The 72089-nt window shown below is 35.1% G+C and overlaps 1 long non-coding RNA gene across 1 annotated transcript; it reads left to right on the top strand.

Moving 5' to 3' along the window:
• The first annotated feature begins 47979 nt into the window (after positions 1 to 47979).
• LOC125328174 lies at positions 47980 to 50497 on the top strand. The gene is made up of 3 exons (XR_007204577.1): positions 47980 to 48047; positions 49317 to 49437; positions 50262 to 50497. It is a non-coding gene; the product is annotated as an uncharacterized LOC125328174 (long non-coding RNA).
• Positions 50498 to 72089: the final 21592 nt, after the last annotated feature.

Genomic DNA, 72089 nt, shown 5'->3' with positions numbered 1-72089 from the left:
ATCAATTTTGTGTTATTCAGGATCAGTTTAAACCATTTCTGAGGGACCATGCATATGCTTCTTTTTGCCACTATGGAATTTAGTGAGGCCCTTCTGCTGTGTGTCTGTGGTCATAACTGCAGTTGTACCCATTGAGATCAAAAATGTAGACGTGCTGAAAAGTCCTGGGAATGGCTGAGAGATTTAAACCCATACACAACCTACCAGGCATTTCAAAGAATCAGATAAATGCCATTCTAAAACATGGCCTTGCACTGGGCCTCTGTTTGAACTCCGGAGACCTATTCACTTTAGACAATGCAGTACAGAAACCTTTGTTAAATTCTTCTACTCCAACTCATCAGGAAATTTGTGTCCTTTTACTGAATTGTTTTTTCAAAACGTGCAAAATATTCCAGAATATCTTTTTATCAACAAGAGTTTACAAAATATTTCTTTTAGGTGATATTGCCAGGCAAATATGAAGCACACTTCTTGAAACTTAAGATAAGTGCCTATCTTGACAGTTTAGAGGTAGCATCAAATCACATTGGGGAAAATCTCTTGCTGATTTGGCTGTTATGATCTTCAGACTATTTTGAAAAATGAGTAAGAAATTAATGAAAAAAATGAAAGTGATACTGGGTTAAACTCATCAACCAATTTATTGGGGGACAATTTGTTAGAACAGTAAAGACCAGAATTTAATCTGTTTATAATCACAAAATAGCAGACACTGGAATAAAATTCCAAGTTGCACTTATTCTAGATGGAAAAGGAAATTTAAATATGCCAAGTGCATTTAAAAATCTATCTTAGTCAGGGTGAATGTTAATGTATGTTCAGCTTTTATGTTAAAGACAGATTTATCATTGACATCTGGGGCAATATTATTAGATCATTGTAAATATAATCTCCTATGCTGAAACAAGAAAAGTCTATGTGTTTTAGAAAATTACTCCACTCTTCTGTGAGATCTGGGGTCATGCAACTAGAGAAAGTGGTCAGAATTTTTTGTTATGAAAATAGCATCGTTTAACACAAAGCAGAGCATTGTATCTCTTTTATTTTTTTAATTTTTAAGTAGGAAAAGGTGGATAAAAGCCTTACTGAATAATTTATTAGTCAAATATTTTTACCACTGCTTGTGGTATAGACCTAGCATATGTAGCATCTATTATATGACTGCTAGGTCTAAACTTTTCAGTTGTTTGAATGTGCCACCTGTACATTCAAACTTCAATAACCTAGGAAGCAACTCAACTCTAAATGTGCATTTTGGGTTGACTACACATCAGATTGCTCAATTTAGGGTAGAGATGGGAACATACAGCTTTAAATTAATTTAAAAACAGAGATTTGGGAAAGACTTTTCACACTTCACATACCTGAAGCTATAAGAACAGTGTCGTATCATGTTCAACCCAGCAATTATGCAATACAGCTTTTCAGCACGTTGTCTCTCAGGTATCAGCTGAGCACTAAGATTTGTCCTGGGAAAGGAGCTGGCATCGCTTTCTAGATATGGAGAATATCTAAGGCTGATATGGGACTTGAGTCAGAGCATTTTTAGCACAGTTATCTAGGGTCACTTAAGTGTCCCAAGGATCAAAAAAACTGTTTCATTTATGAAATACTGACTAGAACTTTCTTAAAACAATCCCTAGCAAGTATCATGAAGGAAAATTCTGCTAATTAGTTCTATAAATATGATGGAAAAATAATAAATAACACTTCTTATTTAAAGATTATTTTTTCCCAGTAGCTGCATCCGTTTAGAAAAACACTGTTCCTTGCATATGGTTTTCATTTTAGTAAATTACTACACAAAGGCAGAGAACCAATTTTTAAATTTTTTTGTAATGAAATTGAATTGGACATCCCTCATAAATCTTGTAACTTTAGTGGGCATTACTCATTTCACCCAAAAGCATGGATGGATGTTTTAGAGTTTCTCAGTCATTAAAATGAAAGCAATCTCAATATTACTTTCCTAGTAGCTAGACCCTTACTCATGGTGAGCTGTGCCTTCATCTGTAATAGGTCCTATTGATTTCAGTGAAACTCTTTGATTCCTTGGACATTGCTGAACAAAAGCCAAAGTGGTAAAGTCTGTCCCTCATCCCTTTCAACATATTTTCATAAACACATTACAAAACCTCATCCTCAACATCTTTAATGTATATGTTTCCATTAAAATCAGTTCTCCTAAACACATGTAGATCAATGAAAACTCTTTGATGGAAACACCACACCTAGAGATTTAAAATATATGTATAACATCAGGTTTTCTGGCTCAACAGAAAAGGATTTTGGACAAGATTAAAAAAACATTTATTTTACCCTTGTTACTAATATTGAATTGATCCCCTGTGAAAAGTCTACTCAGACTCAGTAGTAAGGGAGCCCAGAGCCTTACAGAGTACTGGAACTTGCATAATTGAGGTAATACTGGATCAGGAGGTGTATTACAGATGACTCTTTTGCTAGTTTACAGATTCTATAACACACAGGGTGGTAAATTATATTCAAGAGCAACCTCAAAAGCAAAGGAGGCTCTTTGTATAATAAATAACTTTATATTAGGTGGAAACTAATTAGTTCTAAATTCTGATCAAATCATAAGATTACATCCACATTAATACAAATTAATTTATCATAATGAATGTTAATAGAATTAATTATAATTAGACACTGTTGCACTGGGTGAAATATTTCATAATGGTCCCTTTCATATTAGTTGTAGATTATGTGCATATTTCAAAAATATAAAAAAGCAAGAATTACATTTAACATTTTTTATGGTGGAGGCATGTCAAAGAGCCATGACATGAAATTTTGAGTCTAGTAATGGTCAAAATGAACTTTTTCTGTTCAAAGCTGGCCTCCTAAACTCCCTTGAGCATTCAAAACCTATTTATTTTTTTCTAGAACAGAGGCAGGACATCCAAATACTGTCTAAAATCTAGGAGAGTTGACATCCTCTTTGCTTTCTTTCATACACTCTGACTTACAGCCCCCACAAAGCTTGATGCTAAATCATGATATAATGAGTACTGAATTACTTAGGCCTTTTCCAATTTCCATAGAAAATGGACTTTAATTCAAAACTATGCCTGGTTAATTAAACTTTCCATGATATAATTTGATCTAATTATTTCTATAAATTGAGATGTAACCAGAGTTATATCCTAAGGTAGAATTAGGCTACGGTTACACATTTTTACTTAAATGGAGGCAACTGTGATGTTCTCTCCTATTAACCATAGCCTTGCTGGCCACTTAAATCGACACAGTTCTGCAACCCAAATGGTGAAGAAGAAACTGTATTTTCAAAATATCTGTTGGGGGTGGGGATAGTATTATTTTAGAGATTGATTTTCCCAAACGCCTTTGAAAAATAATGTTTCTCTTTGCATCCATCTTGAATGCTTATAGCATGAGAAAAACATTTAATGTAGTCCAGGTGTCTTATTGACAGCCCAGTACATATTTGCTCTCTTTTTCATTTCTGTTCAGATGCACTAACTTTTAACCTAAATCCTTTTTTCTATAAAGAGCTCTTCTTATTTACATCTGCTCTTCCAAATCATGTACAATATGATCTGAACCATTTACAATATTATTACATTCTGAAAAATAGGAGAACTCCTTGCTAAGTTATTTTATTTTGCCATATCAAAATCAAAGCCTGGATCTATTTGTTCATGCTAGCAACAGTTTTCACCTTCTGAAAATAACTGCTGGTCCCTCTTTGTGTGGTTTCCTTGAGAAGTTCTCCTTGAATGAACTACCATTGTTGCTTACCAAAATCTTGTCGCATTCAGTCAGCTGGTGTACACATATACTGTTCCTTGCATTTACCATAAAATAATTTATTTCTGAAATCTTTGCTGACAGAGAAGCAGAGTGCAGATGCTTGCTTTGCAAACAAACAAGGCAATCTGATGAAGTATTCAAGGCTTCTGGCTGCACTGTCTGAGTTCATTTAGAGGTTAATAAAATCAGCACCCTGCTATGTGTTAAAAATAAGTAATTAATTTTGGGATATCTGTTAGAACTAGAATATTATGCCTGGAAAGTAAGGGTAGAAGGCAGTCTGCTTACTGGAAATGCCTACTTGAGGCATATCCTCACTGTTAATCTAGATGTCCATTTTCAGAGCAGCAGAAAATCCAGACCACCTTATGCAGCTGCCAAGGTTCTCTACAGTCAATGATGAGAAAAAAAAGAGGATCATGAAAAGTTGAAGTTTGCATGAATTTAGTTACTTTCCTGTCAGCCCGCATTGGAAAGATAGGGACTCCATCAGAAAATCAAGTCCACATAGGCAAGGTGTTTGTTCTCTATTACACCATTGCAAAATGCACAGTAGGAAATTTTAGGTATTTCCATATTTCTATAATGCAGTCTGGTGGTTTTGGTCAGCCAGTAACACAGGGCCCAGAAGGTAGCTTGACTCTTTCCTTGTGCTTAAGAGTAATCTGGGAAAAGGCCAGACTTCTAGATCAAGGTCTCTGGAAATGTGTACAGGCTCTACATTATTACATTATTGGATTAAACAAGAAAACAAAAAACAATTCAGAAGTGGAGAGGAGAATTTTAATTCTTTACCTACCTATTGACAAAACTATTAAACCAAAAGTTATACTTTCCTTATCTACTCTTCTCTAGCCCACAAGTCAAGTAATCAAGGCATAACTTTTCTAAGTAGCTCAGTAAGAGATCATTAACTGAGTCCTTTACTATAAACTCTAATTTTAAGAAAAGTTATATTAAAGGAAAATAATGATATGGTCCTTCTTTAACTTGTCAATTGTTGATCAGTTGTTGATTTATTTCAATTTGGTTTTATTAAAGCCAATAAGAAAACCTTTTTACCTTGCTAATTATATTTTTATAAGAATACTTTATGGTTACACAATAGTATCATAGAGTGAAAATGTAAGGTTCATTTTCTTTCACTATCATTTCTTTGAATCTCCTCAGTTGTTCAGCAATTCTTTTAAGGTATTTAGCATCATCTATGTACTCTGGTGCCCTGGTTTGTAACAATACTCTTTGCTAACTGGAAAAGTATTTTGTAAAGCAACTTACTAAAAATCATAGACTCATCTATTAATTAGTTTAGTAAATAACATGTATGAAACATTAATTTTGAGTGATAATATGCTCTAATATTACAGAGATTTTGCAGGGAGACATAAGAATCGTGTTTGACAGAGCTAAAAGCTAGAACAAAGTCTATAAAATGAATTTTCTCTGTTAAAAAAAAAAAAAAAAAAGATGTAATTAGATGTGGCAATAGCAGCTACAACACAAGCTACCTGACCTTGCCCTTGAAATGACCTCAACCTTGACCTGCAGGGACACTCTCTCTAGGGATGAGAGGTATGTTATTACATGTTATTTCATTACAAGGCCCCTGCTGAGCAGCAACTGCCAAATGGACTCAATTAAGTGTTTCTTGTGATGTGGATTACTGTCTGCTGGGGCGAGTTGATACTAGCAAACATATTTCATTCTCTTAAAGTTCGACTGGATATGAAAAGCATGTGCGTTACTCATTCGGTGACACTTCAGTGTATGATTTATATCTGTTTAGAAAAACCATAACATACATACTTCAGTTGTGCACTGCAACCTTTTCTCACTCCTTGTCCTTCAGCAACCAAGCCCTGTTATCACACTCAAGGATTATAGAACCAGAGCCAACCTTCATAAAAGTAATCTTCCAAAAAGAAAAATTACATCAAACAGTAGTTGAATTCTGATTATCAAACTCTTACCACTGAAAATAAAGTTCAGAAATGTCATAGACACAGCTCTGTATGCTGTCTGATGTTTATCTCAGCAAATTTGTATCAGCGATAAAATACTGAACACTTATGAGGGCTGGGTTAATTTATTGCTTCTTTAAAATCAATCTTCTACATTAAAACAACAGCTGTGTGGTGCTGTTGGTAAAAATGGTGACTAATGTTTCTTGTTCTAGGTACATATATTTTATATCTATTTTATATTTTCACTGTGTTCTCTAGAAGTCCTTTTCGGGCGTATCATTTGAAACTTGCGAAGAATCATCTCATTGGCTGCAATGTACTTTCTATCAGACTGCCAAAAGAACATTGAGCAAATGAGCCAGCCATTGCATGCAGAAAGAACACATTTTATAAGACTTTCAAGAAACAATTTTAATCTTGCTTTTATATCTCTGCATAAAATGCTTTTTTTTTTCATAATTTATACTCAGGAAAAGTAAGAAAATCACTTCAGAACCTGTTTTTCCATCCTACCTCTTTACACTGTATTTTCCACCAATGAAATTTGGAGGGTAAACATTTTGCATTAAAACAGCTGGAAAATAGCTAGTCCCATGGAATTCAGTGGAGGTGTCATTATTTCTAAAGGAGGCTCCACTTCTTCCTTTGACCTCTGTGAAATGGGAAGGACTAGATAGCATTCCTTTGGTCCTGAAGGTAAAACCAGCAAACATTACAGGAGTAAATAAATATATGTTTCCCTTCTTTGTATATCATAAAGAGTTTAAACTATAAAGACATTGTAAACCAAAAATATCTCATTAATGCATATAACTGTCTCAAAGGTGGGTGCCAAGGTGCCAGACTCTTTTTTGAGGTGCTCAGCTACAGGAAGAAGAGCAAAGGCCATAAAGAAAACGCAAGAAGTTTCACCTCAACATGAGGAATAACTTTACACTGAGAGTGGCAGAGCACTGGAACAGGCTGTCCAGGGAGATTGTGGGGTCTCCCTCTCTGGAGACATTCAAAACTCACCTGGATGCATTCCTGTGTAATCCGATGTAAGTGACCAGCCTTGTCAGGAGGGTTGGACTAGATGGTCTCCAGAGGTCCCTTTTAACCCTAAAAATTCTCTGTTTCTGTGATACCTTACCTTACTACCATAGTTTCAGATAAAAATATTTTGTAAGTTGTTATGCACTGTTTGCCTAGAAAAATTCCTTCCTGGATATCGTCTCATGGCTCTTAGAAAACCATTTTTCTTCAATCGTATTAGATTGCTACAGATACATAGGCTTTCCCTTTAATTTTTGATGTTGTGATAAGTTTCACTTTTCTAAGTGCAGCCTGGATAAAAAAGCTCACAAATTAAAAAGAACAGAAGTTGCTTTGTGATGTTCATTGTTTTCCCAGAAAGAGATACTCAACACAATGTTGGAACATGTGAATATGACTATTTCAAACACTCATTACACAAACACAAAGTATTACTCTTCTGCTTGACAGACAGTGAAAAAAACTTGGTTTCTTTTTTAAAAAGACATCTGAACCACAAGTGAGGAAGGACTTTATTGCTCTATTACCATCCTTTTCTCTACAATGGTGTGTAATCATACGTCCAACAGTGCTGCTTTATTGCATACCTTCCATTATCTTTTACTCATACTTTCTTTATTGGGGATAAAAAGCAGAACCAGATGAATCTGTACTGTGGCATCTCAGCAATCTCATGCTTGGACTAGGTTTACTGTAAAATCTGAGAAAAACACAATGGTTTGGACCATTTGAATTAGATCTGGTAACTAGTTTCTACTACTTCATTCAGAGTAATGTCACCAATCACTGAGACCTAATGTCTTGACAAAGGTCTTGAGGGATGATAAGTCCTATCTATTAATATATATTTGTCCATACTAGAGAAACTAGAAGCATAATTTCATAGGATACAAACAGGCAAACCTATTCTTTAGAATAAATGCCTCAAAGGGAGATGGAGGGGAAGTTGCGTAATCATACAAGAAAATTCTGCACTTTTAGTTTATATAATTGTTTTCTGTTTTCAATGTAATTTAATTTAAGAAATTTTAAAGGAAAAATGTTACACAATCGTTCTATCAAATGCACTAACAGCTGTCTTTACAAAATAACCATTGATAATTGCAATCCTTTAATTCAAAGTACTGAGCCACATCATGCAGAAATTGAGTCATTTATCACCATTGACCTTAGAAGAAACAAATTTACCCAAATCAATATGGGCCCAAAATACCAATGATTGCTAAAAATATTGGTAATTTTGTTTATAACTTTATTAATAAAAAGAAAGCAGGTCTGGATGTTTCTGCCTAATGCAAAGGAAGTTTTTTTCCTTTGCTGAAATTTTTATATAAAATAGAGTTAACAAAATTGTCCTTTACTTAATGTTATGGAAAAACAGCTGATTCTGTTCAGTTGTATTAATTCCTGAAATGTAAGTAATTTGAAAGACATCAATGCATGTATCTGTAAAAAATCTGTTTTGAAAAGATTTTCATCATTTGTTTGAATATTTGCCACTGGAATTAAACATGCAGGAGCTTGCTTACAGTTACATTTTGGCATTTTCTGTATACTGAATACATGTGGCAAATATTATTTTTTTAGAGCTTACTTAAACCAACTAAAAATGTAGAATTTTAGTCTTCATTTTAGCCTTCCCTGCAGAATGCTATTTTTCAGTGTTTCTTCATTTCTGGATATTTGAAATAGAATTTCATTATCAGAGCATCAATTACTCTTCAAGAATCTGCAATATACCAAGCTTAGCCAGTAGTGTAACTCCCTATAAGGCTACCGAATCTTGAAAAGAGTGAATGCCTGAGAACAAGAAAAATATCTTCTGTTCAAACTTTACAAAGAATTTTACAGGGTTTGCTCTTTTTCTGTCTCTGTTACAATTAATTTCCTATGCTCTTTTCTTCCCTTATTGATTACAGTCCTTTTGGCTTTACAAACTGTGAATGTCAGTTCTCTTCCCTTCCCTTCCCTTCCCTTCCCTTCCCTTCCCTTCCCTTCCCTTCCCTTCCCTTCCCTTCCCTTCCCTTCCCTTCCCTTCCCTTCCCTTCCCTTCCCTTCCCTTCCCTTCATTAATATGTGATAAATTGTTCTGGCAGTGGGAGTGGGGGTTGCTGCAGTGGTGGCTTCTGTGGGAGGCAGTCAAGGGGCTGCCAGCAGTGCTGGACAGCCAATTCCAGACAGCTCAGCAGCAGACCCACCCCAGACCAAAGCTGTGCCAGAGTATGCGGTGCCTCTGTGAAAACCTACTTTTAAATGGCAGAAAACACAAAGGGGGAGGAAATCAGGGCACACAGAGAAAGAAAAGGAGAGAAAGCAGGAGAGAAATTGAAATTGTAATTGAAATTGAAATTGAAATTGAAATATAACGAAAGAGAGAGAGAACTAGAAAGAGAGTGAGAAATGAGAAACAGAAGAGAACATCAAAGTCAGAGACTTCTCCATGGTGGAGCAGGTACTACCCTGAACTGGCTGCAGTCTTTGGAGAACATTATGCTGCCCAGCAATCAGAAAAATATGTTGAAATCAATTGAGACTAAATTAGGTCATTAAAATGATCAGAGTATAAATAATAAAATGAAAAAACTGTCTTGTGGCTTTGTTGTATGTGACTTTCTTTTAAGTCTAAGGCTACCAAGACAAGATTAATTTCATGAAAACAAAAAGACTCATTTAGGAAAGGCGAAACATGTCTTGGAGTAATGTCTGTGTTAAAGGAGAAAATGTTAGCATCAGAAAAATTATTTATTTTTTCATGCATCTAACTTCTATGGCTTTTTCTGAAATATACATAGCAGCTGCTACAATTGCTGTTGTCATTATATCTGTTGTAGAAGAAGCAAGTAATTGCTTTACTTAGGCTTGCGCAATCTCAAACTAATCCTCCAAGCATGAGGACAGATTAACCCTAGTGCGCATTTTAGATATCTATGCTTGTAATGAAAACTACTTGAAAAACCAAATGTGCACTCAAAAGGGAAATTAGTATAACTGCTGTTAAGGGAAACAAGTGTTTAGACACTTCACGGCTTCAGGATAACTGTTAATTAGATAATGTATTCTGAAAGCCAGAGAGAGATATTAAGTTCATCTGATTTTTCCTCCTGCATAATACAGAATTTAGGACCTTCCTGAATTAATTACTGCATAAATTAGGATGAAATATATAGAAAAACATCTTACCATGGCTAAAATACTGTGATAAGGACTCCTCTTAGGCATTTGACAAACAATTCCCATGGGTAACTACTCTGGTTAGATGTTATTTCTTATCAGCTGGAATTTAAGTTAAAATTAGACATGTTTACTAGTTTTATACCTGTTTACCATGTTCATGTGTACTCATGTTAAATTTCTACTTCCCATGTAGAATTCTTTTTATAGGTAAAGAGTGGTCAAGTCACATTTTCAACCATTAATTTTGATAAGGTGATTAGATTGACCTCGCTGAATCTTCATTTGTAAGGCACTTTCAAAAACAATCCTGGCCTTTCCCAAAACTGGATTCTGGGCTTCAGAAGTGGTTGCAATTTTCAGTAGCCACTGGAACAGGCTACTGTTCCCAAACCCAGGGAAGTGTGCAGTTGTTTGAGTCCATCATTTCCTCATGCACACTCTCTTAGGTTATGTTAGCCTTTCCGATGATAGCAATGCACTTAGGTTTCTAATCTTAGTTAAACGTTTAGTATTTTTTGCAACGTAGGGCAGAAAGATTGTTATAGCAGTGGGAGACAGTTTTAATAGTGGTCATGAAGTTTGGTATAAAAGTCATGACAAACCTCACAGAAAAAGTAAAAGCAACTGTGTTTATCATGGAATCATAGGCTTTTTTGGGTTGCAAGGGACCTTTAAAGATTTTCTAGCCCAGCCCGCTTGCAATAAGCAGGGACGTCTTCAGACATGTTGCTTAGACCCTGGTCCAGCTTGACCTTGAATGTTTCCAATGATGGGGCTTCTACAACCAAAGTCAGTTGAGCTTTATGAAGCAGGACAGGGAGAGAACAGAAGCCTCTTCCTAAATGCCTAAGGAATAAGGAACCAATATATACCAATTGGGAGGCTTCACTGTGGAGCAACTGTAAGCACAGAAATTGGGAAAGTGATTAATTACAACTTTTGCCTACCTGAGAAAGAAATCAAAAAGCCCTAGAAAGCCCAAAAGGGAGGTATGAGTTTCTCTTAGAAACTGTAAGAAAGCAACTAAGTTATTGCTGCTTCTTAAAGTGTTCAGAGAAACTTTGAGGTATTTCTGCAAATGAAAGGACTGTAGTAAAGAAATACCTGATTTGGATGACTTTTTCTTTCCAAATAAGTTCTCAAGTCATTTTATGTTAGACAATTATACAGCACAGGACAGGACAGGACACTATAATTGTTTCTAATACTGCACATGGAACTTCTAATAATCGTTGATGCTTGTACTGTAATGCCGTACAAATATGCATTTCATCTTCTTGCATACTTGAAGATGATAAGACAAATGAAATTAATGATCTAGATTCTGGTCAGTGATTGGCCTGGTTCTTTATTAATTAGGCTATGCTACCTTCCAAAGAGAAGATATTACTAGCTGAAATAAGAACAGGACAAAAAGGAATGTTAATTTCAGTTTTTATCAGAATACTGACACATCCTTGTGCTTGCAAAGCACAATAAAACAGGCATATTAGAGGAATATACTGATGTTCTTTTGGTAAAGTCATGATTGCTAATCCCTAGATCCAAAACCTCCCTTTAATTGACTGTACAAATGCAAAGTAATTATGTTTAAATTTGGAAAGATGAAAATCTAAACCTGGTTTGCTTGTCACAAAGTGCCTTATCTACTTAGCTCTGAACTTGTAGTCAGTATTATGAATTACTCTTTTAATTAACATTCTTTATTTATTAAAAAATTTTTGTGTTTTCAAATTTTTCTAAGGTCAATTTCTGTAACTATTTTATTTTTATTCAGAAAAATTCTACCTAGGTTGAATGAAAATAAATATTTATGATATTACATTCAGTGTGATACATTTTTAATATTTCCTTTGTTAGCTGCAAAGACAACTGTTTATAAGTATGAACTATCTCACTGTTAATTATTCTTGGGGTTTTTTTCTTAGTATATTTGGAGGCACCTGCTGACTGAACAGTCCTGATGAATCCCATTATAAATTGCACTCACTATATTCCCTCTGTGAAATTTGAAACTAAAATATTTGCTAGTTGTTGTTCAGAGAAAAGAGGACTCATTATTTTTGTGTTAACTCCTGGAGAACTGTGGAAAAATGGAGGTTAAGCAACTCTCACTAGTTTCAATTCTCACTTGACAATAGTTGCCACCTTGCAAAAAGTTACAAAATCAACAAATGAAGGGGCTTGTTTTATCTCATGGTAGAAGAGTCTATAGATTATCTTGGGCAAGACTGAAATCTAGATTTCCCTATACTTAAAGATTTAATGAACTGCATAAATGTGTGTCCATTGGCTGTATTTTTTGCTATATAACATTAAGTTCATAAACATAAATCAGTGTTGATAATATAACTACAGTTGATGTTGTTAAGATACTGTTATAAGACAAAGACATAGGAAATAATGATTGCATTTTCCTGGAATTATATATAAGGCATGAAATAAGGCCTGTTAAATCTGATTATTCTTTTGCCACCAGATACTCTTCCATGTTTCCATATTCAATTTAAGTGAATATATTAATTAAAATTCGATTATTTCAAGAAACAAAATAAGGGTACTTTACTACTGGGAATCACACATGAAGAAGTTGGTGTAAACATTAGACTCTGTTATGAAGTTGCCCACTTCAGGGATAAAGTCAGAAAGTGCAATGTATGACAGGTATAGGGAGCTCAGGGCACGGGCAAGCAAAATACAAAACAGAGTGCCCAAGTGAAAGCATGTCTGAAAGGAAACTGCCAGTGACTGCTAGATGTAGGCATATCTGTAAGAGGAGAAGTATGCAAAAGTTATATTGCTTTCTCTAGAAAATAAGAAAGAGTTAGTGGAGTCCGAGAGGTAACGGGCAAATACCAAGTAGACTAAATATTGTGTATGTTACCTAAAACTTACGACTTCTGAGACTTTTTAATGCATGTGTGCATAACACAGATCTGCCTAAAACCATTACATTGTTTTTATAGAATTCTGCAATTCACAAAAGTTTGGAAATTTACTGGTCATTTATGAAAGCTTGAGGTGAGTGATGGTGCTCTCTTTTTTTCCTGCTAGAATGTCTCCTTGAATGGGTAGTGGTTACTTATCAGTGTATGGAAGATTAAAGCAAAACTAGCAGTATCACCACAGACACCGCTTTCTTTACAACCCAAGTAAGCATACAATCTGCATGGTGGATGATATTTCTTCAGGGAATGAAAGAAGGAGCATTCTTACAAGGTGTTCTTGATCTTGTTTATCAAAGGATCACCAAAAATACATAATATTTTTTGGGGGGGGTTCTTTTTTTAATGTGCTCTTGCCTAAAATTATGCAGTAATTGTACACTTGTTAACAATGAGGAAAAATTGGTGTTGATAAATGCCATCTGGGGAGGCGCTTTTGATGCCTTAGGAGGCCTCCTAGAAACAGAGACTAGACAGGAGTAAGGGAATAAAAGTAGGTATTTATTTGAAACGCCTTCAAAGGTACCCCTGGGGAGCCAGAGGCTTTTGCCAAGATGGACCCCAAGATGGACAACAGGTCACGAGTTCTTCACATTTTATAGGTTTGGTTCATTTGCATATCAGGGTTAATTCTCCAATTAAAGTGTCAATTTAATGATGTAATTTCCTCTCCACTTGCCTGCCCTCAGAGGCTCTCTGGTTTATACTTTTTGGGCCGAGGAACATCTGGGTGTCCTTGGAGAGCAGGCCTGGAGAGGCTTTGTTTTGTCTACCTAGCATGAGAGAACAAAAATTAACAGGCTACAAGAAACTTCAGAATTACACACTAAGCAGTACAGAATTTGAAAAATATAAAAGTTAAAATCTAAGGCATCACTTTCTTTTGCCTAATAAAGCAACTGATAATCAATATACAGTATGACACCAGCACTGAATGTGTTAATTATATTCTGTAACCCTTAACATTTTTTTGAAATGTGGACAGCCTATTTGCCACCGAAGTGGAAAATGTTGCAACATATTGGCAACCACTGAATTGAGTGGATTACTGTGTTATGATCCATGTTTCAATTTTTTGCTTCTTAAAAAATAACCTTATGGAATTTATATTATAACATGGTTTATTCTAGCAGCTAGAGTTTGCAGAATATGCATCAAAAATGACACAAATATGATAGATCTCCTCCTCCTACAAAATACCATTGCCCTTTTGGCTGAGGAAGAGGTGGCAGCGATAGCAACACAATTTAGCAACAAATCACACCATATGTATTTAATAAAAATATATAAATTAGAATCTGTCATGTAAAAAAAATTGGCTACTTTCTGTTCCTCTATTACTTGTAAGTTTTCTTAAAAGTCTGTTGAAGAAACTTTTTTTCATGATTCCTTGTATTTGATGAGTTTTTCTATTGACTACACTCTCGGAGAATACCATGAATTTCAAGGAATCAGTGTTGCTACATTTATGGAACTTTGAGAATATAAACCTACTGAGAATTAAATTCAGTGAAAAAAATTATCAAAATGGCTGAAGGAGAAACATTTTGTTTCATTTTAGGTCACCTATATAGCTTTCCTGCAAGCTAAAAAAGACAACCCAGTCAGCCAATGAAATAACAATGAAAGCATTCCCTGCACAGTCATCCCAGAGACTGGACTCTGTTGCCTAGCAATTCTGACAGATGATTTACACTTACCTGGATGTCACACATGTCATGAGGTCCAATAAACAACCTCAGGATGGTACATTTTCTAATGTCAGAAGTGGTATATTTTCCAGGCACACTACGGTGCTGCTTGGAAGGGCTCATATATAATTTTGCAAGCAAAATAGCTTTCCTCTTGGGAAAGCCCTTTCCTCTTTTCTACTTCATCCAGTCTGCCTTAAATAATAACATTTTGCAGTTTTTCCCTGATATCCTCATCTTGCTGGTGTTTGAAAGAAAAGAAAGGTTCTTTTGGTGCACCTCTTAGAATTACATTGACCAGTAACACCGTGTTATGAATTATGAAAATACTGTCAGTCAGAATTGGTTGCATTTACCAATTTAAAACAAATTCCGTTTCAAAGCACTTTGCCTGCCATCCAAGGTAATTGGAAAGCCAGTTTGAAAAATCTTCTAATGTGCTTTTTAAAATCGACCAAGTTTGCAGAGGCAGCTTCTTAAACAAAATATAATTAATTTCTATCTGTCTAAGCTGATCAGTGCAGGCTGACAGTCCTTCTATATTCTTTGTTTTAAAACATGTGAATTTTTTTCAATAGACTACACCTCCCTTTCATCTTCCTCTTTTCCCTGTGTAAATTGGCACTTTCTGTCTTCTAGGAATCTCATTACCATGCACTGATTCTCCATTGCTTCTTAATAAAGGTGCCCAACTGATGTACCAAAAGAGCTGTAAATATCTATTTTTATGTACCAAAGATTTTTTCCTTATAAATTTATGGTTACAATGGCTCTAACATGTCAGTACTTATCTGAATTATCCTAACTCATCGTATCTATTCGACTCATTTTCATTCTACATCTGTACTCTTTGGTGCAATATAGTGACTAAGATGTTCCAAGGTAATATAGGTAATATTTGATTAATTTATAGAGTAGCAGTTAATTAAAAAAGATCTTGAAAGAACTGAATTATGTAATCTGAAACTTTAAGTCAAAAAAACCCCAAACAAACTACAAACAGGAGTCTCGGAATGTACTATTATCCTTACATGCAATTCCTGTGTCATCTTCAGTAATTTCCATCAATGTATGTAAGATCAGACCTCCTGAAAATAAACCCTCAAAATCTATCTGACATTTAAACATGCTTGTTTCTTCATCTGAAACATGACACATTTTTTTCAGAACCTCAGAGTTATTACAAATTTTAATCCACTGCTTTACAAATTACAAATGAGAAATGTCAACAGGAAAATAATTTCTCCTTTTTATCTTAGAACAATACAGTAACAATAATGTAAGAAATATCTGGAGGGCTGATAACTATCTGGATTTGCTTTTTATTGCTTTGATGGTCATTGGATCATACCAACCAGTTGTTAATTTCCAGAAAATGTCGCAGTCCTCTGATTCCATTGCCTAACTAATAATTTGCTTTCAGACCAAGTGATTGCACCAATCTACAGCAGCATATCAATAGCATGTTTCCACTTAATCTCAGACTTCCCTCTGATTGCATACGTATTTTAAAATTTTACAAGAATAGTTCCTGCTGTTTGCCTCAGGCTCTTCTTTCTTTCTTTCTTGAAGAGATTCTTATTTTTGCAAGTGAAAATTAGCTGCTGGTGTAGGACTTCCACAGGGACAAATAGATCCCTTTCTTCTATCTAGTATCCTCTGCTTCATACCATTGTTTATGACTGGTGCTTTATCTGGTCAAGCAGATCTGAAGAAAATAAAATTACCAGAAAAGGCATAGTGTATAGAGAGGAGGACTAGGACTTTCTATAGTCATTGCAGGATTTGAGAGTTTCTTATGAACGTATCTTTTTCTTTCCTTTTTTCCTTAAGTTGAAATTGATTCTAAGTATTTTGAGGTGCATCTTTTGATCTTAAAGAAAAGCTAAAAGCAGCATTTCCTGTGGGACTTTGGAACTGAATAACAGCCATAAAAAACCCCTAAAACCAGCTGTACACTACTGGGCTTGAAACACTTTTTCAGGGTTGGCTTCTTTATCCTCATGGTTTAGTACAGAAGTAGTTTTGTTTTTATGATGGTATACAAGATGCTTCAGGTGAATATCAGGACATCAGAAAAATATCGTGAGCCAACAAAGGCAAAATAGAAAACTGCACCAAACTATGGAGGGTCTGATTGCAGAGAAAGAAAGAGAGAGAGAGAGAGAGATTAATTTAAAAATATTTACTTTGCCACTAAATTCTGTAATCTTGTTTTAAAGTATTTTGTATGAAATCCATGAATCAGGACTCAGACTCTATGTTGCTCTACAGAGGAGAGAAGGCTTTGTTGATACTGATTACTTTTCATAGATTTTCTACTCTCATAGAGGAAACATGGTATGCATGAGAACTTTTACATATCATCCCATAACAGCTCTGTTAATCACTGCTAGCTTGAGCCTTGATAAACTATGCTTTGTAACATTTGCATACCTGTCACAAAGTGACTAAACATCATAATGAATGTTTTTGCAGGATGAAGTGTTAAAATACAACAGATATTTTGCAACATCCCTTGTTTTACAGGAGTGCTTTTTGCTGACAAAAAGTAGTTTAAGATTTCTATTTTTATCTGGAGTTCTGTGAACTTCAAGATATTTTATTCAGGCTGCAGTACATCCTATTGAATGAAGGTGAAAAGTGGCAGTGATCAAGTTTTAGACAATGAATGTTGCAAGAAAATCAATAGTCTGATTAAAAAAAGAAAGCTCAAGAGGCTTCTAACCCTAAAAAGTTGATTTGTTACTTCACTATATCTCATTGAAAGAGCAAACTATATTAGTCTTTAGATTTACCAGGTGCATTATTCCTTGTGCAGTTTCAAACGTATCAGCAGTAATGAGAAAGAACATCTTTAGGTTGGCCCCTGTTTTCTCCTAACATATATCAGTTAGATCTGTAGGGAGAAATACTCTATACTCTATCAGGCAGGTGAGCTATAAAACCTGCCAGAACAAGGGACTTCTTTGCACTATTTCTGACCCTGAAGATTAGACTGAAAAAAATCTTGGTATCAGACATTTAAAAAATGTACTGTTCCCAAAGAGACAATGAGAGTGAAAAAGATATTATACACAGAGTTGAAGGGAAGACTAGAAGTAAAACTAAGTATGTGCGAAGTAAAATTTTGTTAAATGCTAAACACTAAATTAAAAGACAAAGTTTAAAATATTTATTTAAAGTACTATAATGAATGACAAAGGCAATAATAGTTTAAAACTTGAAAGAGCAAAAGTAAGATGTCATCTATAACTAGCTAGAGTTTCTAATAAAAAGGGATAAGAATAGTAGGACATTTAAGGCAACATTATCTGAGAAATTACTGAAAAAAACATTTTGGGAAAGTTTCCAAATGGTGAAGCAGAATATACTAGGTCAAGGACAAACTAAGCAGAGTTTCACTGCAAAATACAGCCAACTTCTGTACTAGCAGTGAACTTGCTGATGAACCTCTGTGGACTCTTTCAAGGAGGCAGATTTCTGGGACTCAGTCCAACAAAGCACTTATTTTCAACGTAACTTTAAACATGCAAGTCAACATGTTAGACTTAATTCATATAAAAGCATTGAGTGAATATAGCATTTATCAGGACATAGCCTGATAGCTTTTGGTTTCAGTAAGATCCTCCTTTGTCTTCAAGTTCTTAGTAAATTTAAACTGCTGCAAATCATTAAACTCTTGGCTTTGTTGCCTTGATACATGAGTAAGGGTATATGGGCTACAGCCCAAAACCTCAGAGTATTTAAAAACCTACCTCACTTGAACAACGTGAGCAGCTCTGATCCCCAGTATCAAGAGAAATATATTACTGTTAGAAGAAAATAAAAGACATTAAAGACCAGCACACTTGATGAGAGGTATGTTTTTACATAGAGAGAAACTAGGCAGATGAGGAGTCTGCATTTTGGAAAAGATGATAGAAGCGTATCATAAATGTTCATAGACTCAAGAGAAGAATGACTATTCTTATATCTATATCTATATCTATATCTATCTATATATATGTGCATGTATATATATATATGAAGATTATATGTATATATATAATGGAAGAGCTACAAGGCACCAATCGAATTACCAGCAGCATGTTTAAAAGAAGTATTAGAAAATGTGTGCACAATATGTTTTATTAAATGGTGGTTTTGAATTATAGGATCTACTAAATTTTATTGATCTGGATACAGCCTCTGGTTTGTTGATCCTTATTGGCAGAAATGGAGAAATGATACCACACGGTACTTGCCTGAGCATACAGTCTTTTCAAAAGCAGTGGCTCCTGGCTGCTGTCTGAGAGTGTTCTCAGCTGGATTGGTCTGATCTTACGTTGGATATTTACTCTACAATCAATAGAACACATGTACACAAGTGGTTTTGAGAACCAGGGATCAGCAATACAAAATCAAGAAAGCACAATAAAGCTGAAAGGAGAAAAAACCTGACTGTATCACTAATAATAAAACTCAACACAGATTTCAACAGTTAGCATCTCATTCATTGATGCAGACATGAATCGAGAGGATGCTTGTAAGTTCATCGTTACTAATTTACAAGTCAACTTGCTCTAAGGAAGTAATATGGAACATTTGGCTGAAATTCTAAAATACTTTTGGTATCTTACCTTCTGCTCACTGTGAAACAATGAGACATTTGTGAGAATTTATCTTTTTTCTATTTGTTTGTTTGTATGTTTGGGTTTTTTGTAAATAGGGACCAGTAGTCTTAAACCTTGGAGCAGAGTGATTGAGAAACACTTCAGTGAAAAATAATGAATAATAAATGAAAAGCATGAAATGCAAAAAATATGTAATATACCTTCAAATCCTATACACGTATTCTTTAAAGCTGAGTGGTTAATAATAAAAATATTAAGTATTGCATTTCTTATACGTGTTAGCTTAGGTTGGAAACAAACTCACTCAAGACTTGAGAGGTTTGGCATGATTCTAGATGTTCTGCTTTGAGAGAAAAGTACTCATTTTTCATGAAGGGTAATCTCTGTTGATGAAATTAATAGAGTAAACTGTATTACAGTGTATTGAATTGAGTTATTGAGCAAGTGGTAACCTAACTTAAAGATGGCTCAATGAGAAATAATTCTTAAAATTACATCTGCAATGGAATTTGTTATAGTCTATGGGGTGATTTGACTGAAAGGGAGTCATTAATATGACCCACCACATAACCTAAGCAATGAATTTCTTCATGTACCTTAGTCTCTGAAGAGAAACAATTCAAGGAAGATGTCTTATCTATCTAAAGTTTCCCTAGAAACAGCAATCTCTTTGCATGCAAGCACTACTGTTTGCCATAGAATTGCCTAGGAAGCTCCAGTTGAAGACATTAATAAATCACAGGGCCATTTCAGAAAGACAATTCAGTTTTTGTTTCATTTTAATTAGCTGAAAAGAAAAATGAAATCCTCATGGGAAAATCAGAGTAAAGGGAAAGGGCAAGGCAAAGAGCTGGTCAAGATTAGCTTTTAATGCAACAGAAAGGTGAGGTAAAATGGGAAGCCTTGTCGGATAGCTAGGGAATATGTTTTCACCATCAAAAGTAGCTGCTAAAATAAAAATTAAGCATTGCTGTCTTTAAGATATGGAAGATTCTGCAGTCTCTGCAAGGACATGTCATTGAAGAAACAGGCTAAAATCTCCTGAATAACTTCTGTGACATCAGGGAACTGTTTCCTATGAGCTTCAAGGAAAGCCAGAAGTCATCATCTACTACTTAGCAGTATAAAACGACTTTAGCAAGTATAAGTATTGGACTGTACTTCTGCCATTGGTAGAGTATATTTAGAAGGTTCCAAAATGGAACGTCAAGTGGAGAGAACGTAAATGTTATAGTTAAGTGACAGGTCTAGCTCCTTTCCATTCAAATTTTCAGTTAATTCACAACCCAATAGCATGAGCACTCAGCTTTTTTTCAGACTTTTTAGGGATTTGGTTTTATTCCACTACCTTCATGAAGTCTATACCATATTAGTCCTCTAGTAAAGTACAATAGGGTGCTGTGCTTTTCAGAAATTTCAATTCGTCTGCGACTCGAAATGACAGGTTAGTAAAAAACCCCCAGGGCAACTTCATCAAGATTCCCTGTAGACAAATTCCAGCTGGACATTTGCATTCAGGTGACATAAGACTCCAGTAAAGTTCAGTCAGACGTGTAACTTATTTTCAGTTTGGAGCTATAAGTGAGCCACTTTTTGAATGATACTTAATTTCAGGGATAACTGCAATGCCTGGTATAGTACAGAGATGATCAGGGTTGGGGTTGTTTAGCCTAGAGAAGAGAAGGCTCTGGGGAGACCTTATAGCAGCCTTTCAGTACTTAAAGGAAGAGCAAGAGAGCTGGAGAGGGACTTTTTTCAAAGGCATGTAGTGACAAGTAGTAGCGGTCTTAAATTGAAAAAGGGTGGGTTTACATTAGATTTTAGGAAAAAAATTATTTACGGTGAATGTGGTGAGGCACTGGAACAGGTTGCCCAGAGAAGTGGTGAATGCCCCATCCCTGGAAGTGTTCACAGCCAGGTAGGATGAGACGTTGAGTAACCTATTCTAGTGGAAGGTGCCCTGCCCATGGCAGGGGAGTTGGAACTAGATGGTTTTTGAGGCTCCTTCCAACACAAACCATTCTATGATTCTACAGTGATCATGGTAGAAAGATTTAGCAATCAGTCTGTAAAGATAGTCAAGTATTTTGAGGTTTGAGGAGATGTATGTGTAGAAATATCAGTCTACAACCCTGAAGTGTTAAATGAAATTCAATTACATCTCATTCAAATTCATTTATTTGAGATCCTCTCATATAATTGAGATGGAGATAAAAAATGGATTAACTATTTTTTTGCTAATTTTTCCAACATCTTATTTAAATATCAAGTTTGCTGCAACTAAAAATCAAGAATCCTATAAAAGGCTTCACACAGAATATAAAGTCCTTAAAAAGCATGCTTGGCCACAAGACTCAAACCTGAAATGCAAATGTGCAGCAAATCACACTTTAGTACGAATGTGTCCAAAGCAGTGTAACTTCAGTTTGGAGAACAGTGTCAGATTTAGTCCAGTAGAGGAATGTTGTGGAAAAAAGACTGCATAGAGACAAGATAAAGCAGGAATTCTGCATAACCCTCATTGATCCTAAAGTTGGCTAATGTAACCCAAGAAGTGGGAAAGGCTAAGCATGGACCTCTCTCTTCACGAGGTTTTGCCGCACTGAAATCCAAATCATCCCACCCACTTCACCAGCCCTGGCAAGAGTAATAGCTCAATCACATTCTGCTGGCTTCAAGAAAAGCATGCTTTCATATGTCTATTTTATCTCAATTATAATTTGCATTTCCCTTTGTCAAAGTGAGAGGATTAAGTCCCACATGTGCTAATTTTAATATCTTTGTTCTTTTCTTCTTTGTGTAAGCAATGAAGAGCTCCTCTGGGCATTAGAGTTGAAAATCAGTTCCTCTGAAATAATTTTAATTTCTCTGCATTTATCATGAAATAAATGAAGCAGAATTTGTCTCATTTTTCTCATATACACAGCAATCAGAAAATCATGAAAGTGCATTTATGAGATTTTTCCAAATTGAATCCCAATACAAATAAGTCATATCTAGGCATAACTGACCTGCGTATTTTCCAAACTCTACCATGGAAATATAAGGTAATTCTACTGGCTAATAGTGAAACAATGTGTAGTAATATCCAAATGTATTTCTCTAGTGTTTCTTCATAATGTCACGATTTTTTCAGTTATGTTAATTTTTAAAACATCAGTAATTGCAAACCATTTATCTTATATTACGCCTTTCAGTACAGTGGACAGTCATTTCAGTTCCTAAAGAGATCCTGATTCCACAGGGAAATATCAGAAATAATTAAGAAGACTTCTACATATCAGTGATAGAGAAGAAATCTATCTTCTGAAAGGTGAAACACAATGAAAATCCAGGTGACAGCTTACTTAATATTTACAGTTGAGTATGACATCAGCCAGAAGGGTAGCACTGATTGATTTTAATGGCAAGCAGCTGAGCATGCTTATTGATTTAAGAGATCAGTTACTTCACAAATGGCAAAGACCATTAATACACTAAAATCATAACAGTGACAATACGAAGAATAAAAAGTGACCTTGCATTTAAATCCTCTCCTTCCAGGTAAAATGCAGGGCTCTCTGGATGGGAATGTACTCCCAGGTGAAACTTTTTAAGCATCAATATTATTTCTTTTTATTTATTACAAGGCAAAATCTCAAGATTCATCAAAAATACAGGAGGCTTCATTAAGACCTCATAAATTATTTTTTTAAACAAGAGTTTAAGAGCTAGGTAAGAAAGAAAAAAATAAAATTTGAGATTTTTTTATAGGCTTTTATGTTTTAGGTTTAATGAAATAATTATAAAATGGAAATCATAATGAAATGAATTTTCACCTAGAGTTACTGAAGTCTTTCTAATATGGTCCCAGAAATTCTTCCCTTTTGACTAAGCAGATTAAAAAAAAAAAAAAAAGAAAGCAGATAAAAGGAAAGCAGGCAGGAAAAATGCAGCAATGAAAGGTAAGTAAATGAATATTGTTAGAAACAGAGATGAAGAATGAGCAGTGTCTTTTTTTGATTTAAAAATTCCTTAACCTTCCTTCTTATCAGTGCTGTTTAGATCACTTTCTTGTTAACTCAAAAGTATAATGAAGATCTTCTGGGATTTGTATTTCTTTAGGAGATGCCAGTGATTTTTTTTGTCATTGATTCAATTTCATCATATTTTCCACACTCAAAAGGCTACATGTAAAAACCTGAAAATTATTTTTTCTGCTTCTTTTCAAGTATTCCATGTACAATATTTTTGAGTTGTCAATAATTCGCGTGTTTGTGTAGGGCTGACCAAAATTCTGTCCCTTACCTGCGCCAGCAGACCACACCAGAGAATTAAATCTATGCATCCATATAGTCAGAATAAGTGTATGCAGTTTTCTTCACTAAGTCGTATGTAAGACTATTTGAGAATATATGAATGTGACAGCTTTTCACTCAGGAGAACTCAGTCAATCCTGAATTTTTAAACTAACTCTTGTATCATCAAATGAATAATATATTTCATGTACTGCATGAAGCAAAAAATGACCATTAATTTGAGATCCAGAGTTTGACAGAATCTCTGGCCAGAAAACCAACTTTTCTATCAGCTGAAGAAGACAAATTCATCTTTTGCAGTTAAACAAGTTTTTCTTATCTATAGAACTTTCTGTAAATGGAAATAGAAATGTCTCCAAGTTTTATCAGCTGTACTAAAGTTTATAGCATAAAACATCATGACGTAAGAACATAGGTAACTCTGATTTCAGAGTTAGAAATGTTACTGACAACGATCTCTCCAGAAAAGCATCACACAATTTAGGGAGGGACTAAATTGCAACTTTATATTTGGATAGGAAGTATTCTCAATCTTCCATTAGCTCCGATAGAGTGAAGCACAAGTTGCTCTACCATCAGATTTAGGAGCCTCACAAACACTGAGATGCTGTTTTATACAGTTGGCATTCTCAAGCAACACTGAACCTGTTTTGTAAGGGAGTGAACAGAATCTTTGCTTGCACGTGGTAAATTGCTCGTTGAAGGCTGAGAGCAGATGAGTGTGATGTATTTTGTCTGTTAGAGTCAGCACTGTCAGCATGCCTAGCAGCGGCATGGCCAGCTGAGGAAAGCTTTATGTAATCTATCAGATAAGATGCAGATATATGATAACAGCTGTCAAAGTTGCAATTTAAGGTACAGAGAACTGTATTTTCTCTTGTGATTATAGTCATAATTAACAAAGAACAACCGGCTCCAGTGGAGCTATGCTAGTTTGAAGTATCAAAGTACATGATCCACAATTACTGCATCATATCAACACATTGATATGTATATTAAAGTAGCTATACACACATAAATTTTATGTACCAGGCCACTCAAGAGAGAGGTGGTTAATTCAGACGTTTCAGAATCCTTAACCCATTAGGCCATAATATTAAATTGAATAGCAACTTTTGTCAATAATTAGAAAAATACACATTGTTGTCAGTGTGTATGTGTGCTTCCTGCAGCACCAAGTTTAATGAAGCCAAAGCACTTAAATCAGCACGCAGCATCCTGTGGTTAGGGGAGGTCAGATCTCCTCCTGAATTTTACAAGAAAGTAGCATGTGTGCTGTTACCTCTTGTCCTCTGCGGCAAGTTCAAGTTCTAGCGGGATCTGAAAACCCTGTACCAATATTGCTCACAGAGGTATTTTGGTAACTGCAGGAAGTTCTGGCTGTTGCCCTCTATGACATATCTTTGAAGAAGCCATGTGTTGCTCACGGACAGTTAATGTTCAGGTGTCAGGAAATACCCATTCTGGGAGCAGCCTCTAAATGTAGAGTCACCTTTTCCAGAAAAAGTTAGATACTCAGAAGAAGATTTTTGTAAGGCCTAAAGTATAACATCAGACAGGCATGGACTCTAGGGAGCTAAAAAATAAGCAAGAAGGTAACAAAGAAGACAGTAGTTTAACTTACATTAAAGAGAAAACTTTAAAATCATGGGTGCTTTATAGTCTTCCCAGTGGGTAAGAGTATGTTAGAAAATACAGCTGGAAAAAGACTTTTCTCTTTCACTAAAAGTGTTTTTATGGCAAGAGAAATAAGATAGAAATACCTTTAATCACAACAAAGAAAGAAAAACAGTGACCTTAGTAAGAAACAAAGGGCCAGATTCTGGTCTGGTATAAATCAGATGTTGGATGCCTTCCCTGGGGCATCCTGTGTCATGTGAGAGAGCTTGAACAGTACCCAGATCTCTCTCTTATTCACACTGTGTTTGCATGTAACCCCAACTGTAGATCTGTGGAGCATTTTATTGCAGATTTTAAGCCTTTGAATACTGTAAAAGTGTTATGTAGAAGCAAATTTGGGTTCATAAGGTTTTGTATGATAAAAATAGGCTGTATTCTATAATGTAGCTGACCAAAACAATACCTGCTTTCTACCTACAACCAGTGTGACTATCGCTCCCTGCCAACACAGCACTATGCACAGTAAAAGCCAAAAAAATCTATGGGGATAGAAAGAGTAGAAGTCTTACGCCAGAAACCTGCTTTTTTTGATTTATTTGATTTGACCTTCACAAAAACAGCAAGCAAGAAAACTATTTTTTTACATCAAGTCATTGTGGACTGATTGCAGTAGTCTGAAAGAACAATAATTGATTTCAATAATTAATTCCTTCTGACTAAAGCAATGTTGCTGTTTATGCACTCTTCCTAAGGCCAAGTAAAAAAGAACTTTTAGCCAGGAGTGCATAAACAGTAATGTTACTTTAGGGAGCAGAAGTCCCCTAACATACTGTTGATTTGGGAAAGGCTTTTTTTTACCCCCAGGCTATAAAATTTTTTTTATATTCTCTCATGTTGCCTCAGGATGACCCTGAGATTCTCTCAGATTTATAAAACACAGGAAACAAAGTAGTATGCTATTTTGACAGCAGAGAAAGAGCCACAAAATTTTAAAATGTAGTTTCTAGCAAGTTGAAATCATTGAAATAGACTTCCAAAAATAGGTGGAAGTATTGTAAAATTCAATTGAAAGCAGAAATGAAAACATTCAGTGAGGAATTCCTTCCAATTTTTTCTTTTTTTCATGGGACTAGATTTGCTTTTTCATATATTTTTATCTAAGCAGACGAAATACAGAACAAAAGCAACTTCCCATTATAAAGGTTATAACTTTTTTCCTCAGTTTTCATGGTCGTCACACTGATATTCATGATGCATGGCTTACCAGGTGTCTACCAAGCAAAATTCTTACAAGGATTACATTTTTAAAATACTATCTTTAGTATTTAAGTATTTAATTTTAGTATTTAATACTATCTTTAGTATTCATCTTTAGTATTTATTATGTTATTTAGTATAACATAAACTCTGCCAAATTCATATGAAGAGATAGCTGATTTCACACCAAAATTATTTTGATCAGCTTTCTTGTATCTTGACTATATCATAGTCTGGGCTTTTTTACTTGTCTGGAATTTATTGCCTAATTCTGCTGTAATATCAAAGTTTTATTATTGGTGTTATTCCTATAAAAATGACATAACATAATATAAAGCAGTACGTTATTATTCACATAGATTCCACATTAACTCTCTGCAGGTAAAGAACTTGACCTGGTGTGACTCCACTGGTCCCTTGGTGATCAGATTCCTGCTATATAGATCAGAATTAAAGCAAAACTAGACCACATGTTTTTACTATTAGATAGATTAGCCCAAAACTAAAATTAAGAAAACATACTGGATCTGATTTACTATCAGTATATGATCTGTTGCTGCAGAGGGAGCAAGGGATAGTAGTGCAGAGGCAAATGGCAATTTATTAATGCAGGCATGGGAGTCCCATACCCTCACCCCTGACTGCTCTAAAAATGCTGAACAGAAGGCCCCAGTCTGGTGATGAAAGCTGGTTTTTGACAGTAAAGGCTCAGTAAAAACAACACGAAATCATTTTTAAAACGGTGCATGAGAAAGTTCTGGTGGAAACACTTATCACTACAAAAATTGTTTGTCTACAGATATGTAAACACATTTCATTTCAAACTTTGCCTTGAGTGGTTCCTTGAAAAGATTCATTTAACTGAAGCATTGTGATGAGCCACCAGATAGCAACGTTCATGAGATTCTGTTCTTGAGTAACAAGGCTCTCGATTCTTTTCACTATGCAAACTGGCTTTGTTAAAAACTTTAGATTAAAAAAAGACTTTTCATAGAGTATTCTCATTTGACATAACTAAATTACAGCAAGAAAAGTTCATGCTCTGAGGAAAACTATTGTAAAATTTCAGGAATATAAGAGATTTTGTCACAACCTGCATATTAAAAAATCCTTACCATTCATATAGCAACTGCAACAAGAAATTCTCAAGATGTTTTCATAAGCCTTAATCAAGCTCCCCAGAATTCTATGAGAAGGACAAAGATGATAATTAGAGGTTTTCAAAGGTTTTCAGTCAAACATTTTATTCACCAAAAATGTAAATTTAGGTAAACTGACAGAGTTTGTAGATTCAATTGCAAATGCTGGAAACTGTATGTCTATGGGAAAATGTCTATTGTGAGACTGTTTTCAAAAATTTTGAATTTAAAGAAAAATATACAAAATTAAATGAATGCGTTGTTGGTTTTGAAAAAAATTAATCTGAAGAATTCTTATTCACCAGGAAAATGACAAAGAAGTTAATGGTTGTAAAAGCTTATTTTATTTTTTCACTTCAATGACTGGAGTAAAAAGAAAACCAACCATGTGTTCTATTAATATCTCTGTTTTGTGCATGACTGAAGTGAAGCCTTACATATGATTTTATGACATGACCAGTCAGGAGCAAAGTGAAGGGTGAAATTAAGTTTTCTTTTAGTAATCTGCTGATTGGTTTCCTGGTTGGTTTCCTATTGACTCCTAAAGAAAGCACTTTATCCTTCAGAGTAGCAAGTATTGGATCCTGAATATTTAGCTTTTTTTTCTCCTTTAGGGTACAGCAATATCAAAGTCATTTTCTGTCAGTGTTAGGTGACTGCAGAATCATGTTTTTGATTATAGCAGTGGCATGAGCTGTCCACATACCATCTCAGGCACATCACTGCTTCATTAATCATTTCTCAGTATGGAGGCAGTGCAAACCCATTTAACCAGAGAGTCTTATTTCTCAGGAATCTGGGTTAAAGAGCTGATCACAATAAGAGTTTCCAGGTAGCAGCAGTGATTATAGCGAGTACTGCAAGGCAACTTCAAAATGTACACTTAAGGACTCTGCAGCTCTTGTTTAAAGTCTGTCCTAGAGCAGATGGGGAATACTCTCTCAGGAGTTCACTTCTGAAAATATGATAGGCATTCCCAAGTCCTACTTCTTCTGGGACTCTGCCTTGGAGCAAAAAAACCCCTAAGTAGATGGAGGCTTTTGCTCTCCAGTTATGTCTCCGCTTCATGGTCATCTGCCCACACACATCTGCATATTTGAAGCAGTTCAACATATCTGGGCATTGTTGTGCTCTGCCCTGTGCACTTCCACACATCCTTGCTGGTCTTGCTGAAATGAGGGATGTCCAAAGAGGTGCAGCAGTCACCATGTCAGCCCTGGAGAGCCGTCAGTTTCAAGCCACTACTGTGAACAAGTTTTTATTTCTTTTATGTGATACAAAGTACGTTCTGTTAATGCTTTCTTTCACACATGCTTCCACTGGAAAGTGAACTAGCTTTTGAGGGAAGTATGGTAAGAAAGAAGTTGCTGAATCAGTTTTCTGTTTGCTTCCATCAGTATTCCTCATATATTCTCTGTCCCACCACACCTGCAAATGAGCAGTAATAACACTGCAACTGCCAACTTGCTGACTCTCACCTAATCTATCCCTTTGTCTCTTCATCCACAATTCATCACACCTCACCTTGTTCTATTTACTATATTTTCTATTTCAGGTTCACTGAAAAATTTGAAGTGTGTTATATCTCTATAAGACCATGTCCAAATTTTGCCCCTATTTAATGCAACATAAATATGCACATTTATAACTGTACATAAATGCAATACGCATTCTTATTGCAACACAATATATAGGAAGAACATTCTACATCTGGTTAAATCTAAGGAATTCAAAGCATCATAATATTAGATGTTAGCAATACATTAGCATAAATATTAGAAAGTTTTTTTGCCATTTGCAAAGCTACAGAGATAAGTGTTTCAAAAACACAGATTAGTACATTGGAGGCTTGAGAAGTCAGAGAAGCTAATTAAGGAGATGTTTGTTCATTGAAAATGAACGAGTGATGCTTTTTCTTCCTGTGCAAACCAAGTGCTCTGTAGCCTTGCTTTGCTCACCTTTGGAAATTTAAACAAGGATTAGACAGACAACTAGAAAGGGGGTTTTGCCATTATTGCTGGCTGCTGGTATTTTAAGTAAAGATTCTGACTCATATTTCCCAACTAAGAAACTCAAATTACAGAGATTTGCTGACTGTTAGTCCCATTTCCACATCAGAGGGAGAAGCAGTGTGACATGCTCTGCATCACAGCAGCGCAGTTTTGGCCAAGTTCCAATTGAACAGGGGCTGACTTAGATCTCAGTGGGTGGTGGCCATTACACATTTTGGGGAGGATATTTAAAACTGGCATGTGAACCAGTTCTATCAGAGAGGAGAAAGTACAGGTAGTAAAGTCACCCTGCAACATCTGCCCTCCTGCTGTGGGTTAACACAGAGAAATTAAGCTCTACCTGAAGCACAGAACCATTCAGAAAAGGGAAATAAACCAAAACAAATTGGAGATAATTTGATGTTTTTAAAAACAGAACTATTGCATCAAGAATTCCTATGTAGTAGGATTTTTAAAGGGCTTCTGCTGTGACTAAGCATCTGGCAAAACAATAAGATTCATGCAGATTATGCCAGGAAGATTATTGCTACCCTTTAAAATGATTGAGGATATCAAGTAAGCCTTTTGGCAGGCAGTCCTGAAAATTATGACAGTTTCTAGTTAAAAGGAATTCTGGAAGTCAAATTTGCCCTAGTTTTCTAGTTCATTAGAAAAAATAGTGTGACAAAACTAGTAGCAGGTGGGTTATTTTTTAAATATAGAAGTTCCTGAGTTTATAATACCTAGAATCATGATCCTATGCAGACCCCCTGCTATTTACAACAGGTTACAGGGCCAGGAGTAGTACTGCTGCTTCACTCATGGTAGTCAAAATGAAATGTTGCTTAATCCAGTTGCCATAGAACATTTCAAAAGACACACAACACAGAGTGATGTTGACATAATGAAGTCACAGAGACATAAAATAAGCTTTTTAAAATGTGTTTTAATGTTCACTAACATGTACTCCACATTTTTTTGAACTTACTGTGAACTCGCTATGAACAGTGGCTACACAGTAAGAAAAGTAGTATTATAAGACAAATTACTGATGATAGCTGATATTAACCACTTAGGTGGAAATATTCTGTTATAGTTTTACATAGTTCAACGAACAACAGAAACACCATTTTCTTATCAGTACATTATTACTTATAAATTGTACACAAATTTGTCACAAAGATCTGTGCTAAAATTAAACCAAATGCACTCTTTTATCTTAAAGGAATCCAAACTCCAGGACTGTACGTGACAACTGCAACATTTACTGGCAGCAAGTATTACCTCAAAGCAGTTGGAGGTGAAAGAAGCTGTGAGACAAAACAACTTATTTATAGATTATTGGTAGGGATTCCAGTGAGAGAATGAAAAACATATAGGACAGTACAAAAAAAATCAACAAAAAATTCAATGAGATATAGGTTCTTCAAAAGAAGATCCTATTGGAAAGGCACTTTTTTAATTGGAAAAGGTGTATGTTTTCTCTGAAGATAGCAGGTACCAGGTGAGGCTATTGATAGTACTACTAATAAAAATGTAACAAAATAGGAATTTGGCTAGCTAGAAAATGGACTAACAGATTTATTAGACTAGCATTAGTCTAATAACTGATAGCCAATTTAAAAGTAAAGATATTGTGAAGAGCTGAATGCAAGTGGAATTATGTTAATGTAAATATAGACGTGCATTTTTCTGTGAAAATCTAAGCAAATGGTGTTAAAATTTAATGACTATCAATAAATACTTAAGCATAAACACATGGCCAGTTATGACAGAGCCCAGATTTAATTGCAGTCAACAGCACAATACAAACTTGTGGTGTGCAGAGTCATCAGCTAAACAGGACGGATTACTGCTTAAGTAGGCAGTAGGAGCTAAACATCTCTTGGCCAGATGGTCCTCTCTGTGGGAATAAAACACAAATTATGGAAGAGAAGACCCTAAAACCTGAATTGGGGAGCACCATTCCTAAACCACAACCATATTAAAATACTTTGAAACATATGATAAAAGAATGCCTCAGTTTGCAAATCAAGTGCATAAAGTGTACGACTAACATGGCTGCACCTTGAGCTATTTGTGAAATCAGTGGTACAAATTTTTTTATCTGTTTATGTGTAAAGCATAAATCTAGTTATTGTTCAGCTGATTTTCTTTTATCTGAGAGCAGGGCAAACAAATTCTCTCTGGGTCTGTAGGTAGTTTTCTTTAAAGGGAGACTTTTTACAGTGCTTGAATTTTCTGCATATAGAGTCCATTATTTCACTGTCAGTGATTCCCAGTTTTCCAGAAGTGGATAATTCTGCTATTTTTCAGTATTGAAACTACACAGATGTGACCTTATTAATGTCTAATCATACCTGAAAATAATCATACTGAAAACCCCTTGGAGTTCATGACATTTCAGTTTTGCTGTACTATCAATATCAGGCTTCAGTTTGATGGCATCAAGACCATTTTCACACTGGTGAAACTACTGAAATTAAAGAAGTGGTTACTACCTATGTGTGCAGCAGTAAACATGTTCTCAGTTAAGCCTCTCACTTGTACTATTGCAGTAGGACTGAACATGCTCATAACTGATAGAGGAGCTTAGTGTCCTGGATATTTAATCCTTAAACAGTGAGGCTTCCGTTTCATGTCAGATGCAGTGATGGAATGTGGGTAATTCTTCCACATGGGAAAGACAACAGGAAAGAGTTGTCTAGGATGTACTTTATTACAGTTAGCATAATTCACAGTGTAATTAATTCTGTATTCTGCATCTATGGTAAGTACATAGAAGACAGAAATCTTTAGTCTTTCTTTATCCAGTTGTTGCTTGTGTTTATTATTTACCAATTTGGGGCTCTTTGGCTATATAATCTTCCCACAACAATTATTTATAGTTTTGAAAATTAATTTAGAATTTGAGACAGGTTATTCTATTTTCACACACTAACAATAATATCTCATTATAAAATGTTTTTCCAGCTGATGTTACCAGATGTTTTGCTGCATTATTTTGAATTGGCAAAGAATTATGAATGAAATTTTTTCTTCTTTAACATATAGGAAATAAAAGAACAGGAAAACAAACACCACAGCTCAGAACACCTCCCCTTTCCTCCTTCTTTCCCCAGCTTTACATGTTGAGCATGATGCCATATGGTCTGGAATATTCCTTTGATAACTGGGGTCAGCTGGCCTGGCTGTGTCTCATCCCAATTTCTTGTGCACTCCCAGCCTCCTGGCTGGTGAAGTGAGAAGCAGAAAAGGCTTTGGTTCTGTGCAAGCCCTGCTCAGCAGTAACAAAAGCATTCCCATATTAGCAGCACCATTTCCAACAGAAATGGAAAACATAGCCCATGCTAGCTACTGTGAAGAAAATTAACTCTACCACAGCCAAACACAGCACAATGGGAAATTATGAGTAGTTAATTACGTTATTCTTCTGAAGTTTTCTCAGTGGTTCATTGGAACATGATTAATTTCATAAATTTTAACTTTTTGTCAATTTAAATGGTATCATCTGGCAAAACACTTGTGATTTTGTCTTTTCTTCTGCATAGATTAATATATATTTTTTAATTTCATGCACAACACTTGACATCTGATTGAATTCTCTTCAGGTTTCCTTCATTAAACACTGCATGAGTATTTTACATTAAACCTGTTAGTTATCCCCTGCAATTATTACTGGCTGTTTGTTCAATAGAATACATAGGTGGTTATCAATGACTCCTAATGCTATTTTAATACTTATATGTTGCAGATACTAATGGCAGACATCACTCACAGTTCTGGCTGAAAACACTTCATTTAGTCCTAATAAAGAAAAAGTTAAATTCTCTCCTGCTTAACAATTGAAAGAAGAAACTTCAGTTATCAACCAGTATGTCAAATCTTTTGGTAGTAATAAATTAAATGATTCACTGACTAAGTGATAGGTTAAGATTTGGGGATAGGTTAAGATTTGGGGTTCCATTGTATGTAAATGTATTTTTAAGGAACAGTGAAACAAAAGAAAGTTGACATTGCAGGAGTGCAAAGATTAGGCCTCCATGAAAAAACAGAGAACAGGAGAGTTCACTACCAGCAAGCTTGTTCTTGGTATAAAAGAAGGTTCAGAAAAATGAAAATTTTTCTTAGAGTTTATTTATATTGTGTTCACAAAAAACAAACATTCTGTGCATTTTTAACAAATAAATTGGGCTACAGCCAAATATATATCTCACTAGTCCTCACCAGTGTATCCTTCTGATGGAAGAAGAAAAAAAAAGAAAAATGGAAAACCCTTGAATATTAGCTAACTAATAGAGTTTGAAGAAGATACCAAAATGTGGTGCTGTATGTTTTCCATTAGAAAAAAATGTAAGAGCTCTGCAATACTGTCTGCTGGGAAACATCCCAAAGAACAGTGAAAGAAAAAAAATTGCAAATGATGATAATAAAGGTAATCAAGTGTAGTACTAAAGTCTTAGAATACCAGACTTCTTAATAACAACAGACAGAATCTGTTCCTTGAATAAACTCTGAAAAACTCGTACACCAATAAAGACATCAAGTATGTGAAAACAAAGTTTCAAAAACACTCAAACAAAATGGGTTAGAGAGACTCCAAAAACTCGCAGATTCAACCATTTCTGAGAAATACAGCTATATGGTATTTTGACTAATTATGGTGCTAGATAAAAACACCTGAATTTTGAAGTATTTGGACTAAAGACACTTTTTATCACTCTGTGACAAAGTATGATTGACTGGTCTTTATTGTATATGAAGGATAGATTTTACATTTTTTATGTAGCTAACACTTCATAAGGATTTATACTGAAATTGATGTCTGAGCCCTAAGTGTGCTTGATGTGGAATGCATAAAGTATTCATGGATCATTAAACCCAACCAAACATACCAGTTATATTTCTGGATACTGAAAGTAAGTTTTAAATATCTGAAAAATACCTGAACAGTGTAAAAACTGGGAATTTGTCTGCTTTTTCCAGTGGGTCTAATAAAAGACGATATGACCCACATTGCTAGTATCTCAACACTTTTGTGTCTACAATAATGTCAATAGGACTAGCTAAACATAAATACCGTCATTGTACCTCTCCTGTGAGGATGAAATGGCCAAATATTTATACATATGACATTTTCTTTACATATTTGTGCTTTGCCCATTTTGAAAATTAAAATATAAACATTCTGGTAAAAAAATCTGTTCTCCCCATCATGCCACACAGTCAAAGCCTAAATCACTTTTGCTTTGTTTGATATGATGTGTATATGCATGTATAAAATACATTAAAGGTCTTTGTTTTACTGTATAGTGAAATTAAAAACCATGCAGTCTCTGTAATTACATTGTCCTTTGCCATCTCTTTAAAAAAGAAAAAGACTGTGTTCAAATTTTCCCCCTGTTTTATTTGCACCCTATTAACAACTGTTACTAGAGCTTTAATTATGCCCCTGTGATTGCAGAGATGCGGCTGACTTGTGTCATTTTCCTCCCAGGGGATGCTTTATAATTACCAGCATCCATCGTGGCTGCCTGTAAGCTGATGCTTTTTTATTACCAGTTCAATAATCACTGCATCCTTGTGAACATCTGCTCTACAAGCCATGCATCGGAGGTCCCAGTGCCTGTCACTCGATGCTCCCTTGCTGTGGCGACCCTTTTGCCCTCACCTTCAGTTTATATCTAATTTGCTTAGCAGAAGCTTCATCCAGATTGCCTCACAGGAACACAATTAATGCTCCAGATTTGCAAACAAAGAAATTTTCCCCCTTTTTTTCTTTTTTTGTCTTATTATCTTGATGTCATATCCTATAATTTGTATTCACAGCAGGGTGAACCAATATAAATCCCAGAAAAAATATAGTATTTGGTTGGTTATCTAGCTTTATAATGAAAAGTAGGTAAGTGATGAGAATTTTTTTCTCCATGAACATTCATATAGTATTTTCAAACATAAGATAAACATCGAGGCTTTCTGCATATATTTTCCTACAACAAATGTTGCAGAAAACAAGGGAATGTTTTCTGTATAATAATTTAAGTGTTTTCTAATTAAGAATTCTTCCACAGAATGATTTAAAAGGCAGGTAATCACTACTTTTATAAGCATATAGTTGTCTATGTATGTTTAGATTTTTCTATGGATGTACATAGATTCTGAGTGAATGTCATTTGGTGAAAGAGGGTTATTGTTAGTTGCAGATACGGGTCATGTGGAGATGTCCAAAGTAGCTGGGAACACCATCAAGTTGTCTAGTTGGTTCTGTAACTCATGTGATCAAGCCTTCAAGCCATGTAGATTTCTGCCAATATATATTTTTATGCTGGCCTCTCTTATCAGGCCTTCCATAGTCAGGCAAGGTAAACAGACCTTCAAGTGAATTGTAGTGAATAACATCTAGTACAAAATCAGTAATGTTAGTGTTTCTACATGATGCTGTAACTTTTATGTCTCTGTTTAAAGATTTTCATCTAACCTAGCAAAATTCTTAGAGCAATGAACACTGATATTATCTCTTAGAAAGAATGATGCCAGGAAATTAGTAAGCACTGCACATCCATTTTGAAAGGCAGTAAAGTACTAATTGGAAACATGTACTTCTACTGAGTGACTATTTCTCTATAGTTTCTGGTAATTTCAGCCTTGTTTCTTGTTAAAGAGATCTATTTCATATAATAGCATGATCAATGGTTGTGAAACATTGTTCGGTATGTTTCTATAGAAATGCTCTAGATATGAATTTATTCAAAGGTTTGAATAGAGCCTTCAAAGGGCTTATTACAATTCCCGTGAGCCAGTTCAAATGAATACAGCTGTAACTACTGTGCCTAGGATGGGCCTGGCCACAAGCTAGAGGAGAAAGCTTGGGAGACTGTGATCATATGGCCATAATCCTGCATGGCAGTTTAGAGGGATTTGAAACTGAGAGCAAGTCAGGGAGGCATTTGTGAGTACCTGCAGGAAAACACAACCTCATAATATCCATCCCAATGGTGTGATACACATCCCATCTATCTATGTGTCAAACTTTTCTGCCAATTTCTTTGTTTAAATTCTGCCTACACTGGATCTGGACGAGGGTGGGAGATTTGAATTACCTGTCTGAACGTCTCCTATCCAAAATATTTTAAAAATAGAATAAAAAGTTTTTGTAGTGTGGGGTATACTACATTTGAGTCTCCATACCTCATGGCCAATATGGTATGCTTCATTAAAAATTAATGGTCAGGATACTGCAATGTACTCTAGTAGCCAGAAGTCATAGGGCTCTCAAGTGTAAAACGGAGATCATCCCAGCCTCCGTCTTCATCCACTCCAAAGAGTAAAAGGGAAGCAGAGCTCTGCTCTGTACCCAACACTTCCAGACTTTTTTCTCTATTTTATCTCTAGCAGGAAATCTAGATGGGTGTAGTGTATCTACATCAAATATGCAAAAATGTATTTTAAGAAAACCCAAATCACCAACAAAAGCCCCAAAAAAGACAAAACCTACTATATTGGAAACATGGCTTAAGCTCAGCCATGGCACCCCAGAGATGGCTCTTGCTTGTTTTGTGCCTGCCTGGAGGAACCTGACTGAAATCTGAAATCAAGCAAGGACCTTGCCTTGCAGGGAGATCTGGAAAGCCCACCAAGGTGTCATTAAGACCACAGAGCTATCACAGCATCACTCATGGCCCTCCCCTGAGAAGGAAGAGTGGCTCCAGGGCTGTAATTCACTCCTGGTGGGCATAACCATGTGTCCCTTGCCAAGTCTGAAAATAGTCTTGCTAACGGGTCCTGCAGCTGCTCTGGCTGCCAGCTGCCGCTGGTGAGGTGTAAATCTGCCTTTGTCTCTACTAGGTGCTCTGTCTCCCTGTCTCTTCACTATTTTCCAAAGGGAAAGCCTTTTCTGTGACCCAAAAAAGACACTCAACACTCTTAAAGGAACAGTGTCCTGGTCTTTCTTGTGTTGAGAGGCAAGCAGAAGCTCAAAGCACCTCTCCTCTAGGTAGGATTGCACTGCTCAGCTGAAACTTTATAGCCTTTGGGTTAAACAAAGCAGAGCAAAAATACTTTCATTAACTTATTTATGGAAAAACCTTGTCTGTGTGACATTTAACACTTTTTATAGACTGCAAAGTACAGAGTTTAGTCAGCTAGTTTCTCGACTTGAATGGTTTTTCATCCTGTGCTCTCCAGAATGAAACAGCACCCAGTGTTTCAATGCTATCTGTAGATGTCACCATCAGTACGTCTCTTGCATGAAATGGGTTGTTTTTTGAACTTAATGCTCAACTCCATAAGACTTATCATATTAGATGATTGCTCTTGCATAATCTTGTTTTTGTGCAAGATATGTTACATGATGAAACAGGATTTATCTTTCTAAAAGTGGTAATTTTTTAAAATCTGATTTTTTTCCCTTGGCTTCATATTGTTAAGGACTTCAACAAATGCAGTTCTTTATAACCTTTTAATCGATCTTGAATTAAGGAGATGTTTTTACTATGACTTCAATCCATATACTTGGAAGTCACGTACATGAGGCCTTCTTTTCCAGAGGACGTAAATCTCATTGAAACCAGCTGGACATAAAGAACTTACTATTTGGCTAAATAAAACGACAACTTTAGCATCCTAAGAATAAACAAATGGTGATAAGTCACCTGTCTCAGTTTCACTAACCACTACAATTTCAGAAAATTGTTTTTAAGGATGATTACTAGATTTATTAATTAATCTTTTGCCATCAGAACTAAGAAATTGGAAAATACGCAAGACTAGAATTAAGTTTCACAGTTTGATAAGGAAGTAACAGATCTCAGAGAACCATGAGGTGTGACTGATCTCACAGTAATTGATGAGTAACTGAATACTAGTCTTTAACAAACAGACTATAAGCTCCTAGGTAATACTTCATTTCTATTATCAAACACTGGATAACAAAATAGAATTTATTTTGGTAAGTTCCAAATATAAGTCTGCTCATTATAGTTAAAATAGTTTTATGCTCTAGTGGACTAAATATAATAAAATTGACAAAATGCTGAATTCTAGTTGCTACTTTGATATTTATTTACATAGCTTTTCTTAGGCAAGCTACACATAAGTCTTTTATTTAATTTTTGCTACCCATCAAAAAAAAGTATATGGTTCATAAACACATACAGCACTTTTTGTGTCAGTTGTTGTGATAATTAGCAAAAATTTGTTTAGTTTTTAGTAGAGTCCTCCTAAAATTCTTTAGTGAATCATGTTCCACTTATTAGATTCTATTGATCTTTAATTTTTAAAGAGTACTTTGGAGTAAGATAAACTGAACTGGTCTCTGAGAAATAACATTATGTATCTAATTATTAGTTAGAACAGAATTAATAATTTAGAGTTAGATGTTGAAAACACTGGTTTGGTGCACAGATTTAACATGGTAACCCATTTATAATGTTTGTTCTTGTTTCTTCCAATTTGAATATATGTAAATTATTTGTAAAGCAACTTCTTCGAACTTACAATGCAAGTGGGCCACACATATTTATGAGAGTTTATTGACTTGCATGAATAATTGCTTTAATAATTTATTAGAGATCTTTGAAGACATGACTGTTAAGTTTCTTACAGGATATATGGCAGATGGGTGCTTTTTAGAGTATAAAAATTATTTGGAAATAGTAACACTGTGATGCACATACACACACACACATAAATAAATGGAGAGAGTGTAACAAGGATAATGAACACACATATATAATATTAGAAGATTTGGTCTTCCAAAGTAAATTTTTTTAAATGGGAAGTATACCACAGTTAAAGAACCACAGAGGTTGCCTGACAAGACATTTTAATTTCATAAAAATAATCATTGGAAATGATGCACTAGAAATCACTGAAGACTCAAAAAACCTAACATAAAAATAAATAAATTTTTCATAGGATATTGAATAAAACACAATTAACTACATAATAGAAAGTCAGATTTAATTTACAAATATGAAGTAATTGTTTTAGCACTAACTAGACAGTGAGTGTTGAATGATGTGAGCAGTGATAGCTGTTAGCAAATAAAATGACTGAAAGTTGCCAGAGAAAAATCGCTACCATGATTTTACTGTAGACAATGTCTGATGGTAGAACACAAAGAAAATACCATGGGAAAAAATGTTTAATAAACAAACTAAACTGCACAGCAGGACTGTTTTTAAAATATTCTGTTCATTTTAGTCATATGTCTTTAATCAAATGCCCCAATGATACCTATATCTCTATCTTTCAGGTGAATACAAACAGAGGGATAGGGCATTTTTCTGTACATAAATAGGTCCTAATGGGAAGAAAGACTACTAATTACAAGGCAATAAAGACAAGGTAGTACATTTCCTGAACTCTGGAAAAAGTTAACTTTATAAAGGAGGAATTATAAAACTATATTACAAGTAAATTGTGAAATAATACCACTGAATTAAAGCCTATGTACTCGTGAAGACATTTGGAGAATTTTATTTTTTCACAGTGTTATTTCATTTCCAACTGTACTTGAAAATTTCTGATATCACAAGAAAAACTTGAGCATCTAGTACAATGTTCAATATTACACGTACTGCAATTCTTTTCATAAAGCCAGTTTAATGAATGAGCTTGAAACAGGAAGATAACTATATTACATACAGATAGGGACAGGTTTCTAATTTATTGAAGGTAATAACTATCTGTCTACTGACTCAGATGTGTTTTTGATCAGGTCTTTTGATACTCTTTGCTTTCTTGTACTTCATGCATGTAACTATTGGCTGCTCTCATTACTTTAATATAAAGATCCTTAAAGAATTCTCTCCCTTTAGATTAATTTTTTCTCTTTGTAATATATGGAGACAAATCCTAGAAGTTTTTTTAACTTAGAGCAGTGTAATGTCAATCTTTTTCCAAAAGTGCTGTACAAACACAGTTATGACAAGCCCTTATGTTACTTGAATAAGCATTCAGATGGCTGCTCTCTGCAAAACAAGCTAATACGTACAACATTTGAGAGCAAATAAGTAAAAAAGCAAATTGGTAACATTTTTTCCTCTAAGTCAAATATCAATTTTGGAAAAATAATTCTTTTCCCATTTTTAAGCAGAAGAGAAATTTCCCTCATCTACAAAGACTGGTCTGGTTTTAAGTCAAAATTACTCCCCTTTGTCAGAAAACAGATCTCATTCTAACTATACAGATGTCTTTATTTCTGCATAACATTGGAAAGGATTGTAATCTGAAGTAGGGATATCCTAGACTATATTTTCATTAACTGAATTATCAATCCATTTTACAGACCATCCTACATGATTATTCTTTTATCTTCACTAGAAAACAACCCCTCGCACAATGATTATTCAAATGTTACTTAAATGTTATTAAATGCTTTTCTTCTTCTATGTGCAGTACATATTTCCTGTCCTCAAAGTGTAGAATACTTTCTAGAGAAATTTGTGGTGAATATGTCCTAAAACCAAGTGAAATTGGTCAAGTGTCTCTTCAGCAGCCCATTTAGAAGCCATTACCCATGGACTTTGATGATAATTTCTCCAGCTGTTGAGAGTATCTCTAATTGGGCACCAATACTCAGACCAATATAAGTATTTATATGACAGATTCTCAGGATATGGATACGTGTAAGGTTCTGTAACAACTCGTAAAATTTAAAACTGAAATGTGAGATATTGGTCACATGAACATATAAAAACATCCTCTACATGAAGATTTCCCATTAAAGCACCAACAATATAAACCCAAAATCACTTACAATAAATCAATTAAAATCCAAACAGCTTTGCTGAAATATTACAGAACTGGAACAGAGTGTGTTCCAATGTCTTTTCTTAAAAAATAAAAGTTGGTTTGGTGGGAGAAAGGGAAGCATTCAGAAAAGCAGAGCTGAACCGTGGCAATGCCCTAGCCAGAGCTCGGGAAACAAGCAAACTACATTACAGTTTCTGAAAAAAATAAACATCAATATATCTGGGGTTTTTTTGTGAGATGAGAGCATAAACGTTGTGTTCATGCTTTCATGGCCCTTTTTAAAAATTTTGTTCTTTTCTTTCTTCCCCCTCCCTCAAAAATGAAAATCCAAGCTTTTACCGTGGATTGACTGTATTTCACAGATATGCTGGTATAGTGTTTTCCTAACTGCAAATTAAAATATTTAGATATTTAGCTTCCCTGGAACCAAAAGTTTAGATCTTGTCCAAATTAACTCAGGTCATTAGTTTTAAAAAGTGTATGCACTGAGTGCAATGGTAAAGGCAGTTTGTAAAACTGAATTAAGGTATTACAAGTGCAATTAAAAAAAAAATTGCAAATAACAAAAGAATAACAAAAAAGGACACCAAATTTTAGGAAAAAATGTTGTCTAATTTTTTGGCAGTATTCAGCGGCTTCTGCACAAACTGGAAAACCACAGCCAGTTTTAATATTGCAAAAATACTTATTTGATCACCAAAATGAGCAATAACTATGAAGTAACCAGGCTATCTATACAAAGTAAATAATACAAATCACATGAAATTTTAAAAAATGGCTTTTCACATTCCCTTCATCTACTATGATGTTGCAAAACAGGATTGTCTCCAATGAACCAAGTAATGTATAAACCAGTTTAGTAGTGTTAAATACAAGCCAAGACTAAGAGAGCCTTGACAATACTTTTTGCTACCAACATCAAACAACCTGCTTGTTTCATCAGAGCCATCATTCCTACTTTCTTAATAAGCAGTAGTAACTAGGCATTATTTGAATAATCTTATGAGGTTGCATTTTTGTAAATTGAAATCCTGGCAGAAAAATGAAAACCTGGCCATCAATAAAGAGAAAAACTCTTAACTCTTTTTTCTGCTGCTCATGTTTTTCTATTTCTCTTTGTTTACCTTAACACTAGAATCGACAGATGGTTGGAATATTTCTTTGGCTAAACAATGTATTCTATTTGATTAACCTGTAAAAGTTGATGACAATTCAAGAAATATGTCTTAGAGCTTAGAGGAATCATAGACTTTCTTCTATGATTTATATATATACATACACACACACATATATATATATATATATATAAAATTATGTATACAAACACAAGGTAGCTGTTGCCAAAACCAGCAGTTTTCATCTTTTATATTTTCTATGAAAACTGTAGCTCCTCAGGCTTAGAACAAATGCAATTTAAAGTATCCCATGCTACATTTTCAGGTACACCAACAGTCTTGAAATTTTTAATATTTTAATTTAAATGTGTTTAAATGTGTTTTCTGAAACACCTGACTCAAATACACACTAACTATTACTGCTTGGAACTAAATAGGCCCAGTCCCATATCAAAGTTAGCAAGTATGTATAAATACAAATATTTAGATTTTAATTGTAATATTAAGTCAAGGATATTCCAGAAAAATGGAAATGTGATTTATTACCCTTGTTTTTTTCTCCAAAACAACCCAAGTACCTCAATCACAGTAAGTAAATTGATTTTTGACATTAAATTATTATCAATCCCCCAAGAAGAATGAGTGTAAAGTAGCTTACCCAGAAATGTTCACTTATGTCTCTTCATACTTGCTGAAGCATTATATTACAAATCTGTCTTAACCATGCATTTTCATAATATAAACACCATTCCTTTTATAGCAATAGGGATGGAGGTAGTACATTTTTTTAATATCTTTGGATCAGTGAAGATCCTGTTTTCTCTGATCTGAAATATGCACAGTGCCACCAGAGCAGTTTCCACATAGTACTGAAGACTGGGCAAAATAAAAGAATTTCATTTTATGTATTACAATACATGTTGTGTATTTATACACAAAAGTATTATATACTGTACTGTAAACATAATTATGGATGTAATTTACTCTAGAGTTTGCAATAGATTTGGAACTTTTAGAACTTATTAAACACTAGTAGGAAAAAATCCATTAAGGAAGAGATTGTGCCAGTAGAGAGTTATTTGTGTAATTAATATAATATAATAGGTTGCGATATTATTGTAACATTACAGTATAATGGTTGATTGTAATTGGTCCAATATATCTTTAGATCGTATAATAAAGTTTTACTATAAAAGCACTATAAGTAGAAATATATTGAATTTATGTGTTTTTCTTGAAAACTGGAAACAAAATTAGGTGGGATTTTAATATGTGTAGAGGAATTTGTGTTCACTAGGGATCTGTTTCTAAACAGGAAAGTCAATGTGGTGGTGAAAACAGCTGAAGATTTCCAGGAAAAGGCATTGTTCTCTTTTGGGAATAGACTAGTTTAAAGCATTCCTTTGAAGGAGGGGCAAGTTACTTAGCCCAGGCAAGAATAGAAGGTCAGTCAGATTGAATGCTAAAGACTGAAGATTTGCTGCTGCACAACTGTGGAAACTTTTATAATTTTTTAATAGAAATATCTCGCTAAGTAGCATTTTGGCATTTTCTAGTTGTAGGAACCTGGAATAATTCCAATTCATGTAATTACATTGTTACTTACTCTCTCCCTCCCTGAAGTTTCAATTACTTTCATCATCATTCTTTCACATCCTGTCCAGAACTAGTAAAGGTTTCTGTATTAACAGGACTTATGGGCTAAATAGAGCTAGTGACAAGGACTTTAAATCCAAATGGTTGTTTAAAGAACAGAATCATGCAAACAAAATGAGCCTCATTTTTTTCCCAATTATTTGGAAAATAAAATTGGCCCACGAAGAAATGTAATTTAAACAATTCTTTTCTTGTTAAGTTAAACATCATGTTTGACCCAAGCGATCCCTTTTCAATTTTATGGTCCACTGAAACTTTTGTGACCAGCATATTTAGAATTAACAATGAATCAATTATTTAAATTAATGGTATTTCAATCTAGATATGATTTCATTAGACAAAAAAATATTTTCAAAGGATTATATGGTATTTTATGGTGTCAGTGGCAATATATTGGAAGGGACTGAGAACTAGTCTGGGAAGTGACACAGTGCTTGCATTGTAGCCCAGCTGAAATGTGGCGCAATTTCCCCTATACTGGTTCTAATGGAGACCTGAAACCCCTTAGTCCTCTGACACACTAATATTTAAATAAAGCCTAAACAGTTACCTGGAGTTACCCACATGGTAAGTATACAAAATGCTTTAAAGTTAATAGCAAAGTATCACTCGACTTCAGTAAAGATGAATTTCCCTCCATCATGTTGAGATATGAGACGTGGTTACTGCTGCAGAGCAGCCTGATGTCAGTGAGAGGGGGAAGATAAGGGAATGCAACACTCCCAGATTTCCCTTTCTGGAGGCCCAGAGTTACTGTGGTCAGAAGGGAAAATAAACTGCTACTCTGGAGAAATTCAGGCCCAGGCTCACAAGGGAGTTTTCAGCATTGAGAAACAACTCATCACTGTACTAACTTTGTAGAAGAGATTTCACCTAAAACATATGGAAAGCAAATCAGTAAATGGTTCTTTCTCTTTTAAGTGATACTCAGAAAGTCAACATTTTAAAAACAAAAAGAAATTTGCATTTAAAATGTGAGAACCTATTTTCAATGTGTATTGAGAGCAAAGAAAATCAGACACACAGAAATTTGAAACTTACCTTTTTCTCTGCAACCTAAGGCATCACTTACCTCTGATCTGATCTGATCTCAACAGTTTGCTAGGTACAACAGAATAAGTTATAGAGAAAAAGGCAAATTATGGTACATACCTCAAGATACTGTTGGGAATGTCTTCTTTGAAAGCTAGTAGCACTTTTATTCAAAGCATTTTCAATTGCTAGGCTCATCCTTTCTTATCAAGATATTTTTCCCTTAGTTATGCCTGTGAGTCTGAGTTAGTAGCCCACAGATCTCTATACTTATTTTCAGGCAAGCACCATAGTAATTCCCAAAGATACAAACACGGCAGTTTTACATGGCAATGCTTCAAATGTGGTTTACTTCTGAAACTATACGTGTTATCTCAATGTTACAGGAAAAGTCCATTTCTTAACAGTGAAGCATGGGGTTTATATGTTATGTTGCTAATGTGATGCATTTAGTCCGAATTATAAAAATCTGACTTCACAAAATATCTTAAATATCTTGAAATTTAACCACAGTAGACATGCACATCAAACATATATCGCTAAAGAAAAGATCTTGATTGAACAAAACCTAAATGAAAGCAATTCAAAAGCTTTAAAGAAGCTACTGTTAAAAAATATTCTTTGTTAACTCTAGATGAAGAGATTTATTGTGGCATATGTGCTTCTGGAATGGATTTTTTCCTCTTATTTCTGTGTTTAAGTTATCTTATTGATGACAGCAGCTCACTTTTATTTTCTAAATTATAACACTAATTGGGAGAAAAGAAACCTCAGATTCTTACCAAATAAATGTATCTTCTGTTCTCAGTTTTGTGCATTTCTGCATTGGCCTTATTTGCCAACAGCAAAAGTAACAACACATTTTAAGAGTTAGTATCCCGGAAAGAACCGAGCACTACAGTATTTCCATGCTTACCTCTACAAGACCATAGTGTCTTCTAAATTATTTCTTAGTAACTAGCTAAATGTGTGGACCTAAAAAACCTCCATATTCTGAACCTTTCAAAGCTGAAAAAATGCTAGTCATGTCCTGAAATCATGAGCATATATTCTGTTGTCAACTAAGCAATTTTTAAGGAGAATTAAAGCAGTCTTCTACCTGTTTTCTGGAAATAAAACAGTAAGAACGCTAACCTAATTTGGAAACCAGTTCATGATGTAGGTGTTTCCAAATATCATCTCCTCCTAGGATCTGTAGCTGGAATGGAGAGCACGCATTGTGTCTCTATGGAAAACACATGCAAGATCTAAAGGTTTCCAGCTATTTCCACATACAGCTTTCAAGAAAAACAGACCCATACTGGAATCTGTTGGTAGATATGCTTTTATGAAACGTTGGTTTTGACTTATTGCTAGTTTCCCTCAAGCATCTGTTTGTCTGTAAGCTCATAGCCAACCACACCCACTTCATCGGCCCTGACGTCCTCAGTCCTGTTATTCTGTACTGGCTTACTCAGTTGTGAGTGCTGTCTCCTCTGCTGATGATTGCTCAGGACAAATTTTCTGAGAGGGATAAGAGCTTCCAAGAAGCAGTTTAGTGTCTGTCTGACAGAAAATTTATGATGAAAGCATAATGTAGCTTTTGTTATGGCTGCGTGCTTCATTTCATTATGGCTGCTCTTCAAGCACGTGCCTGCCTGCAGAAATTCCAGCAGTATTTTCTGTTGTACAGAGGCTTCAGAATGTGGGATATCCATGTATCACAGAAACTATGGATATTTGGGAAACCTAACATTAGTCTTAACAGCTACACTAAGAAAAAATTTTGAACCTAATCACTGCTCATGGCAGGGAAGTTTGGAACTAGATGAACTTTAAGGTCCTTTCCAACCCAAACCATTCTGTGATTATATGATTCTGAGCTGCTGTTTTCCCAGTAATGCTACAAATGTCTGTGTGGCATTTAAATTTTTGAGAACACTGTCCATTGTTCTTTGTACTGCAAGAGCTTGAATAACTCAGTTTGAATGATATGTTGAATTGTTTTGACTGGAAAGTGGTCTGTCTTGTAAGGCTCATGAGGGAGATGGTAAGAAAGTCTTGAGGCTTTCAAAAGTAACTTGAAACCTTACAACAAAGTAATTAGCAAGGAGTATAGACAAAAAGGAGGCAGTATCCAGCTTCTGGCATCTACATTTGAGTGTGTGATTGCCAACTGGCCTGCACTGAAAGCACCACTAAACTTGAGGAGCATTTAAAGTGTGTCAGTGGGAAACACCACTCATATTAATCTACTTTATTTGCATACAAACTGAATAATGCTGATCTATGTCCATTTAGGGTTTTTTCTCTCATTCTCTCAGTACCATTCTGTATGAAATGAAAGTCATGTTATCATTAAGATTTTTCAAATTCTTGCAAAGATGCATCTTCACCATTGGCCATGAATGGTAAGTTTACATCAACATGTACAGTCTTCACATTTTTGGAACTATTTTGAAACTGAATTTATTCTCCATTAACTGTTTTCAGGCAGCGGTGGTGGTTCACCTGTCCCTGCACATTGCATAGTTTGATTCAGAGTTTGTTCCACCAAAAAAACACCTTCTAGTTATGGCAATACTGAACTGCCAAAACTCTTTCCAGGGTCTGCATCCGTAAAGAAAACGGACGGACAATAAAAGAACAACATTTTAGAACTATGAGTCATTAGTTTCACTGATAATGTCTAGGCTAAATAATGGGAAGTACACCTATGTCTACACAAAATACAACCAACTGCTTTGCATTTCACTCAGCCCTTAGAATATGCCAATATACCCAAGCATCTCAACATCAGTAACCTCTGTAAAATGCTATATGAAAAAGTGGCCTAAACAAATGAAATGTTGATCTGCCTTTTATTAATTTCATTTTTTATCTTCTTGTATACAGACGTTTGACAGCTGTGACATTCATGGGCAATGCATTTGAAAAAGAAGACATAAATATTCAGAGTCATATTAGAATGCTGTTCAATGTAAGCACCTGTCTACTTAGTGTTGACAGAAAATCATTTACTTTGCTTTATGCATGTTCTCTCCAGAGACAACAGAGGTCCTATTTTATTTAAAGATCTGGACCCAGCATCAGTACTAGCTCTTGAAAATGCAATATATACATCTAATTATATTTATTAAGGTAACAACTTTGCTTTATATTTTCAGTAATACTGAAACAATTTTTTCAACCTCTACTTCAGAATTTCCTTCCCTGGGGAGATGAAAGGAGAAAGGGGAAGGGAATGAGGAGTGGAAAAAGTATGACCTCATGATGTCTTTAATTACAACATCACAGAAGATGGCACAGAAAGAAAAGCATAATGAAAATAGTATATAAAAAATATGTAACATAAAAGGGATCACTGCCCAATCTTCCTGACAGCCAATGCTCATAGAGTTCTGCTAACTTTAAGAATTGACATAAATAAAACTAATTTAAATATTTTAAAAAATGGAAATAGGTGCTCACTGTCAGGGTATTTTGAAAAAAACTTCAAGTATTATGAAATGTAGGGGGTTTTCTGCTTTTTGATAGTACACCAAAAGACCAGTGGACACAAGACTCATCTGATGACTGGGACTGCTAGAGCTCTCTAAAACCAACCAACAAAAAAACCCCACAAAACCTGAAAACAAACAAGCAAACAAAAAAACAAACGACAACCAAAAAACCCCTCATCTTCCCCAAAATCTCTGTCCTGAGCACAATACATACACACACGGGAAATCTGGAAGTCATGAATTTTAAGCCTGAGAGAGTAATGACTCCCACAGAATGTACTTCTCCAAGAAGGGATGAAAATTTCACAATAAGGTTCTATTTTCCATAACAAAGAAAGAGTTTGGTGTGGGATGGGAGGCTCGGACAAGCATTCCAGGAGCTTTTATTAGTTTCTCAGTCTCACATACAGAGTTGAGACAAAGTTGGTACAGAGCTCACGCTGTCACAGAGACATCCCCCGATTTCCTGGTTGCAAAACATTCTTAAAAGCTTTTTGGCCAATAGCATGCTTCTAAAAGTTCCAGACATCTGTCTTACTCAATCCTTAATAAAGCATGTACATCTATTGTACACAATAGCCACTTGTTATGCCTTATATTGTAACATACAACATCCCATGCTTAAACTTATCTAACTAAATATACTTTTTGCAGCTTCAACATCCATCTAGGTCAAGTCTAAAAACTAACCATTGTCTTTTAATGTCCTTGCTGCTTATAATTGTATCTTCTTCTAATTTTCCCAGGCAAAGCTGAATTCTAAATCTCTTGCTTTATTTCCTGAGGCCTGCTTCTATTTCTCACACCTAAAATCCTTTCCACCTTTTGTGATTCCCCACATTTTGCCACGTCAAGTTTGTAGAGACAGTAAGTGTCTCACCCAGTCTTGTGGGTTTTTTCTTTGGGGAAGGGGAAGGGGAAGGGGGAAGGGGGAGGGGGAGGGGGAGGGGGGAGGGGGGAGGGGGAGGAAAGGAAAGGAAAGGAAAGGAAAAAAGGAAAGGGAAAGGAAAGGAAAGGAAAGGAAAGGAAAGGAAAGGAAAGGAAGAAAGGAAAGGAAAGGAAAGGAAAGGAAAGGAAAGGAAAGGAAAGGAAAGGAAAGGAAAGGAAAGGAAAGGAAAGGAAAGGAAAGGAAAGGAAAGGAAAGGAAAGGAAAGGAAAGGAAAGGAAAGGAAAGGAAAGGAAAGGAAAGGAAAGGAAAGGAAAGGAAAGGAAAAGGAAAGGAAAGGAAAGGAAAGGAAAGGAAAGGAAAGGAAAGGAAAGGAAAGGAAAGGAAAGGAAAGGAAAGGAAAGGAAAGGAAAGGAAAGGAAAGGAAAGGAAAGGAAAGAAAGGAAAGGAAAGGAAAGGAAAGGAAAGGAAAGGAAAGGAAAGGGAAGGAAAGGGAAGGAAAGGGAAGGAAAGGGAAGGAAAGGGAAGGAAAGGGAAGGAAAGGGAAGGAAAGGGAAGGAAAGGGAAGGAAAGGGAAGGAAAGGAAAGGAAAGGAAAGGAAAGGAAAGGAAAGGAAAGGAAAGGAAAGGAAAGGAAAGGAAAGGAAAAGGAAAGGAAAGGAAAGGAAAGGAAAGGAAAGGAAAGGAAAGGAAAGGAAAGGAAAGGAAAGGAGAAAAAGCTCAGAAGAAACACAGCCTAATTTTGGCCCGAACACTTTACTCCATTTTATTTCATCTGACGTGAGTATGTAATGATGTTAACTCAGCCCTGATCACATCGCGTGGGTGAGTGGGGGAGGTCTGGAGAGAACATAAAAATCTTGGAAGCATCCTGAGACGCCACAAACCCTGACAATGCTGCCACCTATGGACCAAAAGTGCCAACATCAGCTGCGCAGAGCCGTTTGCAGGGACACTCCGCGATGAAAGAAGCAGATTGTACGAGCAAATTCAGACTCCTGCACAAGCCTTAATTCACCTGGTGAACTGATGGAGCGGCTACTTTGGTTATCTAGTTCAATGCCTTTATATAATTTAATTAGGATCATCAACACAGCAACCTAACCTGCCTACAGAAATTACGAGCTGCAACTCCAGACCCCATATGAACTCTTTTGCTCAATTAAAGCTAAGCAGCTTTTTATAGAAAGATTTTTTTTTTCCCTTAAAGTGCACACAAGGAGCAATGGAGCATGATATGCCTTTTTTCACATTAAGGTAATTATGTAAAGGCAGTAACATTAAAATTACTTGCTGAAGTCCAAAATTTACACTGCTATTGCGGACATTTAAGCCTGTCATTTTAAAGATATTGTTACAATTTTCCTATTCTATGGAAGAAACATGGGTGATTAGACCTAATGCCTTCAGATATCTTCATGTCACTCTCCTAATATTAGCACTTACTACTAAAATACTATGATAATCTAGAAAATTAATTTTCTAAAATCTGTTTGGGAATAACCATCTGTATTTACACCTTTTTTCCATTTATACACTGTATATATTTCATATAATAAATCAGCATAGCTATTTTATTGTCACTACTGGCAAGTTCTGTCCCTTTTCAATCTTACAGTCCTTACTAGGAAGCTAATTCCCCTAGCTGGAGGAAAGTAGCCCCTAAACGGATTCACTTCTCAACTATTTAAAATAAAATAAAATAAAATAATTAAAATATTCCTCAACTAATCTGCCAACGCTTTACTGTCATACAGCAAATAAAGGAAGATGAATAGGGTGCAGTAGAGAACAAGCTGGTAGGCTCTTGTCTATGTATCCATGGAGGGACTGGAGACCACAGAAGGGTGATCAAATCTTAGGTGCCACTTTCTACTCCCAAAGTTAGCACTCCATATTGCATTACAATCATTGTACAAAATGCAGAAGCAGAAACCTGACAGGATTCAAAGTAGACAAAAATGGTGCTGGCAGGCAGGCTCCAAAAAAAATAGGATTTCTGTAAGTTATTGGCTATCTGTAGATCCTTGGAGAAACTACAGGGGTTTTTTGAGCACCTTTACAAAACAACTGATGTTCCCAATGTGTTGTACCAGAACATTAAGGTAAGTCATGACAATATTTGCTATGTCTAGGTGAGGTCTTTGAAAATGAGCACCTTTGGAGAAGACAGGAGAAACAACATGAAAGAAGACATTGAGAAACACATTTTCTGTGTTTTTTCAGACTGTCCTGCTTATACCATGTCCTCATTTCAATGATTTCTGTCTTGTACATTTCAAGCATCAGTCTGCAAAGTAGTCAGTTCTACAGTCTCACATATTTTCCCATATTTTCCATCCTTCCCATCTGAGCACTAGTCAGCTAACTCTCTATAAGGGCATTAAACCTTCAGTACTTGGGAACTACCCCAATTAAAGTAAATTTTGTTCTCATTTATTTTCATACTACCCATGTACCAAAGGAAAGGCCCTGATATAACTAGCAGAATAAAATTGGTACTGGTAGGCAATGTGGAATGGAGAATCAATCCCACAACCTGAGTAAGAAGCACTTGAGAAGTTAGAATATCTTCTTCTGTATTTTCTTGAAAGAAATACCTGAGTTATTTTTAAACATATTCATTAGTAGCTTCTTATTTATTATGCACATGCATAAAAGTGAGAATAAGAGTTATCCTATTAAAATCAATAGAAGTACTCCTGTGATTAAAATTTCATTTCTGCTGAAATAGGGCCTTACATTCTACATACACTTCCATTCAATACGTGCATATTGTGAATATTAAATAATGCTAAATTACTCCTTTTTTCATAATAGAATCAGCTTGACAGTTACACTGTTCAAGCACTGAGCAGCACATATTACAATGGCAGCTCCCTATCATGCAGTAATTTTCTTCCTTTTAATATTCTTGAAATTTAGCTCTCACAAGGAGGTGAAATGATTCTGTCTTTGAAAAGTAGTTTGGCATACTCCTTTAGACTTTACATCTAGTCAGTAAGACTCTACTCTCTCATGTATCAATGTCTTTGAGTAACATGAGTTTGTTGAGTCTTGCTGTTCTCAGTTCTCTTAAGGAGCAGAGTGAGGATGGAGAAATTAGTCCCTCCTAGATTTCCATTTGAGAATAATAAATGGGGCCACCACCTCCACCTTGACCATCACTGTGGAACTCTCTTTTTTGTTTCCACAGCAGTGGAGTGGAAGGTTGAAAGGAGTACAGGAAGACAAACAATCTTGTCTTTCACTTCCCATTAGATACTGGTTGCTCTGGTTTTCTTCCTGGGCTTAAACAGTATTAAAGGTGAGGGTACAAGTAGAGATCTTCACTGCATTCTTCTTGGGCACCAAGACAGGTCTAATGTCTCCTTAATCATTTAATGAAGTCGGAAGTCCATAGATTTAAGAGGTGAAAGAAAGAAGTGCATGACTAGTGGTAGAACTAGTAGATACCAAATACAACACACTTTGCTTTCATTAAATTTCACTGCCATGATTCAGGCAGAGAAAAGGAGGACAATGACAGTTCCTGAACACCTCTCTTTTAGGAATTAGGTATTGGGGCAGACAGCGAGCTCAAAAATTCTGGGACAGGGTCAGCCCTTGTGTCTTTTTGCTGGAGGTGTCAGGACCTGTGTGCAGTCTTCCAGGAGCATAGATTTCCGTGGATGTCCCATGGCTAATTGAAACCCCCCTATTCCTCAGGGTATGATTAGAATTTTCTACCTTCTGAAAGACAAAACACAAAGGTGAAATTATTGCACTCCTGCCACCTGAGGGTTAGTACAAGGGTTAGTACAGTATTTCTGTAACTCAAAACCAGATTTTATCTGTAAAGAATCTGGATTTGGAGGGAAAGATGCATTAAAAAAAAAGAGAAAGGATCAGGCATATCATCTGTGATTCTATCAGTTGTGACTTTATCTGACAGCTCATAGGAATGTCACAGTAAACAACAATCCAAAGAGAACAATAGATTCATAAACATTAAAGATAGAAAGGTCTGTTTTGTAATGACTGTTTTGTTGTACTTCCTTATTATATATTAGGCAATCTATTGTTTTCCCCCATCTTATTTTAGGTTTTTCTCCAAAACTACATTCTTCATAGATTTTTGTCTAGTAGATCTAAGTCAAATCAGTCTGCTCTACCAGATAATATAACAATTCTGTAATTACAATCCTTATCTGAAAAGATGACCTCATTGGACTTCAGAAATGGTTACCTATATTTGATTTAGATTGGGTTAAAAATACAGACTAACTTAAATGAAATACTCATTATTAAAAACTGAAGACTGTGGATAGGAAATACTGAAAAAGTAAATACTTGCATTTATGACTCGTTGTTTGTCGGATTAACAATTCTTTTAAATACTAGATTAATTTAGCTGTAACAAGTGCATTGATGTAAATATAATAGGACGTTCATAAGGGGAATTGCAATTCTAAAAAAAATTTAAAATTCCATATTTACTACAATAAATGTTATGCCAAAAAATTTTATAGCTACCAGAAACATAGAAAATACTATACCCAAAGCTAGAAAACTGTTCCAGTGCAAAGCATGCCTAATATATAACCTCCCAAATACACAGTATATTCCTAGTAAAGATATAAATTATGGTTGCAAATGAGACCACAAACAAAATTTTGCTCAAGGCATGAATCATAAATTCAAACAATAATCATCTCCTGCATGAGGCACAACTACTTTGTTTACTTCTTATACCCTGTTTCCTAAACATGAAGATGAAAGTAGGTCAAGTAAATTTAGCATCTTTTCACATGAAGTATGTTATGATAGCGGGTGGCATAGCCTAATTTACAATTACATGAGTTTACATGAATATGAAAATATGTGTTTTCACTGTGCTGTGTCATTACACATATTGACATTTTACTCACAATGACACAGAATCATAGAAAACACCCAAGATTTGGAGAAGGGGGGGAGCAGAAAGGGAGAGAAATATTTACCACAGTTGTGGCCTGAATGAAATATCGACGTATTAGGAAAGACCTTCATATGATGTTGAATGTTATTTTTATAACTGCTTGTACGTATGTTTATGCAGTGCATTACAAGGGAAGAAGAGGGAAACTGAGAAACCACTGGTTTATTTAATTTCTAAAAAGTTTCAATTTTGTTGTACCTATTAATAAAGAAAAAGCTTTTCTCAGAAAATTTCAAAACTTAACAGCCATGTTTCTTGACATTGGATCAAAATGCAAAAGAAACTTTAAACCAAAAGCTGGAATCAGAAACATTGTTATTAATCATTCTGCCATGAAGTTTCAAGCATGATTCATCTAGGAAACTTACTTGAAATAAATAAGTGTTTTGTTTTATTATAATGATTTTCTCTTATGGAAGGCAGAAGGATTTTGGTATAGACAAAGAATGTTATTTCTAGAACAAACAGGTTCAAAAAGACTTTCTCATCAGCTGTGGATGAGTATCTTGCTGAGATATTAGTCTATCAAGAATATGTCTTGTTTAGCTCAACTAAACCAGGTTATTTATCCAACTTTAATGGAATAAAAGGTACTTCAACATAAATTCTGTTTTCAAAGAAGAAATCTTTATCTGTATATACGTGTGGATGAATAAGCATATTTGATAAAGAAGAGCAAAAGGATGGGAGAAGGTCACATACCAGTAGCTGCTTCCACATAAATCAGGAATCACAGTATCACTTTAGTTGAAGAAAGTATTTAACATAATGGTGGGTTCTAGTATACATTCAAATTGTCACAAGTCTAAGTCTAGTACAAATTGCAAAAATAGTGGATTTCTTCTTGAACCACAGAGCTTAAAGCTTCAACACAGCAAGGTACTCTGAAATTCACTCATGATCCAGGAACCAAATCACATGGTTGAGGTAAGCATGAGGTGAAATGCTTTGCTGAGGTACAGGCACTGGCAGCTTTCTGAACCAACACAGCCTGTCTGTTAAACTGTGTTGAATTCCTGAAGAAACTTGTCCATATAAAGAGACATCCCATTCTAATTAGGCTTCATTATGATTTGTTGCATTATTTGAATATGAGACAGCTATCTCTGTGTTTTGAAATTTGGAGAGTTTTTTTGCAGTTAAGACCTTGTTTACAATTTCAACCAAAACCACTTTTTTCCAGTCAAGTTATAAAATGCTAAACACAGGGAATTACAGCTAAAAAAATGTAAATTAATTAAATAAATAAATAAATAAGGCAACAAATCTTTTCTTCTAGTTTGATCAAAATAATCCCAAATAACTAATGAGAAATATAATCATATGTTTACTGTGTTTACCACTGCAGATGAACTAACAAAAAGTTTTGTTGTTTTTAAGACTTACCCAAATACTATGAACCAAAATTTAGTCAGACTCTCTCTATATATTTTAATGAGCAGAAAGAATAGAGGCTCGGCTACCAAGGTAAATAGTAATATGCAGTTGTTTTATATGTGCAGTGTCTGAACAACTTGATTTTATAAAGAAAAAGTTGCTGAAATCAGACATGTGACATTCTGTAATATCGATCTTAAAGAAGAGATTGTACCATGGGCTTCTTCCTTTTTCATTTGCAATTGTTTTACATGTCTATGGCAATTTCAACAATTACTTGCTAAGAAAACCCCACTATTGGAATGCTGTACTTTCACTTGTTGCAATGAGGCAACTGAAAACAAGGAGAAGCAACAACAAAAACTGAGCAGCCTTTTTTGACAACATATTCTTTGCTAATCACTGTTTGAAAATCACAGTAGTGATTTTTTAAAATTGTAAAAGAATATACACAATGTGTATTCACTGGCCACTAGAAACTAGACTGGCCAAACAAGGAGAAGCAACAACAAAAACTGAGCAGCCTTTTTTGACAACATATTCTTTGCTAATCACTGTTTGAAAATCATAGTAGTGATTTTTTAAAACTGTAAAAGAATATACACAATGTGTATTCACTGGCCACTAGAAACTAGACTGGCCAAAATAAATCACGCTTTGTAAGCAGGACAATAAAATCACTAAGTACTGAATAAAGTAATTCTAAATATGTTTACCAAAAGCTGCAGGATGCTATATATATTGAAAAATGGCAGGGCACAGTTATTCATCAGCTGCTTGCTATCCCAAGTTATTTGCAAATAAGAACTGACTCTGAGGCTTTGGAATAAATAATGGTATAGAGTTAGTACCCAACATATAGTTATGTGGTATTCCCAGCATTATCTATTTAGTACCTTGGCAAAATAAACCTCAGTAAACGTGCTGGTCTGTGTTACAAAAGCCAAAAGAATGGTGAAATGTGTTGGCATTTTTACTGCTACTGACACTTGTTCACTAGTTACCCACCAAGATACATATTTCAGCCTGACCACTGAAAAGCTTTCAAGGGTGAACAACTTTCAGCCACAATATAGAACTGTGGCTCTACACTGTTGAAAGCTTATATTTCACCTCTGCACTGAACTTTGCACTTGTTCTAATTCCTTCTCCTTCTACGATCTTTCCTAGCTTTGCAAATGTCCTCATTGAGAAAAAGTGCCAGAAGAAGCAAGTGCTGGAAGAGCAGAGGTTAACATTTTCTCCTATGGAAAATCATAGCAATGACATTTTTCCCTCACAAAGCATTTGCCTCTCTGCAGTTGGCTTTTCCCAAACTGTTATCTTCCAATATAATGAAATAAGTGAGAATAGATGAGCTTTTAACACTTCCATAATACATTCTACCTAAGGATCTCCAACCATTTACAAGTTCCTTTCATTAAAAATGTATCTCTGGGCATACATTCAGCATACATGCATGTTGTTTTTATCCTAAGGGACTTTTCTGGAAAGTTCACCCTGACCAGGAAATTACAAAATGTGAATTTGAAATTTCCATCAAATACTACTCTTTGATGTCTTCCCCATATCCATTTCCTGGTTGGTTGGTTGGTTGGTTGGGTTTTTTTAAGACCAGGGTTCCCAAATGCATTTTGTTGTAAAGGTCAGAGTCAAGATATATTCCTTTGCAGGCCACAAAAGAGAGAAAGAATTAACAAGTAAATGTGACATACGTCACATTAGTTCCAAGCAGAATTTTTATTAATTTTAAAACCAAATAAGAGGGGGGTTGGGTTTTGGTTTGTTTGAGGTTTTTTTAATCAATATGCCTAAACTCCCAATACTCCGTGCATTTCTCCTATACATTACACAGAACGCTGTAGTTCTTTCCAGTCAAACAGAAAGGTCAGGTAGATAGTTATTCCTGGTGCCAAAGTGGTGACAGACTAAACTAATACCTAAGAATTTTTAGGTTGGATTACAAGTGAAAGTTTATGTTGTTCTACAGTTATTAAATAGAAGTTTTTTGACTAATGCAAGTCCTCAAAACCAACATTTAAGTCACTTGCTAATATGTGAGAAGTTACGCTGCATGACTAGCATTTGGGTACTTTCTAAGTGTCTAAGAGCTGCCGTTGAATATACCATTGATGCTACTGAGTAGGCAGTGCAGCTTGATGAAGAAAAATAATGAAATTAATAAAGGAAGATAGAGAGGATATGTAGAAGAATTGAGCCATGACATATCTAAGGTTTTGTTAATTGTAAAAAACAAGGACTTAGATTTTCAGGAGTTTTTAAGAAATATGGGTCAAATCAAAATCACTTCTGAAATATGCATACTTAGAAAATTTCTCAGGACATCTGTTTGCTAATGGACCTTTGAATTTACACATTTTTTAAAAAAAAAAAGAAACTAGTAGAGTCATCTCATCATTATTCTTCCTTCCTTTAATCTGCTTAGCAAATGTTAATAAAAGTGCAGAGTACCTCTTACAAAGCATGAAGTCACACAACTACCCTCACTGAAGTTTTGAGCTTTGAAGATTTCATTTACTTAAAAAATAATGAATAGAAACTTGAAACATACTGAGAATTAAGCTAAAGACAGGAACTGACCTTTATAATGGCCAAGTGACCAAGCCCTTGGCATGACTGCAGAGGAGTGCAAGCAGTTTTTCCCACAACGGTAGCAGGGGTTATATATCAGAATCTTCAAAGTTTGTGGTTTTTACTCTTCCCTATTTTTAAAGAAACCTCTATGAATTCAGCAAAACTGATTACAATGAAAATTGAAAGTTGTCTGAAAATCACATATTTTAAATAACAAGTCAGCTTTTGTCACACATAAGTCACCTTCATTACCTGTGTCACCAGCAATTTACAAATCTTTCACACACCTGAAGCATAATCAGACTTTTATTCATATGTGGTATCTTCTAATGCAAATCTGTCTTCTGTGTAAAACCAAGGCTTCTGTGCTGTAGGTGGAACGAAGGGTGAAAAACACTCTACCAACAGATAACCATCTGGCAGATTCTCTTTCTCTCTCTGCTATCTCCATGTGATTTTTATCACTTTACAAAATGTCATTAAGCAAACAGAGAAGACCACAAGCAAACCTTTAGTTTCACAAAATCAGGTTTTATAAACTGTTGAGAAACACTGACATGTAATGAAACCCTATTTCCTATATGCCTTCCTCTTTGTAAATGATTTGTTTCCCTCCCTTCATGTATAAATAAACAGAAGTGTCTGTATATTTGCTTCTTGGTATTTTCTCTTTCTTCTTTTTTCTTTTTTTTTTTATTTGGTCATCATAATCAAGGGCTATTACAGCAATAGATCTTATCTTTAGAATGGCAGTCCCCTTGCACCTTCAGTTCAGATTTTTGTTTATGCTTGGCTGCAATTGTGGCTGTTTCTGATAGTTTTAGGTCAGCCATGACAGACTATGGGTGACACTAAATAAACAAGCTGGGAGTCTGTGACTAGGAAGGAATGATACTGGTTCTCAGAGTTTGATTTTCTCTGGTTAATCAACAATTTTGTTCAGAATAAGTCACTGTGAAAAGTCACTGCTAGACTATGCATATCATGCTGTAAGGTTTAAAAAAAAATTATTAAAACACCCTCACAACTCACTTAGGCAACCAGAAAGAACAAATCATGCTCAATCTTGTTTTGGTTATAGTAGGCTACAGAATTTATTTGTTTATTTAATTTATGTTCAGCTATTTCTTCCTGTCTCCTCCCTTCCTTCTCTCAGTTAAATTCCAAGGCAGTAAGTCGATCTGAGCACAGTCTTTTGGGGAGTAGATAGGACACTTCCTTACAGCCTGCTCAAGGGGGATAAAAAATTCAATGACCAATTTACTAACTATACTCACAGAATAAGATCCCATGAGAAGGGGTAAAATATCCCAATCAAATGTGTACCTGCTCCAGTTCTCTTGATTTTACTGTCTATATTGAAAGATTTTATGCATTTCTTACAACTCCTGTTTCTATAGTCATATCATTATGCCAGTTTCTAAACTCAGTTTTCATTTATTAATTTTTTAACTGCATTGCTTGCCTCCATGGTCATGGAATAAGCCTTTAAAAATGTGTACCCTAAGGCTGAAATGCCAACACAATAATAATAATAAAACCTTATTTTTATGCATTTATTTTTAAACTTCAGAAATCTTAAGTCAGTCTTGTGATGAGGAAGAATATGAGAACAGACCCTTTTAAAGCCTGAGGCTGGTGATGCTGCCTACCTGGGATTATGAATGTATTATAAATTTTTATTTTTAATATGATGTTTTTACCTGGAATAATAAAGGTCCTTCAAAATTCATGTAAATTACAAGAATAATAAATTATTTTCATGCAATTTTCACTTCTTTAAAATTTGGCCTGGAAGTCAAATGCAGGCTGAGAGTCAACCACTGAGCTACCCAGGGGTAAGCAGTATCTCAGTGCAGTTTCTAGTGCACAGACATTCCTTTCAGAAACCAAAACATCATAATGCACATCTTCTTGCAAAACCTCCACAGAGAAGTGAATAGTCAGAAAACCTACTGTACCTAAACTTTCATAGCAGTGGGCTTTCTGAAACTGGATTACCTGTTATGTGCTGGTAAATGAGAAGAAACTTTTATGAAGAGACCCTCTACTAGCATCTTGGAAGATGTACATGTCCTGTTCATAATTCAACTAATGCGGTTCACTAAAGTATGAGCTAAACTATTTCTTAAGCTCACCTTGGTCATAGCATCCTGATGCAACATCTAGTAGCTACCTAAATTAAAACATGGAATTGTATGGAAATAGTATAAATATGATTTTTTTGAGCTGTGCTATGCCTACTGCCAGAGCCTATCCTGATCTCTTTGAAAACTAACTACCGGGTTATCAGTGTCCAAGTTTAACATTGCCTAGGGTTATTTTATTTTTAAATTGTTCTATATCCACCCAAACCATCTCAGCTAAGTCTTCAACAACCCAGGCCTTTAGAATCAAACGTTCGCCAGCACTACTATGGTTTAATTAGCTGCGCATTTGCCTCCTGGCCAGACCCAATAAATATGCATGTATTGGCACAGCTGCATCTCAGCATGCATACTTAAATTAAAAATGTTTCCTTTGATGCTCTGGCAATCTTGGCATTCATTCACTTTGCCAGAAGCAGTATCAAATCACAAAATACTTGTCCAGTCATCATCACAATATACAATCATAAAAATGTGTTACCAGTTTAGCTGCTCATATTACGTGCAAAGTAACCTGAAATTCTTCCTGCTTACTGTACAGTTATGGAGAAGGATGTTCCCATGCTTCTCGTGACTGAAAGGTATTCCCATATGCCAATAAGATGAAACTGGCCAAACAACACCTGTCTTCTATTGAGATTAGTTGCACTAATTTATATTGAAAGTGTTATTTTTGTAACTACAGTTGCATTTTCTATTTAAAAGATGCAGAATTAATTTGTTCTGTTTTCTCCATTTGACATTAGCAGCTTTACGGAACAATGACCTCGCTAGTCACTGATGATGAATTATTAGCTATTTTTACCAAAAGAAGGAAAATTTAATATTATACCCACTTTTTAAAGGACACACTGACAGGGTGGGTAATAGTATACATTTTTTTCTCACTATTGACCTCTCCATACTAAACTCCAGTCTAGTCACAGGAGCAGAGGAGGTAATACCTGTAGACAGACATGTATACTTGAATACCCGTAGGAATTTCAACCAACCTGAAATTACTAAACAACACAGCAAGGGATCTCACAGTACGTGTGGGTGGTAAGGAGTGATCTGAGGAATGTTAGGGAAAATTATGAGATCAGGTGTTGCACCGGAATTCAAAGCACTTTCTTCTCTTCCTACTGAGATACCCTGGGAATTCAATAAGTCTCTTCTATAAATACTTAACATGCTTCAAGTCTACAGTGGAAATCCACCAGGTTAAAGATTCTGACGTACTATCAAAGAGCATGTAGAGTAACTAGATAAATAGTCAAATTCTCTGTAGATGGTTAAGTATCCTGTTATTTCTTCTGAAATCTAGCGTGGTTGGCGTTTATTTTTATACAAACATCAAAGGTGGACAAATAAAATCCCTACAATGAGATTCTTCATCAAACATCAGGAATTCTACTTGCGGATTGGGGAAAAAAATCTTTATTGAAACCATTAGCTGCCCTGAGTTTTTAAAATCAGAACACAAAAAACCCCAGAGAAATGAAATATCTCTTTTCACAGTAAAATTCCCAACCTACCAGAAACCCAGAGCTCACTCTCATTTTATGGAGCTAGATCTACTGTGGTAAAACCAGAAAAAAGAAATATTTATTGGTCACCATATTCATTAAAAATTATAATCAGTGTTTGTTAAAATGTATTTTAAAAAATACTGCTGTACCACACTGAGAATATAACATCTGCTAAATCACCATTATTTTTTAAATCTGGTTGTCAACACAGTTTTGCACATGGTTTGCTGCGTTCTTAAACATTACCTCTTTGAAAGTTAAAAGTCTTTTTGCACTAAGATAGCAGATAGAGATTTAGATATATCAAAGATATAATTGCCAACACTGAATTTTCTCCTGAATATTAAACGTCTTTCTGAGGAAGAAAATGATTCTTTTAATGGTCAGAATATTATTTTCTGAGAAACACAATTGGATTAGAAACTGAAGACTAAACTTGATTTTTCAGCTCAGTTAAACTTTAGAAGTACCAGCACACACTTCCATGAAACAGAATGTTTCACAAGCTTTGCATGTGCTGTGTATTACCATAAATCTAGAAAATATATTTTTAAAAATTGTAAATATTCCTATAATGACTAGTGAAATACTGAATTATGCTCGTAGAAAAATAAACTATAAGCTTCAAGGGAAACACCGGGACTTCATGGGCTGGGTTTTGATTTTTTTTCGGCTCCAAATTTGCCCCAAAATCCCAAATGTTAAAAGTCTTACTGGGAAATAAAGTCCCAATTCAGGATAATTAAAATATTTTTTTATGATAAAATTGGAGTTTCTCATTAATACAAAAAACAGTGTAATATTAAATTTTTAATACTATTTTCTCTAATAAACAGAAAATTAATTAAATTATTAAGTAAATAGTTTTAACTAAAAGAGCAAAAAAGAAAAATTTTGGTTTCTTTACAAGAAAACTTAAGAGAAAGAGGTTTATTCCTCTGAAATTCCTTGAAATGAGTTGAATTGCACTTTCTGGTGGAAAATTTTCAGAGAAAATTTCTCATCCAAGATGAAAACAGGTGCTTCCTGTGAGCTATATTTCCATGTTTGTGTTGATTTGCTCGATATTTTGGTGTTGATGAATATACAAAATAACAAAAGTAATCATACATTCTTCAGGAATCTCTAGGAGGGTATTAAATTAAGCTAGCAGCACTGATACTTTTATTCATGTTGAAATAATTAACAATTCCAAGGCTATTAATGGTGTATTGTATGGCTATTTTAGACTGGGTAGGATGAAAGAAAAAACCTTTTGGTGACTCTTGCTCTCACTAAAATTTAATTACCTTTACTTGCTGACCTCATGTTTTATGTAACAGTACACTCCAAAAATGACCTCATAAATGGCTACTAATATAAAGGTAAAGTCTTCTTTTTTTTTCTACAAAGCAACACAGCATAAAGGGTTTTCTTTTTAGGGTTTTTTAAACGACATTTGCAAAGTATTCTTATAATTGCTAACATTATATATTCCAGCATTACCTGTGGGACCAACTAACTCTGAATTTAATTGAAGTCAGAATGCCTCACTTTGACAAGGTCACTTTTTAAAAGGTATGATTGCATAGGATTTTTGATTTTTCTTTTCTGAACTAGTTATAACCTGTAAAATCAGTTATGAAGAATTATATCTCTGCTACCAAATATTAGTAAAGACAAAAGTGAAAATGTTACCATTAATGGACATAAAATTTATGGATTATGATGACATATACTAAATCTGGAAGGCTGTACCTCACTAGTAAAAAAAAAAATGTAACTGTGGCCTGGCCAAAGAACATCAGTTTTCAGCAGCTACTTAACATGAACTGTTTAATTTCGCAAATTTAGAGAGGTAGGGTCAAATTCACCCCTGATTTCACTGTAATCATTGTTGAGTGCAGACTGTTGTTTTACCCTCCTAAAAGTAGCAGGGGAAACGAATCCGATTAAAATCTCCAAACAATTTGACTATCAGAATAAAGATATGACATAGTATGTTTTCCCTTCATTTAATCACATTAAATAAGATAAATATAAGAGCTAATAAGTAGGTACTGAAACCAAAAGGTCTCAAGATAAAAATAAGAGCATTTAAAAACTAAAGCATCTAGCTGTTCAAACATATTATCAAAGATGAGGAGAATTTTCAACACCTCAAAAATATATTACCAAAATTCATCTGACAAAAGCACAGCATCTGTAGGAAGTACCTTACAGTCTCAGAAATCAGGAAAATAAAGCATTTTACATTGATATAAAAGACTCCTTATAAAAGCTTGTTTTGAAAGGGAATATGGAACAATCTCTCCATCTGATATATAAAAGGAAAATCAAAAATATTTTGAATTTTTTGCACTCAATTTTTTCACAGTTCTCTCTTTTTATGTTACTTCTGTTCATTTTAGCAACAGAAAGGGAAAGAATAAAGAGAAAAGGAAAAATAACAGGGAAATAAAATAAATCAAATTAAAGACTGCAGGGAAATATTTTTAATACAATTGCTTTTCTGAAAATGTAGTGTAAAATACCACATTTTTTAAAATTAGATTTTTAGCAGGATTTAAAAACAGAGTGGTAATTCAGAATTCCAGTGAATGACAAAAAGAAATAAATTTGCTAGCTATTTTACTAGAAGAAAGATGAAGAAATAATCCTTTGGGAAGGTGTTTTCTGAAAGTCAAAGAAAAAAATTTAATATTTTCCTTCAAGATGAGTTTATTTCACTTCATAAGTGGATACCTAAATGCAGTTTCTGAAAACACACAGGTAACACCTATTATGTTGCTACATCTTGCATACAAAAATAGACCAACAAAGCAAAGAGTACCATCAACAACTAAAAACCTCATTCTTTGGACATCTCTCAGTGGCACTTTTCACTTTTTTTCTGGGAGAAAAAGTCACATATATTTCAACACAGCTCCTCTTCCACATATTTAAATCAGAGGAAACATGATTAATTTTTTTTAACTGAAGTGAAAGACTTGTCCATTGAAAGGTTAGAAATTGTAGACCTCAGATACTCAAAACATCCTTAGGCAAATTTTTTAAAATTGAATCTTATGTATAGCATATCTCTGCATGTTTCTAAGACATGTACACGTTTGTCTAGAGGTCAGGAATCTTCTAAGGCAAACAAATCAGAGGACATAGTTGATTATTGACACATATTTCAAATTGATAAATAAATTCCAGTACACAACTTTTGTATTCATGAAGCTAAGTCATATTTTCATAGATAAAACTGTATCTGATATTTTCTGTACATTAATGCATAATTTGGGGCTAGCATCCATTAGTGTATATACAAATGTATGTTTTGCCCTGGATAAAACTTTGGTGTGCATTGATACTCCTCTTGAGTAAAATTTGAGTGTCAATGTTTGCCTTGTAACTATGGGATGGCTGTAATGACCAGAGCATATGCTGTAAAATATTGTCTACAGATATCTTTTTTAGAAAAAGTAAATGCAGGGTTTTATGTTTTATATAGCTGCCCAAAGGTATTTAAATATTTTTGAAGAGAAAAGCAACTAACAAACCTAAATATATTCCCACAATGAGCTATACAAAAAAAGGAGTCCCAAACTTTCCAAAGTATCTTAATGAGGGTTAAAGGTCACTGCTAAATAAAACTGAGAAACAGAAAGGACCAGGATCCTGTTTCCATTTCAATGTGCCTCATGTTTATGTTTTGCTGTCTGCAGGGGAAATGCTGAAACAATTCCACTTACAAGGAGGTTACAAACAGGCTGACTATTGCAGCTGGCTGGAAGAAAAAGTTTGTGCTCCACAGGTCTAAGGTGAATGCAAGTTCACACAGACCAGACACATGTTAAGCACCAGGCTTATAGCTGACATTTCTCTGCAAATCCTTTCCTAAAAATTACAATCTAAGCTGTTAGAACTGGGCTGAACTCCAGTTCCTTTAAATCATGTTCCACAGACCCAAAACAATAACACTGACTTTAATTTTAACTTCTTTACCACTACTAAAACTAAAATTTTATAGAAAATGCTAAATTATAAAGATGCGCTGTGCCTGCAATTAGCATAACATTAAACAGAGAAAGATCTTAAGGGTCCCTGGAATAGAAAACAATTGCTAACGATAGTCATCAAAGCAATATGGTGAACCTTAACCTATCCTAATCACTTCTAAATTCCCAGTCCTAAAAAAAGACTGCTACTTTTTTGAATTTCATTTTAGTGTCTTGAAACCAGTGTTATGGCTCTAAGGAAATCTTTTCTCCTCAAAAGTGTGTATACTGCTCTGCTAAGCACATTCTGCTCCTACTATCTAGAATGTGCTGCATAATGAATTGTGAAAGTCTGTCTTTAATCAACATGTTCACCTTAAAAGCTATGAAGTGCACCAAAATCTCTTATGTGGAATATAGGATACTTTGGGAGACTAGTTCTCAACAAAGAATAGTTCTTGACTGAGCTATCAATAAACGAGTTTGAACTCAGCTTCTACAGTGATGGCCACCTCAATGACCAAAATCCAGATATTTTGGTAAAACATGCAATAATTACATAATTTGACAGGACAGTTACACTTACTTGAGATCAACATAAACTGACTTCTATACAATAACAGTGGAAGAAATCTCAGTGATCAATTTACCATGGTCAGAAGCTCTAAAATGGATTTCTAAGTGGAAGAGATAAAATACACTACCCAACTGTAGTTCTTATAGTAGTGATTCTGGAAAGCCCATATCACCAAATGCCCCTTAACCGCTTTTTCTGTAGTTCTAGTTAATGAACAAAAGCCACAACTTCATGTGAAGGTTGGTTTAAAACTGGTTATGCAAATAGGCTATCATCTTCAAAGTTTACCAAATAAAATACCTTTGAATTTGGGAAATTATATTTTACTGGAGAGAGGTTTCCCTACCAACTATGCAAACTTAAACTGCAATAGCAGTGTTTTTGTCACCAATTATGAGTGCTTTCAGTTACATGAGAAAAATATTATTCCAGGGATACCCATGTTAAGTAGTTTATTTCCCACTACATTCCTGAATCACATTAAGCAATTTGTGGGAACTTGGGAACACTAATTTAGAAACAATACTTTCCTTTAATTTCTTCTTCCTGGTAGGTGTAACTAATGTCACTTGCGCTTGGTGTTCTGAAGTCATCCTGAGACATGGATAGGCCCAAACAACTACCTTGTCTGACAGAAAAATGAATTACTTTATATATCACAGAGAAAAATTTCAGTGAACTAGTGGATAAATAATACACCAGGATTTTGATTCCTGTGCACAGTATGCTTCAACAATTGATAAACTCAGGCATCACCTTTCTATTGAAAGGTACTTCTGTTCTTGATAGCTTGTTTCTGTCTTGCCTAGCCTGAATTTCACTTGGTGTGTTCTCACTATTCTACTGATATTTTTCGTGAACAAAATCGTCTTGAACATTCTTCTAGGTAAAGTAACAATTCAGTCTAGCAGATTGTCAGAGCCAGAACCTTCCTAGGACTGCAGTTAGTGCCCTCCAGGTCAGCTTTCAGAAAGATCTGTCTCAGAAGCCCCAGCTGGCCTTGAAGATCTTTGAGAACAAGCTGGAAGAAGCTGCAGCAGGAGTTCCTGTGTCATTTGGTTGGGAGAGGGATTCAAGCACACGTTGTCATACTTGGTCCATGACAGGACTGCATCATAGCTATCGCTCTGGACCCCGTGGATATGGATTCTGACCCTGACCTCAGGCATGCCCAGTTACAGTGAACTTGCCTGGAGATCTGGATTCCTGTCTGAGCCTATTTACTGTCACTGAGCCTGCCCTGTTTCCCTCACTCTGGTGCTGCTGGACAGACCCTTGTCATCGAAGCCGTTGTCTCTGCTGGCCTTGCTGTCATCCTGGGCTGTTGGCCACCCTCCCCTAGGGAGCAGCACCTGCCTTTGGTGCTTCCTAACAGATGTCCTTAATCAGAAATACAGACTTATACTTAGATCAAGGAATAATGGCTTAAAAAAAAAAACAAAACAAAACTAAAAAGGCTAATTCAGGCCATGAATATATTGTTTGTGTAGGATATTTTTAAGACAAAAATCAGTTCCAACTCCTTCCCAGTCATCTCTTCAAGATGCAACGAGAAGGATGAGCCTCTGCAATGCTTAAATTTGGTGAAAATTTAACACATAATTTATTAAAAAAATAGCAGCTCAAAACTTCTTATTAGGAAAATTTTAGTTTTCTTTTTTAAATGCAGTGGTAAAACTAAAGCTCATGGAAATTTCTCTGGGTACCCTTAGAACTTTTAATGCCAGAATGAGTAACTCAGTGATGTTCTGTAAGAAAGGGCAGTGCTTAGGAGATGACCATTTTGATAGTGTTGTGGCGAGGCTTCCCCCACTCTCTTCAGATGTTTGCACACAATAAATACAGATGCTTCACTGCAAGTCTTTAAGAAATTTCAGGCAACTCAGATTTAACAGATAGTTACACTGCCTTCCATGAACTAATGGAAGAAATTAGAGATATGTAATTAAATTTCAAAATGCAGATTTTACAATGGAAACTTATTCCATTAAGAAGCAAAATTACATATAAAGGTTACACAAACAAGAATTTTGAATCATACTTATACTATTGAGTTATATCTGACAATGCATCTCTAATAGTTTTTAGGAGGACACACTTAAAATTAGATTTGCAGTTTGTTCAAACATCAAGTCCAAGCTCAGCAGTATGATGCTGGTATATCTATGCTGTGTTTAGTATACTATCAAATACCATCCAGACAGGCTGCCTACAGTATGCCAGTGACAGCTCTTGTGGAAGACAGAGAATAATGTAGACATATTCAGTGACACAGTTATTTAGTTAGTGTAAAACTGTCATAGCCATTGATTTCAACAAATGTTTGACAATAAACCAAATCCAGGAACTTCCCAGCCTTGTTTTTGGTATCCTGTTTTGTGATGCTCAGATGTTCACCACAAAATCTTGTGAACACCCTGGAGATAATTTTTCTCTTCTTCATAAAACATGTCACTCTTTGTTCTATGGTTTTCACAGCTCTCAATGAAAGAGAGAAAAATTATCCTTTGAACCAGGTTCTAAACTCCTGAAGAAATAACAAACAATGGAAAGGACCATAGACACCACAGGGAAAAAAACACTTCTAGCACTCCTAAAAGTCCCTTTACCATGTACTCCTACTTACTTTGTAATGATTGCATGTTTTCCCTTCGGGCCCACTAAAGTATTTAATTGCAATTACACTCATTTACATAGCAGATGAGGCTAATTGCTGGTATTAGTTACCAAATGTATGCTTGTATTGTGAGGGTAAAAAAATGCCCTACAGAAAAGAAAAACGACTATGCCTCTAATTAAGGAGCTATGAGTCAAAGTGAGCTTGTTCAGAGATGTAAATATAGAATCAAGGGCTTTCAGAGTTCTGCAGTACATTTTATTATACCACTAGTTCCCATATTTCAGAGATAACACTGGCAGACCTCATAGTATATACAATGAACTATTCTCATTTTCTCAGAAGTAGGGATGAAAAGTTCCACATAAAGGCTCAGAGATATCTAGACTTCTAAAATTTTTAATTATAAATAAATTTGAATCTCATATCAGGAAGGTTTTTTGTGTATAATAGATACACTGAAGTTATTATGTGAAGCAGTTCCATCACCTATTCTTTTGGGCTAATTCCCAGGAAAAGTCTTTTTTTACGTTATTCAGACCTCAAACTGTTTCATGTCAATGGACTTCATTTTGCATGCAATTGTACACAAGGACTCTTAAAATACTACACTACTAAAGTGAATGTAAGAAGCAACAGGTCAAGTGGACACCCAGATGAATAACAATTCCAGCCTTTGGCCCTGGATACCGTGCCTAATATAAAAATTCTTAAAAGATTTGCATCTATACATCTATCTATATACACAGAGAGAGGGTTAGGCCCGGATGGTGAAATGATTTGTTAATTTTAGTTAGCTTCTGGAGGTCACAGTGAGAACAGAAGTGTGCCCATCAGTATCCTTTGGACAGGGTTGAAAAGCTCCCTATACACATTTAAAAATTAACACTTTATCAAACTGTGCCTTAAATTTTTTCTTTTTCCTGGAATTCTACCAAAACTTGACAGCAGTTAAGCTGTGGGTGTGCAGAAGCACTACATACGATATTTACTATTATATTCTTTTAGGTAGTTCCCCATTAGTCTGCTATGTTTTGCCTACGTTTAAAATTGAAATTCTTTTGGTTTTGGAATTTGCCAGTTCCCATTTCATCACAAGTTGTTTCTGCCTCCCACCAAAAAAAAATGCCACCTTCATTCAAAAAAATTAATTCTAACCTTAAAACAGTGAATTTGACTTTCTGTTGCCTTTCAGGTAATATAATGTAAGTACAGTGTAGTATACTGCCATTTTCATATAGAAAGACTTTAAGTGATAAAGGGCTGATAAAAATGAGAATCTATTGCTTTAGCTTTATTAGTTTTGTTATTCTTAGATGCTGCTTTATGCTAGTTTTAGATTTATCAGTGTTTGGTTACCTACACAGGTCATTTCATAAAATGAGACTGGCTATGAGCCACATTATCAGCTGCTCCCTATTTTCTTTCTGAAAAGAAGATGAAAAAAGTTTTAAACTGCCTGAAATACATTCCATGGATGCCAAGGTCTATGCCTTCTGAGTGCCTATTCTCATTAAAAATACACCTTTGTAGGACTAATCCCAAATGGTTTGATGACAGAGGTCATGCAAGTGTCATTTTTCAAACTTGTGTGAAAATCCATTTCAAGCCATCTTTCCCTCTTATATTTCACCTCATTTCTGGAGTACTTATGCAGCATACTTACTTAGCTAAAGCCCAAAATGTAAACAGGACATCCTCTCAGATAGGAGATCCCAACATGTTGAAAAGTATATGCCTTAGTTCTTAATCAGTTCTGGAAAGTATCCCAAGACTTCCACAAAAAGATACTGTTTCTGTTAATGTGGAACATAAACTTAGCCCTCAACATAAAACAAAACCAAACAACATCTGTCCTTACAGTTTGATTGTTTGTTCCATCCTAGTATAATTATTCTTGCATGACAGCAGCCCCTGCAGGCTATAGCCTTGCTTACTCTACTTTGCCCTGAAAGCACGCCCAGCATTTAGAGATGAAAACACTGTCAGAACTAGTGGACCTTCATTTAGAAATGCTTAGTGCTCCAGCACAGTCACATTCTTATAATTATCTGGGACTCTTTTAAATAGCATTTTTTCAATCCAAGTTGACCAAGAAAGATTTGTGCTTCCAAAAATCACAGGTCTCTGAACAAATCTCTGAAGATTCCAATAGGAAAAGTGGTCAAAGTGGAGAGAGATCAATTTTCACTGTTCATTTACAGGACTAAGTATTTCTTCTTATGTTTGATCATTATTTTAAGGCTTCTTTGCAGTTTCTCTAACTAGTAAAATCTCAACTGGGCATAAGAAAAAGGGAGAACATGCTCCAGTCACTACCCCTGCAGGTAGTGTGAAGACAGTAGAAAGCCACACATTTTCTGCCACTGTGACCAAAATGGGAAGCAAATGAGCTTCCAAAACAAAAAATGACTCAAAGAAGGAGGGTAAACACCAGATGAGTGCTATTTCTCCAATTATAATAACTTTTCCAATATTTTCAATCGATTTGACACTAAAACAATACATAGTTTAATCCCATTTGTGAACTATATCCCTGTATATCCCTGGCTGAACATGCAATTTTCTCTGTCTCTGGATCTGCAGAGCACCCCTACAACAGTACAACTTTGTCATAGCCACAAGGCTGCCTCTTTCTCTTGAGGGATATATGGTCTTCCTGGAAGACTGTCAGATCTAGCTGGGTGTGAAAGCTTGGTCCTACAGGGATCACAATAATGTAACCCAATCAGAAATGTCTATGAAGACCAGATATAGATTGTGTCTTGTCTGTGCCCTCTCAGTGGCATAATTCAAATCCTAACTCTGATCACACAAGACTTGGTTAAAGTTCACAGCTAAAGTGCTGACTGAATTATCATTGTTACCTGTATTTCTGATCATAA

Source organism: Corvus hawaiiensis, chromosome 6 (assembly GCF_020740725.1).
Source record: "Corvus hawaiiensis isolate bCorHaw1 chromosome 6, bCorHaw1.pri.cur, whole genome shotgun sequence".
Lineage (NCBI taxonomy): Eukaryota > Metazoa > Chordata > Aves > Passeriformes > Corvidae > Corvus > Corvus hawaiiensis.
Note: the sequence above shows the minus strand (reverse complement) of the source record. Positions and strands in the feature narration are given on the sequence as shown.